The sequence below is a fragment of the Xenopus laevis genome, chromosome 2L (genome assembly GCF_017654675.1).
Source record: "Xenopus laevis strain J_2021 chromosome 2L, Xenopus_laevis_v10.1, whole genome shotgun sequence".
Lineage (NCBI taxonomy): Eukaryota > Metazoa > Chordata > Amphibia > Anura > Pipidae > Xenopus > Xenopus laevis.
Window position 1 is genome coordinate 10048456 of NC_054373.1, and position 60948 is coordinate 10109403.

General features: G+C 38.6%; 2 protein-coding genes across 3 annotated transcripts; both read left to right on the forward strand.

The window, feature by feature from the left end:
- Nucleotides 1-1727: 1727 nt before the first annotated feature.
- tmprss2.12.L (transmembrane serine protease 2 gene 12 L homeolog) lies at nt 1728-30641 on the forward strand. Its single transcript, XM_041581525.1, has 15 exons — nt 1728-1881; nt 3429-3473; nt 7746-7804; nt 14836-15133; nt 17347-17433; nt 19691-19804; nt 20705-20834; nt 21773-21880; nt 22364-22407; nt 24478-24643; nt 25061-25236; nt 27138-27233; nt 29051-29193; nt 29301-29453; nt 29982-30641. Exons 3-15 carry the CDS (start codon nt 7790-7792, stop codon nt 29991-29993), a joined length of 1542 nt encoding a protein of 513 aa, XP_041437459.1. The 5' UTR covers nt 1728-1881; nt 3429-3473; nt 7746-7789; the 3' UTR covers nt 29994-30641.
- A 9882-nt stretch (nt 30642-40523) lies between these two features.
- tmprss2.13.L (transmembrane serine protease 2 gene 13 L homeolog) lies at nt 40524-59980 on the forward strand. 2 transcript variants are annotated; one of them, XM_041581527.1, is made up of 15 exons: nt 40524-40668; nt 42090-42120; nt 43720-43858; nt 44065-44151; nt 46278-46403; nt 46725-46841; nt 47077-47206; nt 48936-49040; nt 50384-50427; nt 52076-52250; nt 53589-53761; nt 55388-55483; nt 56509-56651; nt 58582-58734; nt 59754-59980. In XM_041581527.1, exons 2-15 carry the CDS (start codon nt 42118-42120, stop codon nt 59763-59765), a joined length of 1503 nt encoding a protein of 500 aa, XP_041437461.1. In that variant the 5' UTR covers nt 40524-40668; nt 42090-42117; the 3' UTR covers nt 59766-59980. The 2 variants fall into 2 exon arrangements, with proteins under 2 accessions (XP_041437461.1, XP_041437460.1); XM_041581526.1 differs by lacking the exon at nt 40524-40668 and adding an exon at nt 41887-41987.
- The last annotated feature ends 968 nt before the right edge of the window (nt 59981-60948 follow it).

A 60948-nucleotide genomic window follows, 5' to 3' on the forward strand; every position in this document is an offset into this window, starting at 1 on the left:
CCCCTTGGCAAACTTAGAGACTTTTATTACATAACCCCCTAAGTCTGTTACACTGACTGATCCAATGTGAAGAAGTAGTTAGAAACACTGATAATAAAATATATAGAGGGTAGATAATCAAAGGTCGAGTGTTATAGAGTTGTTTATGCCTCAAATGAACTGGATTTAACTTGAATGAACTCACAACTTGAATGGTATGTTATTTAAGCAAAAACTGCAAGTTCGAGTCCCAAAATCCTGAAACTCAAATTAATAGAGTTTTTTGGCAAAAAACCTCTGAAAAAAAACTTGAACATCATGAAGCCTATTAACATCTTCAAATGGTTTAAGGGACCTCTGCCATTGACTTCTACATGTTTTAGATGGTGTATTTTCAGATTCAAGCTATTTTCCAGGATCGGGGTACAATAAATCTCTAAAAATTTGAGTTTTTCTTAACCCAAAAATTTGAGTTTTGACCAAATAATACGAAAACTCGAATTTTCATGGAAAACACAACGCAAACTTTAATAAATCTGACCCATAATATTCAATAATCCATGTGAGATTAAAAATATGTAGATATGAGACATGCAAAGGAACTAATTAGTGACAGGGACTCAGTACATTGACTTCAATGTACTTTTCTTAAAAAAAAAGACAAGAAAAAGAACTTGTTGACTCAATGTATTTTGTTTAAAAAAAAATAGCAAAAAAAATGAACATTGACTTGCATTCTGCACATGTTTCAGGACAGATTTACTCATTGCTGAAAGAAACCTACTGTGTCTATTAACTTGGCAGTTGCATATGACAGAGAGGTACCCACAACACAGATCACTTTGCCATTAATTTATTAAAAGTTATTTCTCAGGGGAGGTTTGGGGCACAAGCGTGGAGCCTCTTAGGCCAAAGCCCATGGGATTGTTGGGGCAGGCTGTTATCTGCATCTAAGTAGTAAGTACAGGCTCATCAGAACCTTGCATGTCTGATGGCCAAGCTAGGGGGCTTTCCAGGAGATGCCCATGTGCACCCACCAACCCAGCCTCTGGATACAACCCCACCAAGCAGAGGTGTCACTGAGTGATCCAGAGGGTCCAAAATATAGGGTGCAGTTAAGCTGTAAATGGAGACATGCATGTCTCAACATAGTAGATGATGTTTTCCATGCACCATGTTGCCCCAGTAAATCCTGTTTTTTTTTGTCATAATCAGTATTTTTTTTTTTTGCTTTAGTGATAGTGTGCTATTCTTATGATTACAGATATGGGATCTATTATCCAGAAGGCTTGGGATATGAGGCTTTCCGAATAAATGGTCTTTCTGTAATTTGGGTCTCCCTTAAGTCTACTAAAATATAATTTAGTTATTTTAGAGTCTAATCCACACTCTCTTCCATTCAGTCCTGACGCCAAGAGTTTTTTCTAAGTTCCCCTTGCATATGGTGTCCATAACACTGTTGCTTGCCCATCCCTTCATTCCACCTCTAAAGCAAATACAGTTTTCGATGGTGGATCGCTGGGCACAACATCACTCATGAGAACTAAACAGCTAAAGGTTAAACAATGAATCTGCTGTCAGGAAATGTATTTTAATCTTCATTGTAAAATCTGCAGAAATACCGATGTTTTTGTAGTTTACCCAGTTTGAATACCAGCACAGTTAAGTCACATAACTGCTTGGGATGCTTTGTGAATAGAAGGCTCAGCCCGTGACAGGTGTTATGGAGGGTGTTTCTCCTCTCTATGCAGGTTATTACGCAGCTTCATTCCTTAGAAGATGTGATGAAGGTGTTGAGAGAGAGAAAGAAGAGAAACGCAAGAGCTGAGAAACATATTTCTGAAAATTGGAGTATTGTCTAAGAAAAAAGAGTTATCAGAAAAAGAAGAATTAATATTCCAGGTAATCGAATGGTTATTCTAGGGGGGATAACAACAGGCAGTAGACAGTAGACCCAACAGCTGGGATGGTGAAGGGTAGGACAAGTCTGTATAGGGCTGGTGGAGGAGGTCTATTCTGATATATTTTCAATTTATGTTACAGGGTACAGTGAACTAAAAAAGATGTACAACTACATATAGCAGGCGTAATCCCTCTCAACGTTTAGGGACAAGGTGGCTGTAAAGAGACTCTGTTGTAACAGGTTAATGGGGAAAGACAAAAGCTTATCATTGAAAATTTGACATAAGCATTTAGTTCTCTTCTTCTCAGATACATCTTAGAGTCATGAATCTCCTTTTGGCCATGGTATAAATGAGTGGTTGACTTTTTTAGTTGGATATCCAGCCTTTGGTCAAGTCGCTGCTATTTCATAATAAGGTTACAGAGAAAAAAATCTGTGTATCTGTAATAGTTTCAAGTATATCCGGGACAGCAAAAGTAGTTGTCCCAACCCTCAAACTAACTGACCTTCAAGCTGGGCTTTAGTTGTATCTCGCGGAAATGAATCCTTCTGCCACTTCTGTATCTAACTGTAGAGACTTAAATTTATGGATCACCTGTATTATGTGTTTTTATTCATCTTCCTGTGAAGTGTTGTAAAGCTATATAGAATATTAAGTTGTAAGATAAACATATTCCATAAAGTGTCTATGAACAGATTAATATCAGAGTATACTGAACCTGCTTAATTTGCATCTGTGTTGGTACATTGGTCCAGGGCTGGAACTAGAGGTAGATAGAAGCCTAGGGCGCAGCTTGAGAGCGAGAGGACAATTTGGGTGGGATGTTATAGTTCCTATTACTTTCTCCAACCCCTCTCTACATGTAGCCCTAGGCATGGAATGACTGGTAGGAGGTTGGCTGCAGCAAAAAATGGTGAGTAGTTGGTCAGGTTTGGTGGCAGGTAGCTTCAAACCTGTTTATGGTGGAAGAAGGGGTTGGGCGAAGGTTTGCTTTGGGCATCGTTGGACCCTGTAGTTCTCAGTCCAGTTCTGCATCTGTCTGCAGCTAAGTGGATGTCTGCAATAACACTGAGAATAATATTAAGTCGAGGGTAAGATACGTGATTTGATTGAAGTTTGAAGGTTTCTAAACATTTCTTCTTTTAAAGGGTATGTAATCCCCAAAATGTAATTTTGCTCAATTAAAGAAAATCAATTATTCTTTTACCATCTAATTGAATCTGATCCTATGAGCCATATTCAACTCGAGGAGGACAACTCTTCTCCTAATCCAATGTCAGATATTCCCAGAGAATTGAATGGAGTTTTCACTTGATAAACCTTGAGATTAGTTATTCTCACTGAACCAAATCAAGCCCTGTGTTTGATTTAGGAATGTGCCCAGAATCCTGATTGTAATAGACATGTGTGGGTTTTATTTGTAGAATAACCCTGGGATTTGGAAGAGTAGCATAGTAGTAGTAGATAAATGCAAGGCTTTAGTTGCACCCAAGAAGTACTTGGAAGGGAATCCTCTCAATTATAATTTTATTTGTGTTTTTAAAGGATGAAATGAGAATGAATGTGAGTCTGCAGGAGGGACCCTAACAGGTAAAATTATGTTATAGTGTGGTTACTAGGGTTGGTGTGCTAGCCTAGCCACCAAGGGGGTTATTTATTAAAGTCTAAATGTTAAAAACTCAGAATTATTAGTGGAAAAACCTCAGTTTTCAGGATTTGTTAAAGCCTGATGATGCAAAAAGTCAGAATGTGAAAACCAGGCATCTCACTGAGGTTGTATATCAATGGGAGAGGTCGCTATCCTATATGGAAGTTTCTGTGGTCTGCGCTGGAATTAGCCTGAAAATCTGACTATTTCGATTTTTACGGGCAAAATCGAAAAATGTGTGCTTTTCGGTGAAAAAGCCGGAAAAAATCAAGCAAGTTTTTCCCTGATCCGATTAAATTGTGCTTTTTTAATAATAAATAAGGTCCAATTGTGGATTCTAGTTTGGTCAAAAAATTTTTATTTAAACAATCAGAAAAAAAATCGGATTTTGATAAATAAGCCCCTCCCCCGTTTCAATTGTAATTCTAATCTATAAATCTGTAGAGATATAAGATTAAAAATTCAATTAAATCTATTTGTACATCTACTAAAATGTAGACGGCCCCTTTAAAGCTTTTCTGCCATCAGAGCAAGTGCCAGAACATACAGTCTATTTCCCAGACTCACCTGTTTGCAGAGACAAAGGCCTCCTACGTTGATACTGAAGAATGCAGTTTTTTTAGTTCAATATAATATCACTAACTAAATGTAAATGTTTGGTTTTACTCAAGTGCCTTCAAAAGGTCAACTTTGTTTAGATTTAAAACAAGTCACTGCATCCCATAAATGTGAAAGTTATGGTCTATTTTGAAGTCAACACTCCATATTATATAGTCAATTATAACAAAAACATACATTTTGCAGCAGGTGGTTTCCAACTCTTTGGTTTTAAACCTTCTTTACGTTGCAATAAAGACTTAAATACATAGAAACATCTTTGTAATAGTCGATGTTGCGCTATAGTTCATAAGGGTCGTATAATAAGGGACACTAACCAAGAATTAAAACAGACTGGTCTTTAGGTTGGATCCCTAGTATTTATTTGGAACTTCCTAAGGGGCATTTTTTATCTGAGACCCATACGTGGGCTGACCGGACAACAGGTCACATAGTCAGAGAACATATTAGGGGCCACACACAGTATAGATGAATTTTTAGTGTTTGTTCCATCAATAACGGTGGTGCCTCTTTACTTCCTCATCTACCCATGCACCATGAACTGGCCAATATTTTCCACTGAAACTTTTTTAAACTTGCCTGATTCCCAAACTGATCAATATCGATATTACATGGATATGACCACCCAGGGCCAGAACTAGGGGTAGGCAGGAGAGGCAGCTGCATAGGGCAAATGATAGGGGGGCTCTGGGCAACTACATCTAAAATTGTATTCTGCTTACCCTACTCTGTGTTCACACCCCACAGTCTTACTCCCATTCCTTCCCTCTGTCACCCCTCCATCATTCTCCCCTTCCTCCTGTCACCCAACCCTCTGTCGCTCTCCCCTCCCTCTGTCCCTCTTCCCTCCCTCCCCTCCATGGCTCTCCTCATCCTCCCTCCCCTCCGTCACTCTCCCCTCCCTCAGTCGCTCTCCCTCCCCTCCGCCGCTCTCCCTTCCCTCCTCTCCTTCACAGTCAGGCATGCATGCGGGGGTGGGCGTTAGCTGCCTGGGTTTCCTAGGAAACCCAGCCCTGTTGCCACCATACACATATCAATAGTTGTAGGAAATATGCCACAATAATGTTAAAACATGTATGACCAGCTTTTGAGGACATCACACTATGAATTGTTATAGAAAAAAGCATAATTATTCATGGTTTCTATGACCACAGGACAACTTCCAATACGTATGCCTCCACTTTAAGATTTGTTTTTGTAAAATAAGTTGGTCACAACTATTGTCATATACTCCTGCCACAGAAAAGAAGGGGAGTTAGGTACTCAAAAAACCATAATGGTGACCAAAAACTAAATTAAAAATGATTAAGGTTTATTTGAACAAGATCTCTATTGCCTTATGCGTTTCGTATGCCTGTGATAAAAGGGGTTTTAAACCCAGCTGTAACACTGTCCCACAGTGCCCCCGAATTTTCCTAAAAAAGTTGCTGAAAAACGTAGTTATAGATGCAAGAAAATTCCCCAGTTAGCATTCTACTGATCAAAAACTTTATTACAAATGCAAAAGAACTGACCAATGATAATTCTGTTTCCCAGCAGAATAAGATAATAATGTCATTTTTATTCTTCATTATATGACACTGGAATCAATCATGAGGATAAAGGACAGACTTGTTCAGTGCTGGGAAACTGAGCTTAAAACTTCCAACTCCAGTTGCAGGAACAAAGAACATGGAGCCGGATTTACACAGATCTGCTGGGATTCTCTTTGGAGGATTTTTTGCATTTAAAGCAGTCGCTGGGAAAGTTCAGTGGCGGAACTACCAGGGGAGCAGCTCGTTGCTGGACTACAGCTCCCAGCATGCCTCAACCTTCATTATATGTTACATTTTTCTGGGATTTGTAGTCCAGTTTGGTTGAGCAGTGCAGTGCCATTTACTACCCCTGCTCATGTAGTACGAAACCCGTGAAAGGTGTTGTTGCAATAAACTGTTTTATGTTTTTAAATTTTTATTGACCTCTGTGGGTGCTTGAGTGTTTAATACAAAAACAGTTTATCTTCGGCATACCACTTAATTATAGGGTGCATTCAATTCAATCCCAGGCTGCTTGAAGCCCAACACAATAATGTCTTGGATAAAGAAGCACACCATACTTCTGCTCCTGCCTTTAAAGCATTTATTGCAGCAGAAATGTGGCGCAAGCTTTCAGGGATAACCCCTTCCTCAAGTGCATTACACACTTAGTGGACACATTGCATTAAATACCCTTTAACCCCATGTGATTGACCATTTGCTCCACCCCTCAGTCTTACTCACCTTCCTTCCCGTCCTATGTTTTTGTTATAATTGACTATATAATATGGAGTGTTGACTTCAAAATAGACCATAACTTTCACATTTACGGGATGCAGTGACCTGTTTTAAATCTAAACAAAGTTGACCTTTTGAAGGCACTTGTATAAAACCAAACATTTACATTTAGTTAGTGATGTTATATTGAACTAAAAAAACTGCTATTCTTCAGTATCAAAGTAGGAGGCCTTTGTCTCTGCAAACGGGTGAGTCTGGGAAATAGACTGTATGTTCTGGCACTTGCTCTGATGGCAGAAAAGCCTTATAGGGGCCGTCTACATTTTAGTAGATGTACAATTAGACTTCATTGAATTATTAATCTTATGTCTCTACAGCTTTCTAGATTGGAATTACAATTGACACTGGGGGGGGGCTTATTTATCAAAATCCGATTTTTTTCTGACCAAACTAGAATCCACAATTGGACCTCATTTATTATTAAAAAAGCACAATTTAATCAGATCGGGGAAAACCTCTATAATCGAATCGCTTGATTTTTTCAGGCTTTTTCACCGAAAAGCACAAATTTTGGGATTTTGCCCGTAATACTCTGAAATAGTCAGATTTTCAGGCTAATTCCAGCGCAGACCACAGAAACTTCCAAATAGTATAGGGACCTCCCATATTGATATACAACCTCTGTAGGTCTGAGATGGCTGGTTTTAAACAAGTGCTGTGATTGGCTATTTGGTAGCCCCTATATGGATTGGCAGCCTACAAGAGGCTCTGCTTGACAGTACACCTTGTTTTAATATAACCAAATGCCTCCAAACCAGGAATAATAAAAATAAGCACCAAGGGGTTGGTGAGCAACATGTTCATCCCAAGCCACTGGTTGGGGATCAATGCCGTAGACCAATTGGGAAAGCACCCTACCATAGGGCAGATCTTACAGACAAGGGAGTTCCTGAACAGCAGGTTATGTCAGTCCCCTATAACAGCTAAACTTAGTGGTATGGTACTGAAACTTATAGTAGGTGGTTCAGTGTAAATGCCAAGTGCATTATATATAATTAGGGATGGGCGAATTTTTTCGCAGAAAAAATGACGCCCATAGACTTGTATCACATTGTGCGTCAAAATAAAAAGACGCAAAAAAAAAGTCGGCAAAAAAATTTCGCCACGCGACAATTTTTTTTTTGACACACATAGACTTTAATGGGCGTCAGCTACATTTTGCCGGCGGCAAATTTTTGGCGAAACTAAATGGGTCAAATTCGCCCATCCCTATATATAATATCCTACAGAGAAACAACCGTTAAAATTCTAAATGTTAGTATTTTATTATCTGTTTTTTTTCAGGTGCTGAGCATATTAAAAATAGTTGTCACTACCGAATTGTTGGAATGGAGTCCGAAGTGGTATATCATTTACTTCTTTTTATATCATCTTGGTATTTAACTGTATTATAGTCCACGGGTCATTATAAAAGCTGTACCATGGTAACAGTATATACAGTACAAATGTCTTAAAGGAGAAGGAAAGCTACAGAGGCAATTTATTGCCAATAGATTAGCTGCAATAGTGCAAGCTAGAATGCTATATTTATTCTTTAGAATGCTTTACCATACCTGAATAAAAAGCTCTTGAAGCTTTCTGTTTGTTTAGGATAGCAGCTGCAGTATTAGCTTGGTGTGACATCACTTCCTGCCTGAGTCTCTCCCTGCTCACTTATAGCTCTGGGCTCAGATTACAGCAGAGAAGGGAGGGGGGGGGATACTGAGCAAACTGAGCATGCTCAAGCCCTAGCCCTGGAGGTTTAAGCTGAAAACAGGAAGTCTGATACAGAAGCCCATGAGTACACAATAGAAGGAAAGAAATGTGGTGTTTCTTTTGACAGAGGACTCAGAGCAGCATTACTTTGAGGGTTTACTGGTGTATTTATGTAGACCTTTCTGATAAAGCTTACTTAGTTTTAACCTTTCCTTCTCTTTTAAACCTTCATTAAACTGTGTGTGATCCGTTATGTGGAAACCCGTTATCCAGAAATCAAATGATATTTAAAAATGATTTCCTTTTTCTGTGTAATAATAAAACAGTAGCTTGTACTTGATCCCAACTAAGATATAATTAATCCTATTACAGGCAAAACAATCCTACTGGGCTTATTTAGTATTTAAAATAATTTTATGTAGACTTAATGTGTGGAGACCTAATTACGGAAAGATCCCTTATTCGTAAAGCCCCAGGTCCCTAGCATTTTTTATAATAGGTCCCATACCTGTATAGATTTTTATAATTTTATAATTTTTAATAAGTTTTATCATTTTTAAAAAGTTAACAGGGAAACATTTTAAGGCAAATGTGTAGGGGGCCCTCCAGTTGATTAAAGGGCAACTACACCAAAGGATTATAAAACTTGAAGGAATTTTATTGGCAGAACTTCATTTCTTCAGAAACACCATATCTCACCAACACGTATACAGGTCTGTTCCAAGATGTACAGCAGATGTTGTAACCCCACAGATGTCAGTACTTGCGAACCCAGCTTTGGCCTTTGATGCACCACTTACCGGTCAGGTAGTCCGCCGTACGTTCTACGCGCCCTCCACCTCTGGCCCGTAGGACTTTCCGTTGTGCCACCTCCCTCCCTTGGCCAGCGAGCCACCACAGCAGTGCTCCTGACTTTTCCGGGTAGGATTTTCACCAAACGCCTGGGTTGTCCACACTGTCCTGACTATCCTTTATTGCCCTCTCTGTGGCCGAGCCACGGCCACTAGGCCACTATCTCCTTGGTGGGGTGTCAGCTACCCTTGCTAACTTGCCTGACTGACTAAGGCACCTAGTGCCCCACTTAGCATGTACCTTTCTACTTGTCCTGTCCAAACTTACTTCAACTCTAACTATTTCTACTCCCTTTTATACTCTTATCCCTGAACCTTACTACAGCATGCCTGTCCCATGTGTTTCCCAAACTTACACATATGCCTAACATGTGCCTTACCATTACTGTCCAGCCTGAAGCCTCCTGAACATTTCTTTGACACTCATGCCATCTAGTGGACAACCCCTGTAATTACATCATTTTAACATTTTAACACTTTTCACTCACAACATCATTCATTTTCATGCAATGTCATTTCAATCACCTTACATTCGCGCCCAGTTATGTGAAGCACGTCCTCGTGCACACTCAAGAAACACATTCAACTCACACAATCATCAGGTACATACAAAGAAAAGGCAAAACACAAGATTGAATGCTAAAACTTTTAAATAGCAGAAAAATCTTATTGTCATCATAAGACTACTGGCGTGGCAAAAAGAGACCACATTAATGAATGATAAATAACTCAAACAATAGAATGAAAGACCTTCCGGTATAAATGAAAGTCCCGAGATAGAGTCCCATTTTCCTGAGGAAAAAAACAGTTATAAAACAGATATACTCAAAACAGTTCTTTGGAGGAAAGCAAGAACATTCCGGACTTGTAAAACGATCATCTTCCACCTGGAAAATTCAATACAGCCAACCGTTGGCTAACAGGAGTGCATGGCACAAAACATTAAACCGTCCCAATTGAGTCCAACAAGAACATTAACTGGTCAGAACAGTGGACACCTCAGCCTCCGACAACCTTTACAGCATTCGTTGAAACCAACGTTTGGTTACCTCATGGGAAACGTAGTATGCAGGGTGGGGTTTCACCACAGCAATGCCATCAAGGCCCTCCACATCCTTACTCAAACAGCGCTCCGGTGCCCGTTTACACACACACCGCACGTGGTGTTGTAGTACGGTGCGCCCCATCCACCAGCGAGCCATGCAACCTTTCACCTCATCTTGCGCCTGCTGGCGAGCAGCGCTGTCGGGCTGCTGCAAACTCTTCCCATCCAGTTGGAGATATTGGAGGATGTCTGTCTCCACCCATTCTTGGAGATGGGTCTCAACATGCTGGTAGACCCATCTTGGGGCATACGGCATGTAAAACCCCCAGCGCCGGTGCACCTCATTGTTAATTTTTCTCTGCACCTTAGAAATGGCGCGAAATTCTTTCGGTGCCGCTTCACCAGGCAGCACCCAGAAGACCCGGGCCTCCTCAGGGAGCATGTCTTCCTTCCCTGGAACAAGTAAAGGCGGGGACACAGGTAGTGCCTCGGGGTTGCACTCACCCTTATCGGAGGCTTCAGTGTCGTTAGCCACGTCCGATATCTCCCACTCCTCCCGCCAAGTAGAGGCAGACAGATCATCGCCCGACTCTGTCGCTGGTTCCGCGTGCACAGGAGGATCCGCACTGTTCTCCACTTGAGCTGCTAGCGGGGCGACGCTTGCCACTGCGGTTGGTGGATTCAGGGCATGGGGTTCCGGAATAACACGGGGAGCCCCTCCAGTTGATGTAATAATAGCTTCGGAGCCTGCGGGGTCACCGCCTTGTGTCTTGCAGCTAGCAGAACTCTCACCCACTTCAGGCGGCTCTTGCCCGGTCATGAGCAGCATCTGTGGCTCCGCAATTACAGCCACCGGAGACTGTACTTTGAGCTGTTTAACCAGCCGGTCCACGATATCGGCTGTGGGGGGCAACTGTTCCAAGTAAAACGGACCCATGTAATGGCGTCGCTTACAGGTACAACAACATCCTTCCACCTCCATGATGCCCCAGCGTAACTCTCGGCCACAGCCACCGCAGATGGGCATCAATATCAGCCTGCCCTCTTTTGTCAACTTTTCTGCAAAGTGTCCGGCCCACTGGAACCGACGACCAGTGTCCACCAGGTCGGTACGCTCTGCCGTGACTTTATCCATGCTATATACTTTCGGCTGCCGTTCTGCCACGCACCACTCACTGTGTCGCTGGTCACAAAATGGCCCCGGTCCACACCCTGCAGCGCCTAATATCGCCAACCGCTGCCCTCCACAAGATGGCCACTGAGTACTTCCTGTTCCTGCGCAGGCAAGCCGACTCGTCTCACAGCACCACCTTTTAAAGCACCCTTGCTAACGGAACACTTGTAACAGCCACAACTGCATATAACTCGTTCAGCGCTTCCACTCTTTCGCCGTCTGCTCACAGGGGGTCCTCCAGCAGTATGAATATGTCCTTATCCTGCCGACTACGCCAAAATATGTAGGGGGCCCTCCAGTTGATTAAAGGGCAACTACACCAAAAGATTATAAAACTTGAAGGAATTTTATTGGCAGAACTTCATTTCTTCAGAAACACCATATCTCACCAACACGTATACAGGTCTGTTCCAAGATGTACAGCAGATGTTGTAACCCCACAGATGTCAGTACTTGCGAACCCAGCTTTTACCTTTGATGCACCACCTACCGGACAGGTAGTCCGCCGTACGTTCTACGCGCCCTCCACCTCTGGCCCGGTAGGACTTTCCGTTGTGGTCACCTCCCTCCTTCGGCCAGCGAGCCACCACAGCAGTGCTCCTGACTTTTCCGGGTAGGATTTTCACCAAACGCCTGGGTTGTCCACACTGTCCTGACTATCCTTTATTGCCCTCTCTGTGGCCGAGCCACGGCCACTAGGCCACTATCTCCTTGGTGGGGTGTCAGCTACCCTTGCTAACTTGCCTGACTGACTAAGGCACCTAGTGCCCCACTTAGCATGTACCTTTCTACTTGTCCTGTCCAAACTTACTTCAACTCTAACTATTTCTACTCCCTTTTATACTCTTATCCCTGAACCTTACTACAGCATGCCTGTCCCATGTGTTTCCCATACCTTACACATATGCCTAACATGTGCCTTACCATTACTGTCCAGCCTGAAGCCTCCTGAACATTTCTTTGACACTCATGCCATCTAGTGGACAACCCCTGTAATTACATCATTTTAACATTTTAACACTTTTCACTCACAACATCATTCATTTTCATGCAATGTCATTTCAATCACCTTACAAATGAGTGAAACAGAGAAAAATTATAAAATTGTTGTTATTTTAATAGGCCTCAAAATTAAAAATTTTCAAAGTATTTACACATTTATTAGAGCTCAAATGTAAAGCTTTTACCTCTCTAGATTTCGTTGAACTAGTGTTCATCTCAGGATATCTCTTTAAGCAGATATGTTGAGGATAATGGGGGTTTAAAGGTGAGATTCACTTTAAAGTTAACTTTTAGCAATTTTTTCAATTGGTCTTCATTTTCAATTGGTTTACTACTTCTTGTGACTCTTTCCAGCTTTCAAATGGGCGTCACTGACCCCATCTAAAAAAACAAATGGCTACAAATATATTGTTATTGCTATTTTCTATTCCTCATCTTTCTATTCAGGCCTCTCCTATTCATATTCCAGTCTCTTATTCAAATCAGTGCTTTATTGCTAGGGGAATTTGGAAACTAACAATCAGATTGCTAAAATTGCAAACAGGAAACCTGCTGTATTAAAAGCTAAGTAACTCAAAAGCCACAAATAATAGAAACTAAAAATCAAATGCAAATTGTCCCAGAATATCACTCTCTACATCATACTAAAAGTTAATTGAAATTGGTGAACAGTACACCCCATTTCAGTTTGGCAACACAGATGAAAAGCCTTTATTGTGCATATATGGCACAGATTCCTGATTGCACGACTATATTTATCATTTTGGTACATTTTTGGAATTTTGTATTGATGTTACCACTAGGTGGCGGTGTGTATTGCACTTTATAAGTGTGATAATAAGCAGCATAGTTGGCTTGATAAAAGGTCCTGAAATGCTGCTATCTGGAAACTGTGCAAAATGTGTGCAATAAAGGCATTTTATTGCAATTTAAGTACATATCCTAGGCGTTTTGTCCAGAATATTTATGCTGAAATTTGCATTTGCAATTTTATTTTACAAGATATTCTGTTTAAATCAGTTAAAATGAAATATAATTAATCTGCCCCTTTGCTGTGTCTAATCTTGATAATCTGTATGTTAAACTGTTACACTAAAGGCAAATAGTTTGAGCTCATTCTTTGTTTGCTTTAAAGTTACCCTGAACCAAGTGCAAGTGCCAAACACAAGTGCAATGAATCTGTTTGGTTACACACACAACAATGCAGTCAATCATCAGCCAAACAGGTTTATTGGGTCCTCTGCCTGATCTGCTCATTCCAAAATCAGTAGAATTTACTCTTGGCCTGTACTGAAGAACTGGTTCTACCATTTAGATAATTAGCCTCAGGGGCACAGCCATAGGGGCAACATTCTGTGATTGCTGGGTGGATAAAGTGCTGCAGCTAATTACAGGTATGGGATCTGTTATCCTGGGGTTTTCTGGACAAGGGGTCTTTTTATAATTGTTATCACCATACTTATGGGGTTAGATAATGAAAGACGCCAAGTTTGCCCAGGTGCAGTGACCCATAGCAACCAATCATCAGGTACCATTTACTGGTCATATGTTTAAATGCAAATGCCAGGCACAAGGATACGGCTGAATCCTGCTGAGAAAGGGTTAATTCTGGCCAAATCCCGACCGAATACTGGATTCTGTGCATCCCTACTTTTATTACATATGGGGGTTTATGTCTACTAAAAACTAACTTAAACCCAATGGGATTGTGTTTTGACACTAATAAGGATTAATTATATCTTAATTGGGATCAAGTACAACGTACTGTTTTATTACAGAGAAGAAGGAAATTGCTTTTCAAACTTTGAACTATTTGATTAAAACGGAATATAGGGGAGATGGCTGTCCTGTAATTCAGAGCTTTCTGCATAACGGATCCCACTCCTGTTCTAAAGAGCAATTTTTAATTTACATTTGTGAGACTGGTTATTTACCTTTAGTTTGGAGAAAGGTGCCTCTGACCAGTAGCAATCTGTTTGAATATATCTAGTACAGGTAAATCTAAAAACAACTGGACCTGCTGAGTAATCACTGAAGACGTTTCACTACTCATCCGAGCAGCTTCTTCAGTTCAACTGACTGGTGTGGGAAATTTTCGGCATATAAACTCTTCCACTAATCCAATCACAATGGCACATTGTAACTCTTCAAAGAGGTGACATCTGAAGAAATTCACAGAGGTGTAGATTCTGTGTAGTTACTGTGATTGGATTACCAATGTGTCATGCAACTCCTAGATACAGGTGTTACTTGTGAGAGTTGCATGAATGGATGTGTGAAGTGTTCCGAATCCGCCGGGGTACAGATGTTAGAACAGCATTGTATGTAGCAGACAGGTGGTGTCGAAGGCCCCCACCTCTGTTCAGGGAGTTATATGCCGAGTTTATATGCCGAGAACTTCCCACACCAGTCAGTTGAACTGAAGAAGCTGCTCGGATGAGTAGTGAAATGTCTTCATTGATTGCTCAGCAAGTCCAGTTATTTTTAGATTTACCTGTACTAGATATACCATGACCTGGATGAATGAAAATCTTCATAGTGTTTGAATATAGTTTCAATGATTTTCTGTCTTTCTTATTTACCATTTGTTTTTTACTTGCAATACAGGGCGACCCGCCAGCATATTGTGAACACGTTGACATTCATCATGACGTCCATCATCATCATCATCATGATACTCCCCACTACCATGAATCCGCAACGCAGTGCGACCCTCCTCCATATAGTGAACATGCCAACACCCACCATCAGAACATTCCCCACTACCCCACGCCCATACCAAGCAATGTTTATGAATCCCTTCCAAACCCAAATGCCAATCTCTCCCCTCTGTATGTCCCTGAAGAACCTACACAATCAGTAAATGTGGCTGGTCAGAAGAATGAAGGTGCATTGTGGAATGCGAGTAAGTGCTTGTGCTTGGCACCTTCCAGAGCAACATTCCCTCTCAGCAACAAAACTGTCTTCCCCATATCTAAGGTCTAACTCAATTAAACTGTCGTAAACTGCATTGTGTAAAAAACCAAACTCTTAGCCTAATCTTAGATGCAATGCGTGCCTTATCAAAGTAGCTTCATTATACCTTAGACTTGTACTATACAGTTTCTTGACTTGGAGCAGTGTTGGACTGTGGCATCACCATGGGCCCATTCTCTGATCTAATTTTCTTCCACTTCTCACTCAACCTTTTTATTTTCTTAGTACTTTCCTTTACATGATATCCTCTATTTACCATCTATTTGGCCCCTTTGTTTCCATAAAGAATTATGGAATGGAAATTGTTGCAAATGCTTAGAAGCAGGAGGGCCCACTGACACCTGAGCCACTGGGAGTTTTCCTGGTATCCTGGTGGGCCAGTCCGACACTGACGTGGAGGAGAGTTCTAAAGGGAGTCAAACAAAATTAATATGAATGAAAGGACTTACAGTATATATTAAAGGGGTTGTTCACCTTTAAATTAACTTTTAGTATGATGTAGAGAGTCATATACTGAGACAATTTGAAATTGGTTTTCATTTTTTATTATTTGTGGTTTTTGACTTATTTAGCTTTTTATTCAGCAGTTCTCCAGTTTGGTATTTCAGCAATCCAGTTGCTAGGGTCCAAATTCTCACACTGATTTGAATAAGAGACTGGAATATGAATAGGAGAGGCCTGAATAGAAAGATGAGCAATAAAACGTAGCAATGACAATAAATGTGTATATGCCTTATGGAGCATATATAGACCCCCATTTGAAAGCTGGAAAGATTTAGAAGAAGGAGGCAAATAGGAGGCAAATAATTAAAAGACTATAAAAAAGAAGGCCAACTGATAAGTTGCTTAGAATAAGACATTCTATAAAACACTAAAGGGGTTATTTACTAAACTCGAATTTATCTGGTCGGGCTTTTTGGGGCAAAACTCTAATTTTTTTTTTAAAAAAAAACGTTCTAGATTTATTAAAACTCGATGTAGCAAAAAAACAGAATTCGGAAATCCACCATCTCAGACCAGCCAGGGTTGTGTAGAAGTTAATGGCAGAGGTTCCTATCCTAATTGGAAGTTATTGGGGTGTTCGATGGATTTAGTCCAAAAATCCGATCATTTTGGGCAAAAACCTAGAAAAATGATTCGGTTCGGTTAATTTGAGCTTTTTAAATAATAAATTAGGTCAAATTGTGTATAGTTGTGGTTTTTTAATTAAAATAATGAGATCATTTCGGATTTTAGAAAATAAACCTCAAAAGGTTAAATTACAGGTGAACTACCCTTTAAAGGATAAGTAAACCTTTTAAATAAGTGAATGTAAAATTGATGAGGGGGCTTTTCAAAGCACTTTTGTAATCTACATTCATTATTTATTTTAATTCCAAGATATTAAGGGATACATGTGCTGTTACTATGAATTCATTTTGTTACAACATCGCCACCTTGCTGGTCAGTTTCCCACCAGTCTGACCACCAAGTAGTCAAGGAAGTTGTCAGGAGAAAGAAAGAGGCTGCTCTGATGTTCTTCTGCTTTGGAAAATAATTAGAGATCTGTCTCAAATCTTTCCTAAAGAGAAGAACCTCAGAGCAGCCTCTTTCTTTCTCCTGACAACTTCCTTGACTACTTGGTGGTCAGACTGGTGGGAAACTGACCAGCAGGTGGCGCTGTTGTAACAAAATTCATTCATATTAACAGTAAATGTATCCCTTAATATCTTGGAATTAAAATAAAATAAATAATGAATGTACATGGCAAAAGTTCTTAATATTGCACTCTTCAATTTTACATTCACTTATTTTAAAGGTTTACTTATCGTTTAAAGTGAGGCAATGGTCAGTCATGGGGAAAATATTTTTCTATGTACAAAACTTGTAGACACACACACAGTAACCCAAGGCAACAAAATAGATGTTTGTTTTTATTACTTTACTAATAATAGCTAATCACTCATTGGTTGCTATGGGTTACTGCCCAGGTGCAAATTTGTCCAGTGTTTATAAATGGCCCCCATTGAGTCTTCCCGGTCTGGATGCTTCAAAGCTATGGCAGGTTACGGAATCATGACCCTCTGAGAACTTGATAAATTGCTTTCGGTATATTTAGCAGGAATATTTCAATATATTGAAAACTCATTTTGTTTCTTTTAGGGAATAGAAGCATTGCACGTACCAACTCAATCATCTTTGTCTTTATTGCTATAATAATCATTATTGCTGTACTTTGCTGGCGTTTTGGTAAGTCTCATTTTTATCAATAAAATACCTGGTTTCTGTGCTTCTAAATACACATAAGAGAAGGAGTTTTTAAAAGTATAATATAATCTTATGAAGGTTTTTCCCATATTACTTTCGTAATATATGAGAAGCATCCACGGGTGCATTTGTTGTGGGAAAGCATTAGGAGATGTTTCAGAACAGCTTGTAACTAGATGTAACTGTTGTATTAAAGGACCAGTAACATCAATTTTTTTATTAAATTCGTTAATATACAACAACAAAAAACACAAAGACAAATGAAACTTTGAAATCGTTAAGTCTTTATTAAGAAATAACTTACCGAAACTCCACTTGCGCTCCTCTTCAGAAAAGGCGACAGGGCGATGATCCATTGTGCGGCACTTGATTTCTCCACCTTGACTATCTCCTATAAGGAAGGCAGGGAGGAGAAATCGAGCACCGCATGATGGATGGAGTTTTGGTAAATTATTTCTAAATAAAGACTTGGCGTTTTCAAATTTTAATTTGTCTTTGTGGGTTTTTTTTCGTTGTATACTAATGATTTTTTTTAAAAAAAAATTGATGTTACTGGTCCTTTAAATGGCAGAATTAACACTTTAGGAAATGCCATCGTTACAGAGAATTGGAGACTGTTAGCTGAACACCTAGGGGGCAGATTTATCAAGGGTCCAATTTTTTCGATAATTTCGAATCTAAAAACTTCCATAAACTCGAAATTCAAAAAAAAAAAAAAAACGACCAATCAAAATTTATGAACAGAGACCAGCAACAAAAAAAGTTTTTCAACAAAAAAAATTTGATTTTCAAAAGTCACACCAAACGACTCCAAATTGATTGTAGGATGTCCGCCATAGGCTAAAACAACAATTTAGCAGATTTTAGATGGCAAATAGTCAAATTAAATTCTTAAAGGGACAGTATATGATACATTTTGAAGTTCAAATTATGATACTTTTTAAAAAAAACTCAATTCTAATTTGGACTATTCCCTAGCTAAATTACACTAAAGTAAACTCGAAATTCTAATTCAAAAATTCGAATTTTCTATTAATATATCTGCCCCTTAGAAGACAATGAACTGGAGGTTACAGATGAGCACAATACATTTACAGCTTTCATCACAGTCACAAGTACTTCAATCATATGTTGGGTGGTCCCTCACTCCAAAGTTATCAAGGCTCTATCCAACAGAGTCAGTGGCACCGTCCAAGCGACACAGTATCCAAGGAATAGGCAAAAGTTCACTCTGGAGAGCCAATTTGAATCCAGTGATTTTTTATTCAGACACACAACATGTTTCGGACAGACATGTCCTTCATCAGGTGCTAATGCTAGTGCTAATAGCACCTGATGAAGGACATGTCTGTCCGAAACATGTTGTGTGTCTGAATAACAAATCACTGGATTCAAATTGGCTCTCCAGAGTGAACTTTCATCACAGTCACTAGCACAACTTCTTCAGTCTCAGTTTTTCACACACTTCCCAGGCCCTCTCCTCCAGCCTCCATTCTTGATTCCTTTCCTTCAGATTAAGTGTCTCAACAGCTCTGAGGTTTCTGGCACAGAATACAGTTTGAGTGAAGGGTTCTCTTTATGCGACAACAGGACCTAACTAGTCCTAACTCCCTATATAGTGAATCCCAGGTTGGCCAGGTATCACTGAGGTGTTGACCTCTCCCTTATACCTCTTTGAAGGATTAGCTGCTCCGCTAGCTGAGCTACACTATTTGCAAATCTACAAATCTGGCCTACCATTTGCTAATCTTGCTAGTTGGCTCACTTTTATAGACTAACTAGAGAAATTCCCTAAGGGCAGAGACACATGGTCAGGGAAATTAGTCGTCCGGTGACAAATCTCCTCTTCTTCGGGGACAACTAATTTCCCCGAACTGCCCTCCCCTGCCTTCCCTCCGGCTAGAATGAAAATTGCGCTTAGTTTTCTGAAGTCGCCCGAAGTTTCCTCATGAAAGTAATTAGAAGGGGTTGCACTTGGGTCAAATACCTTTGGTCATTCTGTCGTGCCCTGCCTCAAAGGAGCACATGTTCTTGGTGCATAAACTTCTAGACATTATTTTCAAAGGGTTGAAACTTGCACTAGCTCATGTTTATATCAGCTTTCCAAGGGACAAACATTGTTCTGTTCTAAATTCTGCAGTAATAGAATATAAGGATATAATTTCATCAAGTCTTAAAGATAGTTTACTCAAAAAAGATATTGATTAGATTGGAAGTGAAATGTGTGTTTCTTTCTCAGGAACGGCAACAAGTTGTCAGGTGAGTTGCGGCACATCTTCAAACTGTGTACTTGTATCCCAGTGGTGTGATGGAGTAAACCAGTGTCCTAATGGAGCAGATGAAAGTAACTGCAGTGAGTACTTTGGATTTAGAAGCATTCATTGCGGAGCACTGTATGTCGATGTGTCAGAACACAATGCTATGATTCCACATTCCACATGTTGGGTGTGGAGGGGCTAGATTATATCAAAACAGGGTCGGTGGGACACCGGGAAAAAACCTGGCCCAGACACACTCCCTAGACTCATCTCCTCACCTCCCTCCCTGAACCCGGTCGCAACCCAAATGCAACGTATAAAGGTACACACGCGCATGGGGGGAGGGAGGGGAGAGAAGAACTACCTAGGACCATAAATTCACCTGGAGAACCTCATCTAGGACCATGGCAACAGGGTAGTCTTACTACAGTGAGATTTAGGCAGTTCACACATTTCCCAAGAACAAGAGCAGAACACATGTTATTCTATTGTTCTTCTCTGGCTTTGCTACATGAAGAAGGTGGAACTAAAGAAATGAAACAATTGAAGTTATCTGAAGAAGAACTTCTCACCTTGAAATTAAAATAAGTGCATAGCATCAGGGTCATATGGTTGAATACGTTTCCAAAATAAACCTCATTTGATTTCACTCCAGCAGGGAAACAAGCTGATGAGTCCCATTATTGATGTCTCAGTTAGGCCAGATAAAATTACAGATAAATCAAATAAACCTTTGGCCCAATCTCAAGAGGTGGCCTAAGACCAGCAACAGACACTTCCATATCCAGGCTTCATATCAAACCCACAAGTTCTATTTTTTTTACATTGAATGTATTGTATGAAAGTTGAGGAAATTAAAGTATGTCTTTTTCTTGTGTCACAAATATGAAAATCTGGATGCACAGAAATATTTTTATAATTAATATATTAAAAATAGTTTTTTCCTAACTGCATTTGAATCTTATTTTCTCATCTAACATCCAATGTTCCTCCAGTGCGGATGTATGGACCAAACTTCCAGTTGCAGGCCTACTCACCAAATAAAGCAACATGGCTGCCGGTGTGCGCGGATTTCTGGACTGAAAACACTGGACAAACAGCTTGCCAGGACATTGGATACAGCTTGTAAGTCATCATTCCCCGTTTTCCTTGTTACAAAGGGGAGGGGCACCTGTCCATACAGTAAATGCAAAAAATACCATCCATTACTTTGCCCATTCATGAATTTCTTTACATAGTTTTGATTTTACAGTCACCTGAACATGATTTTTTTCTGTTTGCACTGTAGAAAATTGGCAAAAAGAGTAGCGATGAGCGAACGTGTCCGCTTTGCTGAAAAATCCGTGAAACTGCGAAAAAATAAGCAAATTGATGAAAAATTAGCAAAAGTCATTGAAGTCAATGGGCGTCAAAAATTTTTTACCCGTTCAAAAAAATTTCCAATGCAAGTCAATGGTCATTTTTTCTCTACGACTTTTTGACACTGTCAATTTTTCCACTGCAAGTTTTTGACGTGGTTTACCGAAAAATTATGGAAAAAGAGTAGTGATGAGCAATCTGTCCCATTTTGCTTCACGAAAAATTCGAAAAATTTGCAAAAGGCATTGAAGTCAATGGGCATCAAAAAATTCTTACAAACGCAACAATTATTCTGGCTCCAAATGCATTAAAGTTAATGGGTGTTTTTTTCCTATAGCGACTTTTTGTCCAAATGCTTTAAAATCAATGCGCATTTTTTCTTAAGGGCAAATTTTTCCGCAGCAAATTTTTGCTGCAGTTTCACAAAAAAAAATCGCAGATGGCGAAATGCAGAATTTCGTTGCAAATCGATGGCTGACGAAAAAATTCGCTCATCACTAAAAAAATTCGATTCGAATTGAAAAAACAGAATATTCGACCATTCGAAAATCAAAGTACTGTCTCTTTAAAAAACTTCGACTTCGACACTTTGCCACCTTAAACCTGCCAAATTGATATGTTAGCCTATGGAAGAGATATATGATGCAGATTGTTCATTTTTAGCAACTATCTAATAATTACAGACCCTTGTTGCTGTGTTTTAGGAGCAGCTATAGCACAAGTGACAAAATGGCGGCCAGTTCGAGTGATGGATTTGTCAGGCTCAGTAACTATGCTGTGTCAGGAAAGATATTTGCAAACTTTAATTACAGGTATGTGTACTCCATGTGCTGTATGCATTTTGCCTTATTTCTAGCATTTAATAAAGACTAAACACTAAAAAAGAATAAGGCTAGAAATGTTGTATTTTATATACTGAACTTACTGTAGCAGCCCAGAGGTCCTATAACAGGCCTTCAAACTTGTTCTTAGCAGCTCCCCATCTTGGATCTTGTTAGGCCATCTTTTGTGTGTCAGTGACTCTGCACATGCTCAGTGTGGTTCAGTTCAGGAAGCTTCTCTTAGCACAGTTCACAGGAAAGTCATCTCACCCTAAGCTCAGGAAGGGAACAGTTTAAACAAAACTGTCATCTAATTCCACAAACTCTGGACAAAGACTGAACATAATAAATGTGTCAGCCCATGTGTGTTGTTATCCAGTGCGGAAAACCCTGTGTTAGACTTGTACTGCTATTATACAACATTCCAGCAATAGTAGTACTGCTAATAACCTTTTTTATTTGTTTTATTTCTAGTTCTACCTGTTCCTCGGGTCATGTGGTCTCATTGCGCTGTATAGGTAAGTCTACACCAAAGCTCTCTCAGCTGTTTCCTACATGACTTTATGGACCATGGTGGGGGTACTCAAGAGCAGTAGTTACAGGTAGAATGGAGGGTAGTTGGTTTAGTAGAGAAGTATAGTAAGGGGCAGATTTATCAAGGGTCGAATTTCAAGTTTATGGGAGTTTCTAAAAACTCCCATAAACTCAAAATTCTAAAAAAAAAAAAAAAAAAAAAAAAACAAGCAATCAAAATTTATTAAAAAAATCTATTTTTTTTTAATTCAGGTGAATAGGATTGACCTGCAAACTTGAATCAAATTTGATTGAATTCAATTTGAGTTTTTTCACGCCAAAAAAAAAAAAATACCAGTCCGCTAAACAACTCCAAATTGATTGTAGGAGGTCCCTCATAGGCCCAAACACCAAATTAGCAGGTTTTAGATGGAGAATAGTCAAATTTGAGGTCTTACACTACACTACATGATAAATTTCAAAATTTGAATTTAGATTTTTTTTAGAAATTGGTAATGGTCCAAATTACACCAAGCAAATTGCTCCCATGTTCTGATTCCAGTGTAATATAATGAGGCCAAAGTGGCACAATAATCTCTGCATGTAAGATAAGAGCAAGATGCCGGACAGAGTGCTGGAAATCAACATTCTCATGCTGTATTTTTGGTAAATTGTTTCCATGTGTAAATATTTCTTTTTGTCAGTATCTATGGACAACTAGGGGGCGCTGTGGGAGAGCTTTATGGTTCTCTTTTATGTCCCTTTAAAGGGGTGGCTCACTTTAAAGGGAATCTGTCAAGATTTTTATTATGTATTTTTTATTTCTTAATTACACTGTTTACACTGAAAATAATTCACTCTACAATATAAAATGTCATTCCTGAACCAGCAAGTGTATTTTTTGTAGTTGTAATATTGGTGTGTAGGTGCATCTCAGGTCATTTTGCCTGGTCATGTGCTTTCAGAAAGAGCCAGCACTTTAGGATGGAACTGCTTTCTGGCAGGCTGTTTCTCCTACTTAATGTAACTGAATGTGTTTCAGTGGGACCTGGATTTTACTGTTGAGTGTTGTTCTTAGATCTACCAGGCAGCTGTTAGCTTATGTTAGGGAGCTGCTATCTGGTTACCTTCCCATTGTTCTGTTGTTAGGCTGCTGGGGGGAAGGGGGTGATATCACTGGAATACAGCAGTAAAGAGTGACTGAAGTTTATCAGAGCACACGTCACATGACTGGGGGCACCTGGGAAACTGACAATATGTCTAGCCCCATGTCAGAATTCAAAATTAAATATAAAAAAATCTGTTTGCTCTTTTGAGAAACAGATTTCAGTTCAGAATTCTGCTGGAACAGCACTATTAACTGATGCATTTTGAAAAAAACATGTTTTCCCATGACAGTATCCCTTTAAGCAAATGGAATGATTTAATCCTATGGGACCTTCAATACCATGATTTATGATTATTTATTTATGATTATTTATTATGCCAACAATCTCCATATGTTAAAGCTTCACGATAAGTGAATTATTATTAACTGATGTGTTTTGAAAAAAAAAAAATTCCCATGACACTATCCCTTTAAGGTAATTAACAGGCCTTCAAACTTGTCTTTAGCAGCTCCCCATCTTGGATCTTGTTAGGCCATCTTTTGTGTGTTAGTGACTCTGCACATGCTCAATAATAAAAAATGTAAAAACAAAAATCCCGCTTTAAAATATGAAAAAAACGCCAGCATTTATTTTCTAGTTTATTATTTTCGGCATACAGGATATGATGTAACTGACATAAGATTGAGGAGGATGTAACTTCATCTTATCACTTCTCCAGGTATAACCTGGTAAAGGAAACTCTGGTGAAAGGGTTAATGAAATGGAAAATTTGCATTTTATTGATGAACTCTTTCACTAGCGAATTGTCCTCTATGCCTGTTAGTAAATTGCCTGCAGATGGGATTTCTGGAAATTTCTGACATTTAGTAAATCTGCCCCATATTGAGCGGAACTTTCGGCCTTGTGATGTTTTTCCAAAGAACCGATTAACCATTTCATAACTGAATAATTTCATGTGACTCCCAGACTGTGGTTTGACCACAAATGGAGACAGCCGGATAGTAGGCGGAAACAGCGCTTCTATAGGAGAGTGGCCTTGGCAAGTAAATCTTCAGTACGATGCCAGTTCTCTCTGTGGTGGGTCAATCATCGCTGCCAATTGGATTGTAACTGCTGCTCACTGTGTAGACGGGTAAGTGAATGTCTAAAGTCTTAAGTCTCACATCAGGGTAGGAGCATGATGGAACATTCCTGTCTTGTAGACCTGGGGTCAAGGGAATGCATTCTGGCCTGGGCATTATCTGCATGTAGTTGTATGTTCTACCCATTTTGTATGGGGTTTCTCTAGTGATACCGATGTGTGTGAGTATCAGACTGGGACAGAATGCTTTGAATGCTCTGTTATACAGATAGTTAAAATCCCAGCCATGAAGCAGGACAGGACTGCTGCTTACAATGGGGATCAGATAGGATCTGTGCAGCCACTGGGACAGAATGCTCTGTTATACAGATAGATAGAATCTCAGGTGTTAGCAACATTAGACTGTGTTTTTGCATTGCTTCCAAATAGAAACCAATTAATGATCAGATATAAATATCCTTATTTCAGGGATGCCTCTTCTCCTTCTCTATGGAAGGCTTTTGTTGGGAAATTAGTAATGCCAAGTAATTATGACAGCAGCGCCTATTATGTGGATAAAATCATAGTGCATCCCAATTATTCCTCTCAAACAAAGCACAACGACATTGCACTGATGAAGCTTAAGAAATCGATTGTATTCAACAGTAAGTGAATAATGAAATGTATACAAAGAAGATTCATGTCAGATTTCAATTCAAAGTATGCAACAAACATGACTCCCAGCTACCATGAGCTTTAGGTGCTAGAGCTTGGGGGGACGCTCTTTAAAACATATATGGTGATGACATTTAGAAAGTTCTTGTTGCATTAAGGGATTCCTAACTCAGTAATCTACAACATTTTACTCACCAACTCCTTGGATGTTGCTCCCAGTGGCAGGGCCGGAACTAGGGGTAGGCAGAAGAATCAAGTGCCTAGGGCGCAAAGGCTGAGGGGCGCCAGGCACGGTACCTTTGCTGACGCCTTTCCCTAGTTCCTACCGCTGTTCTCAGAAGCTGCGGAGCAATTCTTGCTAGTGTGCACTCTTCGACGCATGCGCACTTGCATGTCCTCGGTGCTCTCTGATGCATGCGCACTCGAACGTCCTCGCGACTTGTGCACTTTTGCACATTTGCAAGCATCAATGGGCGACGTAGTCGGTCGGGTTGCCTAAGGCGCCCAACTGAATTGCCCCGGCACTGCCCAATGGCCTCAAAGCAGGTGCTTATTTTTGAATTCTTGGTTTGGAGGCAAGTTTTAGTTAAAAACCAGATGTACTGCCAAACAGAGTCTCCTGTAGTCTGCCAGTCCTCATAATGACTACCAAATGGCCAATCACAGCCCTTATTTGGCAACCCCAGGAACTTTTTTCATGCTTGTGTTGCTCCCCAACTATTTTTGCAAACTAAATGTGGCTCATGGTTAAAAAAGGTTGGGGACCGCTGCTCTAACCTATACAGAAGTATAAATGGGGGGAATTCCTCTTTTCCCTTTACAATTGCATACTAATAAATCACTGGAATCTTTATTGATACCCATTATCTGCTGTCTGTGAGTGACCTTTATGGCTTGTAGTGTGCCCCGTAAAATGCTTCTGTCAGAAATTATGCCACTGTACCTCTAAAGGAAGGCCCCTATACACGAGCAGATATAAGCTGCAGACAGATAAAGTCGGCAGCTTATTGGGCAGTGTATGGGGCCCTAAGATGGGCATCCTCGATTAATATATGGCTGAAAGTTGGCTAGATTTCAATCAGGTGGGTTTAAAAATCCCATCAGGTCAAGGACTGCATCAGTTCAGTCCCTTTGGATCATGGTCTGCTCATTGTGATTCGATCGTTGGGCCCTAGGGCCCACAATCAGATCAGCCCAATATCACTCACCTCAAGGTAGGCATATCGGGGAGAGATCCACTTGTTTGTCAAATGTATGGCCAGCTTCAGGTGGCAGTTTATGGCCCATGTAATGAGATCTATATCTGGTCGGGAAAACAGTCAAGCTACAAACTCTAATTAGTTTAGGTCAACATTGGCATGAGCCCAATAGAACAAAGATACCGGCACTCGAGGCTTTTGCTTGCAGGGAAACCCTTGCTTTAATTATTTGTGCAGACGTTTCTGGCCATGCCCCTTTATCAAGCATACGGAATAAAGAACATACATATAAGGTAATCAATTAAAAGATTTAAATACATAATGGACAAGTGTAAAAATTAGGCGTACAATGATTATGGCAATACACGCAACCCATCCCCACATATGAATAAACCAAGATCCAAAAAAACTGTGATTTTAAAAAGCAGTCCATGGGAACAAACACCATGTTCCAATGCAAAGGAAAAAAGTCCATGAAAAAAATAAAAATTGTTTTTAAATTGCAATCCTTATGCATGAGACCACCCACTTGATCAGTTTGTTGGTGCACTAAGCCCACCACTTGGTTGCCCACATTAGGTAAATATGCTTGATGAGTTCACCAAATGAGTTGATTTACCCATGTATGGCCACATAAGAATACCACCAAACAAATACCAGTCTGAACTAATTTTACCTTCTTATTGTTGCAGGCGTCAGCAGACCTGTATGCTTACCTAACTACGGGATGCAGTGGGAGGAAGGGCAGGAATGTTGGATATCTGGATGGGGAACTACATCCCAAGGAGGTAAGGCAAAGCCCCTGTGTAAACCAGTGACCCCATTTAAAATAAAGAGAACGCCCCTATGGTTTGAATGAGTTATATAAATAAATGGTATTGGACCTATTATCCTGAATGATTGGAACTTGGGGTTATCTTGATAAAGAGTTTTTCTGTAATTCTGCTCACCTTACCTTAAAGTCTACTTAAGAAACAGTCAACCCTAAAACCCAATAGGGTCATTGGGCCACCATCATAGATTTATGCAGCTGAGCTAGGTGTCACGACCGGCACCCGATACCAGAACAAATGCCAAGCACCCTGGTCTCGGCTCGGCTTCACCAGTAGTGTGACCACCGTTGGGCTTCGGGAGGAGCCCTCAGCTTACTTGGGTGCCACCTGGACTTAACGAGGGGTGCAAGGCGAGATGTTCTGGCTGGCGAAGGGGCACGGCTGTTAGCAGTGTCTTTTGGGCCGAAGGTCACGGTACAAATGGAGCAGGCAATAGAATCGTCAGACAGGCTGGGTCGAGGCAGGCAGATAACAAGAATCGTCAGGCAGGCAAGGGTCAAACCGGGTAATCAATCAAGGGGTCAAGCAGGAAGAGTTGTCGTAGGCAAGCGAGGGTCGGGATACAGAATGTAGAATAGTCAGGAACAGGCTGGGTCAAACACGGGTAATCAAACAGACTAGAACAGATCAGATCAAACACACAAGGCTCAGGAACCACAAGAAACAAGTTCTTATCACGGGCAAGGTGCTGTGGACATGATGGGCTTTTTATACCGTTTGAATTTCGTGCCTTTGCGCGCTGACGTATGACGCGCCTTTAACTGGAAGGAGACGCGCCGTGCGCGCCCTATGGAAGAGCCGGCGCCAGCGAAAACACGCTGGCGCGGCTAAGAAGAAGGAAGGTGCGGCGGGTGTCCCTGCCGGTAGCGAGGCGGACGACCCCGCCGCACAGGTACCCTTACACGAGGATCAAGCACACTGCATTGTTTTATCATCACAAAGAAAGAGTAAATAATTTAATAACAATTATAATTATTTGCTGAAAATGGACTCTATGGGGCAAATTCACTAAGATTCGAAGTTTGGACAGGGATCCAAATCCCCTATTTTGGATTGGCCGAACCCCCGAATCCTTTGCAAAAGATTCGGCCGAATACCAAACCGAATCCTAATTTGCATATGCAAATTAGGAGTGGGAAGGGGAAAACATTTTTTACTTCCTTGTTTTCAGACAAAAGGTTATGTGATTTCCCTCCCCGCCCCTAATTTGCATATGTAAATTTGGATTAGGTTCCGTCAGAGAGAAGGATTCAGCCGAATCCGAATCCTGCTGAAAAAGGTCGAATCCTGGCCAAATCCCGATCAGAAACCTGGATTCGGTGCATCCCTAGTTTTCAGATTAGAAAAAAATCTTTTTATAACTTTGATTAATATTGATAGTTTAATTTCATATCTTTAGCCTCTGTTCTGTAGTTTCCAGTAGTTTCTATTGCACCATGCTGGAAAAGTCACATTGTTCATGTTAGAAAATGGGTAAAGGGAAAGTTCACAATGAAATTAAGGTCCGGTTATAGGTTATAAATGGACTTATTTTAGGCAGCTTTTTAAGTGGCATTCTTTGTCCTGTACCTACTACTGTATATGTATATACCTTACCAACATGTTGGGGATCACTGAGTTAGAGGAATCCCCTATTCTGTATCAGATATTAATAACACTTTGCAGACCACTGACAATCATAATATACAGTTTAAATGTATCTTTCAATCACTGATGAACACAGACCTCCTGTGTATACAGCCATATTTATTTCCATGTTCTCTATCATGCAGGGTCTATTTCTACTGTTTTGAAAAAAGCTATGGTGCCTCTTATTTCACCCACTACATGCAATAAAACTTATATGTATAATGGAGCCATCACTTCTTCTATGATATGTGCAGGTTATGCCAAAGGAGGAGTAGACTCTTGCCAGGTAAGGCTACACCTAGCAATACCTCATTAATATGAGAATATAAACAACTATATATGCATAAAAGTTTCTTATATAAAAAACAATACCTTTCTGTGTTTTTTCGACAGGGTGATAGTGGAGGCCCACTGGTTACCAAAACCAACTCTTTGTGGTGGCTTATTGGGGACACAAGCTGGGGAGATGGTTGTGCCAAAGCCAATAAACCTGGCGTGTATGGAAACATGACTGTGTTTTTGCAATGGATATATTTGCAGATGCAGGTAACTAAATGATCATCATTGATTTTGGACAAGGGAAACAGAGAGAATCCTAGAAATGATTGACCCTTACAATAAGGTCGGAAAAAGTACAATGTGGCTGCACATGTTGATCCAGAGGAAGGCAAAAAAAATATTTGAGGCCTCTCCGATTTGCCTCAGAGGGGAAAAAATTCTTTCCTGACTTTATGTAGCTGTACTATGAGCTATCTCCCATATCCCTGTATCCTCTCATTTGCTAAACACCATCCAACCCCTTCTTATACCTATCTAATGTATCAGCCTGTACCACTGATTCAGGGAGACAATTCCACATCTTCACAGCTCTCACTGTAACAAACCCCTTCCCAATATTTAGCCGGAAACTCCTTTCTTCTAATCGGAATGGGTGACCTTGTGTAAAAAATCAAATGTTTAACTTCTAAATGTTCTAGCTTGTGAATACTTCTGGAAGTAATATGAGCCCAAACATTCTATATTGTTTTTTGATCACTGTCTTTCTCCAGACTAAATTATATATTCTTTGTGCAGACCTACAGCTGAGCAAGACATCCATATAGACGGAGCTAGAAAAACACAACTGACAGTCTACCGGTCAAAATAAATATTGATAGAAGAATAAAGATGAGCATGTTGAATAAAATACACATAACAAATTGGTTCTCAAAGCAAAAACATGTCCAGAGTGATATGTTTTCCCAAATTGATAAGAAAAAAGTTTAGTTGGAGGAAGTTCAAAGAAGACAATTGACTGGTTGACTCATGAGGAAGTTCAAAAGAGAAAAGACTATTTGAAGATAAAGAGAGTCCTGCACCTTCATGCTATTCATCCCAAGGGTACTAAAAAAAACACATTCTGAGTTTGCCAGACCATACTCGTTTATGACTTGGTTTGTTCCAAGAGATCGATGACTTACTAATGTGGTTCTGTTGAAAAATTATCCCATTCTTATACAGCTGTAGGCCTTTTAGTTAGAAATTTGTGACAGGTAAGGTTTTGGAGGGGTTATTACTTAAATATAAATTAATCAACTCCCATCCACAATTCTAGCTCATTTAGCAGTAAATTTTTATGAAAAAGTCGGAGCAGAAAAATGTATCATATCGTGTGACTGACGCTCTGAAAACTCAACGTAAGCTGGCCATAGATGCAAAGATCCGATAGTACGAATCAACATACGATCGGACTTTTCCATCTCCCGACCCGCCACTAACCATTCAGATCAAAGTCTTACCATTCTGATCAAATAAAGTAGTAAAAGAACAGATCAGCCAATGTTCTACCTCTGACAGTAATCGTACGATAGTTATGTCTGACAAAGCTAGTGACAGTCTCCCACTGAAAATCGTATGATCGGCAATACATGCAGAGATATCGGCAGGCGACAGAAATTTTCTAACCTGTCCAACCGACCAAATGGCCGATCTCCGCCAGATGAAAAATGTCGGGACTCTCCACACACAGTCCGAAAATTGTTGCGTCTATGGCCAGCTTTGATCGCATCGAAAACTCGACTTTATGGGATTATCCAGCGCAGATCACAATGTAAAGAAACTACTTCTGGCACATTTGCCATTGACTTCTACATGACCTCGACGGGTTTGAGATGTAGTATTATACGTATTTGGATTTTTAGCAGCTTTGGGTTATAATAAATCTCTAAAAATGTTTTTCCTCTTAAAATCTGAGTTTTCCCTTCTAATGGGCCCCTAAGAGTAGATTTTGGAGTACATTTAATCCTGGGGTTGCACTGGGTGTGATATAATTTAAAGCATTTGATACAATGCCACATATGTTACCAATTACCTTAGGAAATGTTGTCCTTGACCATCTATTTGTAACTAGATAGAGAGTGACTAAATTATATATTATACAGCATGGTCATAAATGGAACATTTTCTAAGGGGAGACATTTTTTTGCATTCATGCTATACCTATATACACACACAATATATATATATTGTACAGGGAAAGTCACACATTGTGAGCATGCATAGTATTGCAGAAATGTTAACCCCAAATGAATATGTAACTATGTAATTAAATTAATTAAACATTTTGCCTTTGTCGATTATATTTGTGTTTTATTGAACTTTTACCTTTAAGCCTCACAATTCTGTTATTTGTTATTTTTCATTCAAGACAGAATATTACATTAAAGGGATACTGTCATGGGAAAAAATGTATTTTTCAAAATGAATCAGTTAATAGTGCTGCTCCAGCAGAATTCTACACTGAAATCCATTTCTCTAAAGAGCAAACAGATTTTATTATATTCAATTTTGAAATCTGACATGGGGCTAGACATTTTGTCAATTTCCCAGCTGCCCCTGGTCCTGCCCATCACTATTTGTATTCTCTCTTTGCATAAAGGCATGGTGATTAGAAAGTTGAGTGGTGAATAGAAAGTTGAGCCATTTTATTTGGAGATGGTCCTAGTCATTGTGAATGGGAATATGATCTTGTTCTTTCTGATATTTGAATCAGACTTCATACTCGGTGTTAGGTGTGACAGCTTGTTGCTGCCTTAATATGGTGACAAAATAGCTAAAATAGATAGCTTACTATGTGTAGGACAGGGTGCAAAGTGCAAAAAACTGGAGAACTAGTGTTTCTAAGACATGCCCTTTATTTCTTTTTTTTTTCTTCTCTTCTTTGCATTGTACACAACAAAACAGTCAGCAAATTATTCACACAGATGTTCCAGCCCCAGACTACAAGGTCTCCACAGTGGTGGTCCAAGGCAATTATTTTGACCCTGAAACTAAACATTTAAAAACCAATTCTGACAGGGGAACCAAACATTCTGCTGTGCTCAGTGGAGCAGCTGACTTTTTTTTACTAACTACTTCCAGTGAGGTGAGCCTGTTACCTCAAGATCCTCCAGTCATCTAGCAAGGTCTCCCTTGCTTCATACTCCCAGTTACTACAACCACAGTAAACACAGCTTCCTGCTCTCTTTATTAAAAAGGGGAACACCATCTAACTTTCCTGAGCCAAGAGGGAATCCCCACCTTTCACAGGGTATGTCTACATCTAAATAAGGAACACAAGCTCCTTCACATACCTCTATAGTTATTAACTATCAAAGGGGAAACAAATTATTCCCTACAACTATAACATTATACATTACGGTTTAGAATGAAAAGTAGCTCCAGTCTCTTCATTTATTCAGTAGATGCACATAAGGGCAATGTTCATGATCATAAACGTGATGGTCAGTTCTGAGCTTCATCAGGGTAAGTAGTTAATGTTACTTATTTGGTTGTCGCTTCTTCCATTCTCAGTTGACCTGTACTGTCTGAGACCTAATGTAAACAGCAGTTCTGCCCCGCTTTATGGCTCCGATTGTAGACGTTTTTAAAACTGAGCACAATATGCATGGATGAGCTTGTGGACCATTCCACATAAGGACCATAATGGTACAATCTCAATAAGTAATAAATATAGATGATAATGGACAACAGTCCACTAGAAGTAAGTGTGGTATTCAGGAATAGTCACCGTTTCTATGCTTATATGGGCTTCTCTGATGATACGTTTGTAACATATGAATAAATCCCAATAGGCGCCCATATTTGGATATCCATTTTTAATACATACATAATTTCCCTTTAAATGAAACAAAAAGTGCAACAAGTCTAGACAATAGTTTATAGAGCACTTGTAAATGTTTTTATGTATATTTTTATATATTTTTAAGTTTGTATTTTATAATGACATTTATTAACAGTGTATTTGAACTAATGTTTATGAATTCTGCGGAGAATATATAAAGCTGGTATGTGTGCATGTGTTGCCCTGAAAGAGATAGTGTTAGACAAAGAAAGGCCTGAAAGGGTGTGGCAATAGCCACATGGGATCGCAGCCATGACAACCACAGGGTCGTCGTAATATAAGGCAACCAGCAGGGACGTAAGTACCCGACCCTGAGGATGTTTGGATAATGTAATGCATTAGGTGTTATATGACTTCTGGTCACCAGCGGGTGGAATATAAGGTGGAACGGTTGCCGCTTCGGACCCTTGGAGGAAAGTTTGTGTGAGTACCTTTTTCCTACGCGTTGGGTTAGGGATGGAGTACAGTGCAGGGAGCGGGTCTGGGCCAGTGTGGCCCAAGAGAGCCGGGGCCCACTGGGTTTTTTTTACGGTGTCCCACCGGCCCAGTCCAACCCAGAATGGTTGTGAGTAGGGATGCCGGCAACCCCATTACTCCAAAAGCAAAGGAACATTCCACTGCACCCTGGACTAAACCTAATGTGCTCAAGATAATTTTATATGTAAGTGCAATACTCTGCTTTGTATGTATGCATGTATGTATGTATATTTTTATTTGTAAAGCGCTCCTTGAGGGCAAAGCACTGTACAACAAAACAATAAATTAGTAGTAACAAACAAGGGGTCATTGGAATAAAAAGTAACAATAAGTGCATTATTAGAATACAATTCACAAAAATATAAAATATAATTACAATGCAGATTAAGTGCTCAGTGTCACGGAAACAAAAGGCTAGAGGACCCTACCCCGTAGGGCTTACAGTCTAAATGGGAGGGTAACATACAGACACAATTCAGAGGGGTATTAAGGTGCTGTGGGTTACAGTTTGTTACACTGTTCTATAAGTGCCAGTTCAGGTGTTATCCAGGTGCTCCCAGAGTAGTCTTTGAGTTTTGTTTTGTTTTGTTGAAAACATTGAGGGAGGATTCTCTCCTGAGAGATTCAGGAATGGCATTCCAAATATAAGGAGTCGCAAGAGAGAAGGGTTTGATACGGGAAACAGCAGTAGTAGTGGGGGGTACAACCAAGCGGTTGCTCTGAGAGGAGCGGAGGTTTCGGGCAGGAACATATAGAGAGACAAGAGATGAGATGTAGTTAGGTGCAGAGGAATGAAGGGCTTTGAAGGTTATGAGGAGGAGGAGTTTATAAGTTATTCTTTGTTTTATTTTTTTTTGCTTTACTTTTTATGTAAATAAATGAATTACACTTTGGGCTCTGCCCCACTGTTTAGTTGTATTTATATCAGTTTTGGCACCTGCCGGTGACTTTTACTATGTTATAAAATGGCCAAGCTTTCAAAATGGGGGTCACTGACCCCATCTAAAATCTTGCCGGATGGGAATGACTTGATATGCTTTCCCGTTGCTAGGGGTCTGTAAGTAGGCATTTCTGCTGCAAAACATTAGGAGACTCAACCTGGATTCCCTTGCACGCAGTTTCCCAGGACAGTATTATACTGACTGATCTGCTGGTTTAAAAGGCACAATCTTTTTCAATCATTTGTGTGTTGGAACATTCAAGATTCACATATATATATATATATAGAAAATAGTGTAAGTTTATTTCAACGTTTCGGCTCAAAACTTAAGCCGTCATCAGGAAGTGAAAAATACAAACAAACTACCCCTTTTAAGTGCTCAATCTGGCGCCAAAATTGCCTCTGTGACGTCACCATATGGTGTGTATATCATTACAAACATGTCAGTGACGTGTCCTATTACCAGGACGTGCAAACGTAAACATGTGCTTTAGCCAATACATAACCGAATAATAACCTCATTCAAGTTATAGTACGTGATCTTTGGAGCGACCAGTACCTCTTATATACAATCGTGAACACCCAGTGTACAGTGTTTTAATAAAAACAAAAACAAACAGATCTTAGGCATCAATACGCCAACAACACACATCATAAAACAAAAATTCAGGTATTCACAATACTGTATGTCCTGCTGGAGTATACACCAAAATAAGAACGGCCAAATGCTTACTCAATTTGTCGCCCTGAGCAGCGTCGCACAACCCCACACTGAGCGCAATCACTCACTCACTGGATCGCTGTAATGCCCATCTACGCTAGGAGCCTCTGTAAGACGTTCCTTGTAACCGGTCATCATCCATACTGGCCACGCCTCCTTCTGCACCTTTTAACGAATCGCTCAATGAGCCGGCCAACAAATACTGCGCTTCAAAATCCTCTGATTCGAAAGATATTCAGGTCCGCAGTTCCCCTCTCTGACTTCCGTTTTTCGGGTCTGTAGTGTGGGGCACCGTCAGGCATCCCACATGTCAGTCCCCTTAGACTCAGTCATTTACGTGGATCTATCTATCACCGTACCTTGTCGGTAGGTGCATCGGTGCAAGGAGAGTATAAGGCACAGTATGGGTATTTCAATAATCAAATATTGGGGGATATCGGCTCAGCGTATTGTCAATTACCTTGAACCTTCACTGCCAATGAAAGTGCTGCTTCGTGGGGTGTGTATATATATATATATATATATATATATATATATACTTATACATATATACAATTTTATTTCTGCACAGTTAACTAGTTCTGTGCTACAACACTGAAATCTATCTTTATATTTCTCCATAGAATCCAAGGTATTGCAATAGGTGTGGTATTTGTTTTCCGTCTCTCTGTAACCTCTGGCGCTGACCATTGCAATCTGGGGGGTTATTTACTAAAAATGTACTTTTTCTTATTTATTTTTTTTATTGAACAAAGTCAACCTAACTCGTTTATCAAAAAAGCAGCTTGTAAAAGTCGCAGCGAAAAAACGCTGTGACATAATCATGCGTCAATTTGAATCTTGCAATTTTATCCAAATGACTCTCGAAAAACACGTATATATCGGATTATCGGACACGGATTGAACATTGCAAACAAAATCTTAATAAACTGACTGACTGCGAAACCTTATAGGGGGGTATTTTCTCTCACATTCATTTTTTTATTAAAACAAAGTCGACCATCCATTTTATCAATAATTCTTCTTAAACAAAAGGTGGTGTGATACTGAATCATACAACTTTATTGAATTGACACTCAGAAAACTCAACTTTATGAAATTATCGCCACAAATTCATCGGATTATGCGAGGAAAACCAGCGAGGATCCCAATGTTACGAAACATCTTCAGGGACATCTGCCATTGACTTCTACATGACCTTGACAGGTTTGAGATGGAGTATTTTTGGATTCCAATATTTTTAGCAGCTTTGGCGTATCATAATATAAAAAATCAAGGTTTTTTTTCCCTCTAAATATTTTTGCCTTTTAAAAACTAGACCAGAACAATTGAAGGTTTAATAAAAAGGCCCTTTAGTGTGTTGGTGTTTGATTTCTGCAGCTCACTAAATTGGGTAGGTGGGAGAAGGTCTCAGATTGACATGGCTTGGAAAGACAAGTTCCCAAAATACATTTTGCTACAAACTAAACCTGTTCTGTGTTGCAAGTTCAACCACTATATTTTATGGGTAAAGAAAATGCCTTTGTCTTGTACTGTGGAAGAAATGAGTCTATTTTGTTAAATAGCTGAAATTCTTCCTATTGTTTTCAAAGAACTTGACAGAGGTAGAGGGTTGAGGATTACTTGGACTATAATTAACTCAGACAGTGGAAATTCTTTTGTATGTTGATGATTATTCATCGCAGCCATGCATCAGAACTTTATTTAAGCAGAGGCAGACACTTTATTAGCAAACACCCATGTTCAGCACTGCTGTTAAATATCATATTCAAGTGAATAGAATTGTGAACTTTCCCTCTGCTAATCTGTAGTTCCTTATGACCCTACAGCTGACCATATATGTTTTGGCATTTTGGCCAATTTCATTGATATTGCTCAAGTGTCTGGGCATTAATACAAGGTAGGTGGATCAGCTCTGACAGACCATCGTGTGATCATGGTGGAATTTGATTATGGAATGAATGAACAATTTATGAGTATGGTCACGGTATTCCTCTGTTTGACTTTCAATCCAATCAATCAGATAGACAGAGGTAGATCCAGTGACCTTTTATGACCTTTAGATATTATAGTACAAAAAGTAGACAGAACATATGTATATAACTAGGGCAACATTCATACAACTAGAGGTCCATTTACTTAGTTCGAGTGAAGGAATAGAGGAAAAATTGTTCGAATTTCGAATGGTCGAATATGGCTACTTCGACCATCGAATGGGCTACTTCGACCTTCGACTATGACCTTCGAATCAAACTAAAAATCGTTCGACTATTCGACCATTTGATAGTCGAAGTACTGTCTCTTTAAAAATTTCTTCGACCCCCTAGTTCGCCACCTAAAACCTACCGAGGCCAATGTTAGCCTATGGGAAAGGTCCCCATAGGCTTCCTAACAATTTCCTGATCAAAGGAATATCCTTCGATCAATGGATTAAAATCCTTTGAATCGTTCAATTTGAAGGATTTAATCGTTCGATCGAATGATTATTCCTTCGATCGTAGGAATAGCGCAAAATCCTTCGACTTCGATATTCGAAGTCGAAAGGTTTCACTTCGACGGTCGAATATCGAGGGTTAATTAACCCTCGATATTCGACCCTAGATAAATGTGCCCCCTACTGTACAATTGTGGCGAAGCTTTCGCTGGCGAAAATTTGCCCTTTAGTGAATTTGCCACTATGTCTCATGTCTCAAGCACAAAATGGTCCCACACTTGGAATAACTTGTATTTGTAGCAGATCTATTAATGGTTCCATGACATGAACAAAAATGTGTCCTCGCTACACTTCAATAATTTTCCCATTTCGCAATGTATGTTGATCCAGTGACAGCAGCCCCTATGACTTCAGTACAACAAAATACAAATTCTTTCTTTAGCTCATTGTTTTTGTTATTTATATATTTGCAGGGTTAGAGTTAGACCATAATATTTATATTTTTATACTGATCTTTATGCATTTCTCTGACTATTTTGAGGGTTTGCATGTTCACAGTCACATTAAGGGGCAGATTTACTAAGGGTCTAATTTTGAAGTTAAAAAACTTCGAAATTCGACCCTTGAATTGAAATCCTTCGACTTCGAATATCGAAGTCAAAGGATCGGATGATCGAATAGAAATCGATTCGATCTATTAATAGATTCTATTTGATCAAAAAAAACTTAGTACAGTGCTGTGGAAGGTCCCCATAGGCTAACATTGCACTTCGGTAGATTTAATTTGGCGAAGTATGAAGTCTAAGTTTTTTTAAAGATAAGTACTTTGACTATCGAATGGTCAAATATTCGAACGATTTTTACTTCGAATCGAAGTAAATTCGAAGTCGTAGTATCATATTCGATGGTCGAAGTACCCAAAAAATTACTTAGAAATTCGAACTTTTTTAACTTCGAAAATTCACCCGAGCTTAGTAAATCTGCCCCTAACAGTGACATTCTGCCAAACCATTTGACTTATCTTTAGATGAAAACCATAGAAACTAAAATGACACTTTTCAAATATAGCTGCTGAATTGTCACATTTTTTAAATTCATATTCTTTCGATAAGGAAAATTTGAGATGAGAAAAGTTCTGTACAATTTGAAATCAAGTTTTTTTTAAAATAAAAAAGTTGCTGCACCCTTGGCTGCATATAAAAAAGAAAAATTTATTAGGAAAAACTTATTTGGAAAGAATCACTAACCATATTTAAGGACAAATGTATTCATTTTAGAGCTGCTATTTTGCCCTAATTCTTGTGAACTGTATCAAAAAATATCCTAAAAGCACTAGACGAATACTTGCTTTTACGGGAAAACATATTCTGAGCAAACAGAAAGAATTTTTACTTTTATTGGAAGGCAACTGTATTCATTTTTGTTTTGCTTAGATTTGTAAAAAAACATGATAATTAAAAAAAAGTGTGTTTTTTAATTCTCTACAACTTTTTTTTTACCACAATCATGTTTTTTCAAACAATAAAAACCTCACCACTTTAATTGCTGAGATTTCCAATTTTTAAGATAAGTAAAAAAATGCTATAATGAAAAAAAGTAATTGCAAATAAAAAGACAATTGAGATTTTGCAATTTGAGTTGTAACTAAAGAATTAAGAAACTTGCGACTGAATCTTTCCAGTGTTGTTATGTAAGCTGTAACAACAACTTACTCACAGAATGTCCCACATGTATCTTCTACACATTGTTGAGTATGTACACATTTAGGGGCCTATTTATTAAAGCTCAAATTTTTCTGGTCAAGTTTTTAAAGGGAAAACTCGAATTTTTAGAGGGGAAAATTATTATAGATATTTATTATACCCCATAGCTGCTAAAAATCCAAATCCATCTCAAACCTCTCAAGGTCATGTAGAACTTAAAAGCAGATGTCCCTGAAGATGTTTCTTGACATCGGGATCCTTGCTGATTTTCATTCAATAATCTGATACATTTGCGGCAACAATTTGATAAAGTTGAGTTTTCGTAGTGTCAATTCCTTAAAGTTGTATGATTCTAATTGACACATGATTTTGTTGCATCTCTTTTTTTTTTTTTTTTTGACTGACTTTTGTTTGAAGCAAATTATTGACAAATGAGTTAAATTCATGGATGGTTAGGTTGACTTTGCTTTAATAAAAAAAAATTAGATATACGTAAATGTGAGTCTTACGGGGTTATTCACTAAACTCTGAATCCAAAAATTACAAAAAAAAATTATTATTTTTTTATATAAAATCGGACTTTTAAAAAATCATGAATTTTTTGGAATTTATTAAACCCAAAAGTCTGAAACAGAAAATCTGGCATCTCAGACCTGTCGAGGTTGCAAATCAGTTGGGAGAAGTCCCAATGATTTTTTGATGTGCGCTGGGTTTCGTGCAATACCCCAACGTTTTCTGAGTTTTTAGGTGAAAAACATAAGAAATCAGAGTTTTCCGGTTAACAATTCCAAAAAAATTTGTGAAAAACTGGATGATTTTTTTCCTGCAGACAACATTTTCGGGAAAGTGTATTAATAAATAAGCCAAAAAAACCTGTGCAGATTTTTTTTCAGAAAACGTTGAGGTAAATTCGGACCTATTAGGTTTCACATCTGTTTGCAATGTCAGTTTATTTAGATTTGTTTGCAGTGTACAAATTGTGTCAAAATATCGGCAGTTTTTAGCTAATTAAACAAAATTTGGCTACATTTATCCATGATGTTTCCTCTCAGCTGAGCATGACTGTCGGTTGTCATGTCGTCTCATTTTTGTGATTTTTACCGGTGAGTGATAACTGGGTATTGCATAATAACTTGTTATGTCTTATCTTCTCCCAGCCCTCATGCTATAAATGTGTTCACCTGTTACTAGGTGAGGCTTGGGCGGAGAAAGCAATAAATTGGTAGACAATCCATATATTATCTCTTTCTGAGAACTAAACAAGAAAGAGCCACTGCAAAACAAAGGTTTCAAGGAAATCGCTGTAGAGGAGCTTGGAATCCAGGTAGAAATATATTGATTATAATTACTATATTATGCACCTTGAAAAAATTTTTTATTCAATGAAAAAATTCAGGGAGATGACTACAAATGGACTGGCCCTAGGTAAAACTTCTAAATTCTAAAAAAAAGTATGATTGTTCTTATTTCACAGATTTTTTCAGAGGAAAAAAAAACTTCGACTTTTTAGTGATTTACCAAAATCCGATGGCAAAAAAACCCAGCATATGAAAGCTCTCGAGGTCCTATATAAGTCAATGGGGAAGGTCCCAGTGTTTGAGCTGATGTTGGTACCGATATCCGATGAGTTTGTGGTTTCTGCACAAAGAACTCTGAAAACTTTGATTTTTTCGTAGATTTCTGAGTTTTTTGTGCAGAAACCACTAACAATTTGGAGTTTTCGGGGAAAGCTCCGAAGTTTGCCAGACCCTATTTTTTTCTAGCTTTTTTCTTCATAAATAAGGACCATTCTGGCAATCAGAGTTGCTCAGATTTCTAACATAGAAATACTCAGATAAATTCGGACCTTGATAAATAACCCCCCAACTGTGATTAGGAATTGCATTAGTTAGTACCTTGCACCTAATGCAGTAAATGGATGCCATTGCCATTGTTTTGCGAGATGAGCAAAGAGCTTGTATAGACCCCTGTACATTTGTCACTAGTATTTTGATGGATTACATTTCATGCCCATTTTTGCACTTTTGCACTGCACCTTATGATCTTATATGAGCCCCTATATGATTTTCCATATAGGGGCTCATATAAGCTGGTGAGAGGTATATAAAGATAAGGAGGTCTGACCTATAGGCTGTTATAGAGCAGAATGTGACTATACTGTACCAATATTATTCAGATATGGGATTCATTGATCAGAAATCCATTATACAGAAAGCTCCAAATTACAGGAAGACCATCTCCCATAGACTCCATTATAATCAAATAATTAATTTTGATTTTTTTTTATCTTAATAATAAAACGGTACTTTGAACTTGATCCCAATTCATCCTTATCGGAGGCAAAGCAATCTTGTTGGATTTAATATTTAAAATATTTTTAAGTAGACATGATCCAAATTATGGAAACATCCCTCTTTCAATTCCCTCTAGATACATGTTCTTACAAAGGGATAAAGTGCATTCCTTCTGTATTTAAAAAGCCCTGCCCATGTAGAAAATGTGATGCAGGTGGTGGGTGGGAGGTGGAAGAACTCTAGGTTTTAGCTAGGAAACATATCATTTACTCATTTGCACTGACCACTGAACAAGGATTGTGAATTTTCTGGAAATACCTGAAGAAGTGGTGTGAAATTTGGAAGCCAGGTGAAAAAATACCAAAAGATAGAAAACTATTTTGAAATGCCAAAAAGATGCATTTTTATATTTATATTAATTTCTCATCCATTTTTCTTTATTCTGTACCAGGCTCTGGTCATTATATGTGGAGTTTAATATGGTATGTACATGAGTCTATGCACATGCTTGTAATTTTATAATACTTTTAACAATAGAATATTGGTGACATACAATTTTGCCTTTTATTTTAATTTTATATTATTTTAATGATTTTCCTTTTTTAAGGCAATGTTATAAATTGGTGTAGTGTTTCTGTGTCCGTTCATTTTTGATGCACTACGTTCTTTCTTCCCGTGATCATGCTTTTTTCTTTAAACCTTTAAAAAAAAAAATTAAAAGAAAAAACACAGTTACATAAAAATGTGATTGAGGCAAAAAATGCAAGCTTATTTTTAACTTTTGTGTGTGTTTTTCATATTTATTCACCAACGCATTCTTGCTCTCTAAGAACTGCTGCTTTTTTTTTTAAATATTTTAAACAAAAAATATGATCATGTGGGGAAAGATTTAATTTCCCCACACTATAAGCACAACAATTAAAAGAAACTTGATACAGATTTATCAAAATGTAACATTTTTAATTTTTGAGAAAACACTCAAAAACATGATAACCTCAAATGTGTGCAAAAAACCTTGAGACTTAAAAATTTGATCACATTCCACTCTTTGTTTTCAATGGGTTTCCCAAATTTTAGAGTAATCTTGACAAATTGAATTAAATGCTTGCATTTTGCTAATACATTGCATATTTAAACTCACCAGTGTTTAGATGCTAAATTTTTTTAATTCATAGATTTTTGCACTTAAATCGAGTTTTGCAAACTCGAATTTGTGATTCTTAGTGGCAGATTTATCAAGGGTAGAATTTCGAAGTTGAAAATACTTCGAAATTCGACCATCGAATCTAAATACTTAGAATTTCGAATTTGAAGTTTTTTCAGCTAATTTGGCAATCGATCAATCAAATTAAAATCGTTCGATCGAAGATTAAATCCTTCGAATCGAATGATTTAAAGGATTTCAGCGATCGATCAAAGGATTTTAATTCGATGTGTAAAGACTTGGAAAAAGTTTGTAGAAGGTCCCCATAGGCTAACATAGCAATTCGGCAAGTTTAATTTGGCAAAGTATTGAAGTAGAAGTTTTTTTAAAGAGACAGTACTTATCGAATATTCGAACTATTATACTTCGAATTTGAAGTCGTAGTATCCTATTCGATGGTCGAAGTATACAAAAAATTACTTCGAATTTCAAATTTTTTTACTTCGAAAATTCTGTCCTGAGTTAATAAAACGGTATAAGCTCAAAAGGATTAAGGAAATGATTCCACAAATTATATAGCAATAGCCAACCAAACAGTTACAATAATGGGTGACAATATAGCATTGTCAAGTTGATCCTAAACTAGGAATACACCAAGAATAAAAAAAGAGAGAGAAAAGGTCAAAATCATATAGCAAGTGTTTTTTATTTATATAGAAGTGCTAATATAGACCAGTGTTCAACAAAAGCCCCATAAATAGGACTTGTATTGGGTCTGCATTTGGCCCATAATGGAAAAGTAGAATTTTATCAATTTAAAAATAGCCATATAGCCAATTTATTACAAATCCTACATAGCTGGCTCAAGTCAAAGTTTATATCCTATTCCAATGATCCATTTTGTCTTCTCTCATTTTCACATCTTCACATCCAACAGAACTCAACAGATTCCAATGTGTATGGATCCATTTCAACGTCAACTGCCACATCAGACCCCCAGTTTGCTCAGCAAGTATATGCAATAGGATCTATGCCTCCAGATCCAAAAAAAGAAGCTGGCACATGGTGTACGGCAAGTAAGTGACTCTTACATAACGGAAACAAAAGAAATGTGAGCCAAACTAAGACTTGTGATATTTATCACTGATCTCTGTAAATAAGTCAAACAAAAATGTTGTTTCAGTTTGACAATTTAACATTTACTGAAGGGATTATTCTGGTTTCTAGTCTGTTTCTTATCAATATCTGTCACTATACTAAATCTGACTTTTGTCTCTTGAAGAAAGAAACAAAATTGTTTGTATTGTCTCCAGCGTTTGCGTGCTCATAGCAGCAGCCATCATTATCGCCGTGCTGTGTTCAATTTATGGTAAGAATACAAAAAAGAAATCCTTCCATTGAAATTAAAATGTGTGAAATAACCTTTCTGGGTAATTGTGATATTCTATGTAGCTGATTAACTGAGTTTCAGAAATATTATTTTCTGATTTTTTTTCCATATTATTCATGGAAAAAAATAGTTATTCAGGCAGTTTACTATTATTTACTTTGTTTTTGATTACTTTTTACAGAAAATTGGAAATATTTTCACATTTTGCCATGGTGCTTTATGATTGTTATTAGAACCAAATACATCACTGAGCTGGATATCATTTTAGGCAGAAAAGCCCCAAAGAAAATGTTTTAAAAATGTTTTAGAAAACCTAGAAACTTTTAAGGAAAAATGTTTTGTTACATACTTGATTTTTCATAAAGTCAAAAAATCTTCACAGAAAAGAAAATATTTTTTTTTTTGCTTTTCATGCAGATATTTTAACATATTTGAGAAAATTAGCCTCTATATGTTTACAGATGAGTCCAGCACATCTATAACTTTTTTAAGTTAGGTTGAACAAGGTTCCAAGGGGTTCCATTATTACATTTTTCCGCCTTCAACAAATTGGTTAGGAAACCCAACTGGGCCTATTTTTGTGTTCTGGTTCCAGTTCCTTAATTCTTAATGTAACATAAAACGTAACATATTGTAGAACAGGGTGGATCTCTTTCCCAAATATTTTCATGGGTTTAAAAACTACATTGGAACTGTTATATTTTTAAATTTCATACCATTTTAATAGGCACTTTCATTATGAGCTGGAGCATTTTACGAGATTTTCATTAAATAATTGATTTTGCCTTGAGAACAGATTTCATTGTCATTTTGGACCATGGACCATGATATATAGGCAACAGCTTCTCCAACAGAATATCTAACTTTTGCCTATATGTCTTACAATGAATACTTGGGGTAATACAGTATGTATCTACGGTATTTATTGTAAGATGCATTCACTTTTATGTTGCCTTGAGCCTCTTAAACCACAGTAGCTTCACAGTTGGCCAACGAATTGGCCAACTCTTATGATAAAGTCTATGGAAGGTTGCACATTATGGTATCTAAAAAAATGCACTTGCTGTCAACATTGTTGTCTTACATCTTAATGGTATGTTGTCCTCAATGGAAGTTACAACATTCTAATTTGCAACATTCAACAACAAGTTTTTTTTATGACCCCCTGACCTTGTCTAAAGGAGAACTGAGGCTTAACAAATAAGCAGACTAGAAGTGGTTAATATATAACCTTTAGGGGCAGATTTATCAAAATATGAGTTTAGATTTTAATAAATAAAAACTCACCCACCATCTGTTCATTCCTATGGGATTTTTGAAAGCGTTTTTATCAAATGGTGAGATCTAACTTTCATCCATTGATAAATATGCTTCGAAAAATTTCATAGGAATGAATAGAACATGAGTTTTTATTTATTAAAATCTAAACTCACATTTTGATACATCTGCCCCTAAGGGTTGCACTAAATAAATACAGACATTAAGGGAGTTGTTTACTAAAACTCAAATGTATTGGTTTTATTAAACCAAGCTTGACCAAACTCCCAACCACAAATTTATCTTATTTAGCAATAAAATAACTTGAAAACTAGACAAAATCATGAGAAAACCCTGAATTTTTCGGATTATCAGACATAATCCAGTGCAGATCATGATATCTTCAAATTCTAAAAGGGACATTTCCCATTGACTTAAACATGACCTCAACAGGTTTGAGATAGCGGATTTTCAGACTCCGACTTTTTGCAGTTTTAGGGGCCGATTCACAAAGGGTCGAATATTGAGGGTGCCTCTTTGCCTGAGGATGCCCCAGTAGCTCACGTCTTCTTTTCTGCTGATTCCCAGCACATGTTCTAGGCTGCTATCACTTACCTGAGCTTAGGGACAAACTCACAATTTACTCTATATAAAAGTCAGTTCTCCTTCTCTTTGAAACTTCTTTCTGCTTCATGTGCATTTCCAGTCCTTAGTGCCTTTCAAGACCCAACAGACCAGTCTTGCCGATGGTTGGCCCTCTTTAAACTGAATTATTTGTTTTGAATGATTCTACCTGGCACATGATTTCAATCTACACTCTGACTCAAGCTTTGGTCCTTTGTTCACAGTTCCAATAACAACTATAAAATCAAACTGTGAAAAGGCATGTGGAACCAGCGGAACTTGTGTCCTTTCTTCCCAGTGGTGTGATGGGGTATCTAATTGTCCAAATGGAGAAGATGAGGCAGTCTGCTGTAAGTAGTGAATATTATGAGCATTGTAAAGCGGATCTGCTGCAAAATATTCAACAAAATATTTGCATAATGAATTAACTTGTAATTTTTAGCCAGTTTGCACTATGCATCAGTTATACATTTCATCTGCTAAACCCTGTATTTGTTTACCTCTTGATATTTTCTGTACTGTATCTTCTAACTATATGCACCATAGGCACTCCAATTACCACAATGCCATACACGCATGGTTCTCTCTCCCAGGTCTATAAATCACAGAATATTCTCTAATCTGCTCATAATTTGGACCCCAATTGAATTACGATTTTGCTTCTCTTCCAGCGGCAGAAATAAGGGCATGTCAGATGTTATGTGGAAGCTCTGGCACCTGTGTCCTTTATACCCAGTGGTGTAATGGCATTTCAGAGTGTCCTAATGGAGAAGACGAAAAAAACTGTGGTGAGTTGGTAGAGGAGAATCCAGAATGACAGGTGTCAGAGTCTAAAAAAGGAGACAAAATTGAATGTTTTTGCCAGATTTTTAGAGAGATTTATAAATAAAAGACATGAATGAGAAAGTAGTGGAGGTGAGTGGTGTTGAAAGTTGACAGAGATGAAAGGAGGAGTTAAGAATGAATGGTGTTTCCTTAAAGGGTTCCTTAGCTGAGACCCTTACCTGTAACCTACTCTTACAGTTCGACTGTACGGACCAAGTTTCCAGCTGCAGGCCTATTCTCCTGCAAAAGCCACATGGCTGCCGGTGTGCTATGACAAATGGAGTGACATCATTGGAAAGACTGCCTGCCAGGACATTGGATATAATGTGTTAGTAGGCTAAGTAGTCCATACCCAACTCTGCCAATTGCTCTTTCCCATTTACTATTGTTATTATATCTATAGGTAATTGTATTTTTTTTAGTTGGAATTGTGTGAAATTTAGTTGGAAGTGTGCTAACAACAGACGTAAAAATTTTTCATTAGATATTGCTAAGTGCGGGACATACAGTAAGGGGGCTATTTATCAAAGTCCAAATTTATCTCAATATTTTCTACTACAAACTCCATTCAAATCCGCTTGGGTTTTTTTACTTTTATTTATAATTACATTTTCCCGAAAATTTGCTTTGCGGGAAAAAATCTGATTTTCATGTTTTTTTTGGATTTTTCAGCTGAAATCGTATTGATTTCTTATGCTTTTTCTGTCCGAAAATTCCGAAAACTTCAGGGTATTGCACGAAACCCAGCGCACATCAAAAAATCATTGGGACTTCTCCCATTGGGGCAAATTCACTAAGCGCGAAGCTCCGAACTCTATCGTTAATTCGCTAGCATTTAGCATTTTCGTTACTGCGCAAATTCACTAACGAACGCTGGCGTAGTTTCGCTAGTATTACTTCGCACCCTTACGCCTGGCGAATTTTCGCTAGCGACGTAACTATGCAAATTCACTAACTTGCGCAGTGTACTGAACGCTACCTTTTACGCTAGACTTCCTTCGCCACCTCAGACCTGGCGAAGCGCAATAGAGTAGATAGGGATTGTTTCAAAAAAAGTCAAAATTTTTTCTAAGTCCCAAAAAACGCTGGTGTGTTTTTTACATTATGGGTGATAGGCTGAAAAAGATTGAAATTTTTTTTGGGGCTCCCCTCCTTCCCCCCTACATTTCCTGACTCATGGCAGCTTACCTAGACAGTGGGCACATGTGTAGGGCAAAATAAAATTTTTATTTGCTGATTTGAAGGTTTTCTAGGCATTTGTAGTGCTGATACGTATTTCTCCATTGAAATTTGAATTTGGCGCCGTATGCAAATTAGCCTTCGCTAGCGTAACTTCGCTTTACATAGCGAATCAACGCTAGTGCAACTTCGCAACCTTACGCTACCCCTGAGCGCAACTTCGGATTTTAGTGAATTTGCAGAGCGCTGGCGAAACTACGAATGTTAGTGAATTTTCCCCATTGACTTATATGCAACCTCGACAGGTCTGAGATGCCGGATTTTCAGATTCAGACTTTTCCATCCTTGGGGTTTAATGAATTCCGAAACATTTGTGATCTTTTAAAAGTCCGATTTTATAAAAATAAAAAAATATTTATATATGTGTATATGGAACACCAAAGTGCTGGATTTGTTGCAATGTTATTAATGGTATCAACGTATCAGTGGAAACTTAGAAAGCCATAAAGATGTGGGGATTTTTTAAACTGATGAATCTGATTAAATTAGATTAAATTCTGAGGAAATAATTTTTAATCATTCAAAAAAAGTTCTTACTTTTATAACTTTCATGGTACTTCATTGCCACTTTTGCCACAAGAAATGTAAAAATAATAGGTGGCACGTTATAGTTACTTGTAGACCCCACCCTGATTTGAGGGCAAGAAAGATGCACAAGGAAGGACTTTTCAATATAAGTTCTCCCTAGTGCACCTTTCTTGCCCTCAAACCACAGACAGACAGCAGGGTCAGAAGTCCTGGGGAAATTATTCTAAATATTCCATACAATGGTGTCCAAAACTGAACTTGTTTTTCACTCATTGCTCTGCCCTCTACAGTAGCACCTACTACAAGAGCAGTCAGTTGTTGTCCTCAAGTAATGGATATTTAATGCTCCAATCCAATACTGTGATGGGAAAGCTGTACAGAAATCTCAATTACAGGTATTTATTTAATCTTTATTGTAACTTATCTTACCAATTTTGTTTTTTTCAATAATTCTTCAGCAAAAACTCTTGTTACTACAGTGAATGTAAAAGCAATGAAAGCTTAGTATAGGGATATAGGTGAGATTGGTTTGTGGAATTTCTCTGTACAGAGAATTGGTATAAAAAAACACCTATGTCTTTAGACCATTTTATTTCCATGCTCATTATTTCCATTTTCCTACAACCTACCTGCAATAATTCCTGCCTACTGGAATCCACTTTTCTTGAGAAGTTCCCTTTCATTCTAAGGAGCTCTCTCAACATAACTGTATCCAAACGTACCTTGTTTTGACATCTACCATATGTATTAGGGGAGGTTATTTATCAAAATCAGTTTTTCTCTGTTTATTTAAGTAAAAAAGTTTGACCAAACTAAAATCCACAATTTTGACCTTATTTACCATTGAAAAAACATGCTAAAATGTATTCAAAAAATGTTATTGTGAAAAAAACCCGAATTATTAGATTTTATGCCCGAAGCCCTCACATTTTTTGTGAAATTGCTTGATACCCCCAAATTTTTTGCATTTGCGCAGACCATGAAATCTTCAGATTTGAAATGGTACCTTTGCTATTGACTTCTACAGGACCCCGACAGCTTGGAGAAGGAGTATTTTCAGATTCTGACTTTCATATAATAAATCACAAATAATTAGAGTTAATTTTCCACTAACAATTCGGATTTTATAATACAAAAAACTCAATTTTTTCAAGTTTTTGGCATTCAGACTTTAATAAGTAACCCCCGTAGAGTTAGCATCTACTTTCTTAAAATGGTTGGAGGCCACTATCATCCCTTCTTACATTGAAAGATCTGAAAGGAGACATTCATTTCATTCTAAAAATCTTTTAACTTGTTTTAATTTCCTCCCCTTATCACAAATATATTATCTATATAAATGCCCAAATTTTAATGAACTTTCAGTACCTAGAAGTTGAAAAAATATTCTCATCCCAAAGGTAATGCCCCTAATCTGTAGACTAATCCATCAAACTCTAAATGATTTTGACTCAACAAATTCCATTCATAACCCTAAAAAATATTTCTATGACCACATTCAATTTGTCTCATTATCAGAAAATTCATAAATCTGGAGCCTTTTCTCATAACAAGTCAATTGAACAAAACAAGGCGGAAACAGTTACAAATTCAGCTTTTAATATTTATTAAATGAATGCTTAAGGAAAATGAAATTAATTTTGGATATGCTTTCATTCTGTAAATGTGTTGTTCTGATATGATGTATAGTAGACGATATTTAAAACAAATCTAATTAATCATATTAATTTGATTTCAGTGCTACCTGCCCATATGGGAATACAGTTTCATTGCGCTGTATAAGTAAGTAATCAAAACTGAACTCTCATTTTTGTAATTTGCCCCTCTTACGTTTCAGAACAGGTCTATTAATATTTTTCTATAATACTGGCAATATTTGCAGTCAGTCTGTTAACTCACCAGATGAGTGAAAGATAAATGTTGATTGGTTGCTATGGACATGGGCAACTTTGCTGCATAAGCTCTAATATAAGTTATTACCGCTAATTACCCCAGGAAAGTGAGCTACAAACGGCAGTCACCAAAAATAGCTGATCAGACTAGCTTTAGGCACACAGTGGAATTGTTCACCTTTATTCCTATATACACACCTGCTTAAAAAAAAACAACATGAATCTACATACCTATATACTTTTTTGAGACGGGTGTTTTGAAGCTGGTGGCCAAAGAAAAGGCTTTTAAAAGAAATTTTATTATGCTTGCAAATGCCACGGAACTATGCAGAATAACTGAATCCATGTAGGATGTGTTGTTAGGATATCTGGAATAATAGACAATGTTGGAGTCAAAGAAAGTAAAAACAAAATGCAGGCTATTTATACCTCTATTATAACCAAAATAAGAGAATTTTTGATTAAGACAAACCTAGAGGCCCATTCATTTAAAGCCTAAATTTTGTGGTATTAGAGCTTTTTGAAACCAAGATTAAACTCATTTTCTCTAAAACCATGAATACCATGAAAGCAGCGTCAGCATGGGGTCTGGGGCCAACCATGTAGCCATGTCAGGAGCCCTCACATCCCCAGCCCCAGGTGCAACCCCCCTCCAATGGCCCCCCGCTCTGCACATACATTTTTTCCTTCAAAACACGAGGTGATCAGGACCAGGATTGGAGGTCAGGAAGTGGAGGGGGGAGCAGGTCCCACAAGCATTGGTTTCTCCTGGTGTCCCGTTGACCCAGTCCATCCCTGAATGAAAAAAAAAAAAAAGAAAAAAAATCAGAAAAAGCCATCAATATCTCTAAAACCTTTAAAAATTCAAGTTTTTTGGACAATTACAAATGAAGAAATAACCGAAAACCCCTAAAAGTCTGAATAGTTAAAACAAGTCCAATATTATCAGTGCAGCTCCCACTGACTTCTATGGGACCTCGACTGCTTTTACTTGGAGAAGTTTTGAATTAAGGCTTTTTGTGGTTTTAACACTTCATAAAGCTTGGATTTTTCAAGTTCTATACAAATATACAGTACATTTTTTGAGAATAAATCCAATTTGTCAAAGAAATGTGCATCTACAATGATGACTAGTAACAAATGAACCTGTATAAAGAAGATATAGTTGTGGGGTCCCATCAAGTTATAAAAGAGTGACCATAGAAAGTCACCTTAGCTAAAGGACCATTTGTTAATTTTGCTCTGTTTCTGACCAAAAAGAGCTTCAGTATAGAGGCAACTGAAACTGGGGTCAACAGATTATAAACCACCTCCAAACTTTCTCAATATCTCAAATGAAACCAGGAATTGCACATCTGGGGCATTTTAATCATTTTGAATGACTTAAAACTGTATTATTTATGTCTGTGTACAACAACATTACAACATATATTTCCAGAAGAGGGTTTTACAAAATCATTTTAATTAACAGTAGTTTATATAAGGTTCTATCTCAAGTAATTGCCTTGGTCTAACAGTTTTATTTTCTGTAATTGCAGATTGTGGTTTGTCTACAAAGGTGGATAGCAGGATAGTAGGGGGGACAGTTGCTATAGCGGGAGATTGGCCATGGCAAATAAGTCTTCTGAAGCAAGTCGGTTCCAGCACTTATTTATGTGGTGGATCCATCATCACACCATACTGGATAGTGACTGCTGCTCACTGTGTATATGGGTATGTTCCTATTGTAACCATTAATTTGTTTGTATGTAGACAACTCTAAGGTGGATGTGGGCACTTTAGGACATTTACAAGATAAGACTTGACTACAGACACTCAGGGACAGATTTACTTAGGGTCGAATATCGAGGGTTAATTAACCCTCGATATTCGACTGCCGAATTGAAATCCTTCGACTTCGAATATCGAAGTCGAAGGATTTACCACAATTCGTTCGAATCGTTCATTTCGAAGGATTTTAATCCATCGATCAAACGATTTTTCTTCAACCTAAAAAAGCTAGCAAAGCCTATGGGGACCTTCTCCATTGGCTTACATTGACTTCGGTAGCTTTTAGGTGGTGAACTAGTGCGTCGAAGTTTTTTTTTAAAGAGACAGTACTTCGACTATCGAATGGTCGAATAGTCGAACGATTTTTAGTTCAAATCGTTCGATTCGAAGTCAAAGTCGTAGTCGAAGGTTGAAGTAGCCCATTCGATGGTTGAAGTAGCCAAAAAAAAAACATTCGAAATTCAAAGTTTTTTTTATTCTATTCATTCACTCGAGCTAAGTAAATGGGCCCCTCAGAGTAAGCATTAAGAATATTACAAAGCACAGTTCACTTTATGGATGCTGACATACTTGTACACATCTTAGAATTACTCACTATTCTGTTGATGCTGAAATATTAACATGCAGGTACAGACACTATGAGCTTAGATGGCTAAAAGCAGGTGTTAATTACAGGGTTTCCTTTTCTGAAGCTCTAGTCACCATGACTGGCTTTTATATTGATGCTAAATGCTACAGTGGCATAGTGGAAATGCTGTCTATATGGAAGTAGTTCCTAAACTGTTGAGCTGAGCTAATAGGGAAGCCAGAACAGTGGCTTGGGGGTACCAATGGAAGTCCAGTTATGGTGAGATTTTTGCAAAGTGTCTGTTTGGTGTCCTAATAAGGGGTCCCCAACCTTTTATACCTGTGAAAGACTGTCAGGTGTCAACACAAGCATGAAAATGTTCCTATCGGTGCAATATAAGTGCTGTGATTGGCCATCTAGTAGCCCCTGTGTGGACTGGTAGCCTACAGGAGACTCTGTTTGGCAGTGCATCTGGTTTTTACCCAACCAAAACTTGCCTCCAATCCAGGAATTAAAAAATAAGCTCCTGCTTTGAAGCCACTGTGTGCAACATCAAAGGGGTTGGGGGGCAACATTTCAATCAAATTTCACCATTCTGATCCATCTTCAAACCTGTGAAAAATAAATTTTTTAGGCATGATCATTTGCAATGGTGAAAATGCAAATAAAGATCATGAGTATTTCTGATATGTATATTTTCTTGTATTTTTTAGGTCTACTTCTACTCCTTCTGCTTTTAAAGTATTTGCTGGAACACTGAGCCTGCAAAGCTTTTCTTCTGCTGGCTATTTGGTGGGAAAAGCGCTTGTGCATCCCAACTATGCATCAAGTACACAAAACTATGATGTTGCTCTGCTAAAGCTCACATCTGCGCTGGTATTTACTAGTATGTATTGGTCATCTTTTGTCATCTAAACAGTTCAAGAGTAGTGTGAGCAATACTTTTTTTTACAGGGTTTGATCTCAGTCTCTGTTTCACAGTGTTGGGATTAGAGATCTATTGAGCCCTGGTACAAACTGCTATGGGACATACCTTTTCCCTTCTGTCTACCCCTGTTCCTCATCTCCCTAACATGGAAAGGTGGTTTTTGTATCCCACGCAGTTGTACCTGGTGCTTCAAGGGATCTGTGGAAACAGCAGTTGGCTTTAGACAAGTACAGAGTGCTCCACAATAGTATGGAGAAAGGGTGAGGCTTCAGGTCTCACAAAACACTACTTGCACTTTGGGTGGACCTTGTGTGCTTCTCTATAAAGAAAAAGCACAATTTACCTAATGCCTTACCACCCTTTATAATAGATCGATTGACAATTTTAATACAGAACGCTTCAACAGCCACTTCTTACTAAGTTCTACTTCTCTAAGTAAGGTCCTAAGTCTATAGCAGGTCCCTAATCCTGAATCATTCCTACAGTTTTCCCCAAAGCTAATTTTTAAAATAATTCTTCACTGGGTTCTTATGACAAGGCCCTTATAATTAAAGGAGAAGGAAAGTCAAAACAGAAATAGCCTTCTAAACAAAGTCTTGTGGACATAGAAATCACTGACCGTTTTTAAAGATTTCTGGTGGTCTCATATAGAAGCAGCTACGCTATCTGAACACTGCAGCGTGTGAGTTGGGTGACGTCACTCTTTTTTCAGGCTCTTGCTCCCTGCTGCCCGAGGCAGCCTTGAAGCGCATTGGGGATAATTCAGTTGTTATGCGCATGTACTGGGGAGCTGCCTACGATGACGCGCATGCAAATCAGTATGTGCGCAAGGCATCATTGACATACGCCCACGCCCCCCAGTCAATCAGATTCTCAGCGTCAGGGAGCTGAGAGACACAGGAACTATTTTTTAATTACATTTGGGACTGCAACTAGTCGGCAACAAGCGCTTGTGGTGCGCAGCGAGTGGGGAATAAATGTAAATTATGCAGGCTATGGTGAGGCACGCCACAAATGGCATGATTATTACATCGGTTTTTCGCGCATGCGCAGTAAGGTGGAAGCCTATGCTACCTTACTAAACATGGCGCCTGCGTGTCTCATTATGCGAGCAGAAGAAGCAGATGGATTCTACGTGATAGGATTAACATATGTGAGTTATAAACATAACAATTTGGTAGGTCTTGGGCAGTAGATTACAGGGAAATAGATATAAACTTTTGCCTTTCCTTCTCCTTTAAACATATAAAAGTTTTATTAATCCATCACTAACAAGGATTATGCCTCACTACATAATTGTGATAAGTCGTTATTTCTGAAAGCGCCCCCTAGTTTTCTATAGAAGTTGCCAAAAAGCGTAATTATAGATCACTGCTGATCTACTGATCAAAAACTTCATTATAGATGCAAAAGAACTGACCAATGCGAATGCTGATTCCCAGGCATCTTGCTGTTATTTTATGTATAGAGATAATTAGATAATAATTTTATCTTATTAATGTTTTTATAAATCTAAATAAATCTAATTTGATGGTTATTCTAACACAAGTCCTTATATCATGCACTGTTTTTGTTGTAATTCAGATAATCTCAGGCCTGTATGCTTACCTAATGTTGGGATGTCATGGGCAGAGGGACAACCATGTTGGATATCTGGATGGGGAACTACATCAGATGGAGGTAAGTCAAAGACCATATATCAGTGATGGGCCACATAATCATGTTCCCATGACAACTCAAAAAGACCACACATTACTTTTCATGTTGGTTACACGGCTATAACTTTTCAAAAAAGAAATGTAACTTTCAGCTGCCACATAATTACAGTATTTTGCTTATTTTACAGTGTGTGGGTGCAAACATTTAAGCAGAATGTAATATTTGTGCATGAAGCAGGCAAATACCTTCAAGTAGGCAGTGGTGGTCAACTGGAGGCCTGTATGGTCCATACGTCCTGCAGAGGTTCCATGTGGAGCTTCCAGGCCACCAGATGCTGATCACCCCATGTATATTACATGTTACATTTACATAAATTCAACAAGACTTTGTCTTTGTTAATTATTTAGTGTAAACTTCTAAAATTCAGGTCTTGTGTTTGGATTGAGTATTACAAAACTGAACAATTTAAGCACCATATTTTATAACATCTTTATACATTTGATCAATTCAAGTTTTCAACTTACGGGACCCGGACTTAGAATCAGGTTTTTGCCATTCGAGTTTTTCTTAAATAAGATACCATTCGAGTTTCAATGTAATTCGAGTTCATTTGAGGTAAAAAAAAAAACCAACTCTAACACTCGACCTTTGATAAATAACCCCCTTACAGTTCTGAATCTTCTTTATCATAAGGCTGCTATAACTTTGAATATGTAGATTGAAGAGGCAGTGTACCTCCTTGCTTAACTTGAGTTCAGTCAATAGGGCTTGTGTTGCCTATGCTTCTGGCATATTGCTGGCTATGGTGTAATTTACTGCACTAAACAGGGAAATTGTTGCTACTCAATGTTTGGTCCTTTCGAGGTAGCTCTTTCGATTACCAATATACACCCCCCCTTCTCCCTCTATTTTGTTAACAGAAGTCCATTATGCAAGGGGAAATAAACTATCTGCCACACAAGGACCAATCATGCACAATTCCATTCTATTGAAATCGATCAAATGTTTTTGTGCTAGTAAGTCTATCTTCTCTTTTTGTTTTGCAGGCAGTATTTCCTATTCACTAATGGCAGCTTCAGTGCCCCTTATCTCTTCCATAACATGTAACCAAGCGGCTGTGTATGGTGGAGCCATCACTTCTTCCATGATATGTGCTGGTTATCTCAGTGGAGGAACAGACACTTGTCAGGTAAGGTCAGGACTCAGGAATGGTTAGTTCAGGTATTTGATTGAGAAATATAAAACCCTCCAGATTCCTTATTACTAACTTGATTGAAAGCTTAATTACAGCTCCTACTTGCCCAAACTGGTGAATATGCAGGTCTAATTGTATAACACAGTTGATATTGACACAGTCTTTATACAATGGACTCACCTTTTTTTTAGCATTCTTAATGCTTAGTCTTCATACCAAGTTCATATAAAGCAAGCAAAGGGCAACTTTTCTATGCTTTTCAAGCTCATGAGCACACATTAATGTATTATCCCGGTTAAGGAATGCTAAAAGCTGCATCAACATCAGAGTCCATTATCAGGGTTGTCTTCTTAAAGTAATATTGCTCAATAAAAATATTTTTTAATTTTACATTGCCAGTGGTTGGTACGAAATGCAAAGCAGTCCCCCGATGAGAATCCCAGCTGATCTGTGTAAATATATGTTCTTTGTTCCTACAACTGGAGTTGGAAGCTTTATGGTCCACCAATACACCAAAATGTTGGGAGAACTCTCTTCTTTCTTGCTTCCAATGTTTTATCCTTCTCAATATAGGGAGCATAACCAATGGTACCAGGGGCGATCCTGGCCCCTCCGCTGCCTGAGGCAGCAGCAGTTGCTGCTGCCCCCCCTACCCCGGAAATTCACTCTTAAAGTAGCAGGAGCAGCATTTTTTTGCCCATGTTACCTATTGGGGTGCTGCCGCCTGAGGCGACAGCCTCAACGCGCCTCATTGGTGAAGCACCCCTGAATGGTACCCTACATAGCCCTTGCAGCACTGGGATTTCTAATTTCTCCTCATGTCCTTTCCTATTCCTCCTGTTTAATGCCTGCATTATATATACATTTCATATATTACTACATAAAAGCATGATATCTTTTCTTCCACTGGAACTTTGAATTGTCAGGGGCAGATTTACTTGAGGGCGAATTGGCTAACGCTACCAGAAATTTGCTAGCGTTACCGCCCACAGGGACATCGACAATTAACTAACGGGCGCAGGTGTCACTTCACTAGCGAAATAGATAAACGATAGTGGTGATTCACACTCTATCGCCAGGCTACTTTTCGCTCTGGCGAATGGTTGTTACTTCGCAAATTCACTAAAATGTGGATTTTACTGAACGTTATCTCATTCGCCAGACTTGCCTTCGCCAGCTCAGACCAGGCAAAACGCAATGGAGTGCATAGATCGTTCTCAATCTTCAGTTACTTACATCATATTTTCTGAGTGGAAAAACTTCTACGTTTCTGTCGTCTTTTCCTTTTTTCAGGGTGATAGGCTACAAAAGTCCTAAAAAAATATTTTGTGTAACCGGTTTCCCCCATACGTTTTCTAACATATGGAACATTATTTTACAGTGTTGCTATTGACTTTGTTAAGGTTCCCTGTACATGTGTAGTTATCAGTGACAATGTAATGTTTTAGATACAACATGTAACAGAAAGATGTCCATTCAACTTTAAATGTCCCGCCTTATGCAAATTAGCCTGAGCACAAAGGCGGACTAGGCACTAGGCAGAATTGAACACCAGTGCATCTTAGCTTTGATTTGCTCACATTGCTGAAGTAACAAGGGCGAAAAATCGCCAGCGTCCATTGGTCAGGATGAAACTTTGCATCCTAGTAAATTAGCGTTGTCCCAGTTAATTGTTGCCTGGCAAAGGGTTGCGATGGGTGCGAAACATTTGCTGGTGACTTTTTGCCCTCGAGTAAATCTGCCCCTCAGACTTAGCTAAATGATCCTCTGATCCCCTTTGGTCCTAATTTCAATTAAATACAAAATTCATGGATTTGGTGAAGCCATAAAGTTGATCATGATCATATGCTGTATAAATTACTGTATAAATAATATGTGTATGGAGTTATAAATATCTGCTTTGTTGTCTATCTGTTGTTTTCAGGGTGACAGTGGTGGGCCTCTGGTTACCAAAACCAACTCCTTGTGGTGGCTTGTTGGTGACACAAGCTGGGGATACAGATGTGCCAAAGCCAATAAGCCTGGCGTATACGGGAATGCTACGGTCTTCTTGGAATGGATATACTCGCAGATGCAGGTAACATATAGTTTGGTATAGAAAATCAGATCTAGAATTAGGAGTATGCTAGGTAGGCAGGTACCTTAGGTGAAATTAGGGAGGGCCTTAATTCCAGGGGAAAAAAGTGCTTACACAGTTCCCATCCATTTCTGCCTTACTTTGCATGTAGTATTGAGGATAGGGGCAATAGCAGCAATTGTGGGGGGCTGGCAGCGAGCTGGCGAGTAGTGGGCAATGGTAGGGTGGTGTCTGGAGTTAGAGGTTGGCTTCAGGCAGCATTGAATTTTTCTATTTCTTGTGTCTGGTCTGTAGAAAATGTTAACAGGTGGGATGTCTTTTTCAGCCACAGTAGTTACTAAAAGGACAGGGCGACCAGAAGTGTAATTTCTCTAAAAAGTAAAGATCAATTGCAAATTTGCTTAGATTAACAATAACATATTTAAAGTTCATTTTAAAGGAGAAGGAAAGTCAATATCCATTTGGGTGTGCCAAATGTTAGGCACCCCCAAGTGATTGTATTGACTTATCTGACATCTCGGGCCAGTGCTCCTATCAGCAGAAAACTGCACCGGTCTGGGGATTCTTCCAGCGAGCACCATGGAGCGATCCTCTTCCGGCTTCTTCACTCTTCAAATTTCCCTGGGCAGACGAATGTGCAGTAGAATGAAATAGCCGTCATCCGGAAGCCTTGTGTCGGCTCCAGAGTGAACACAGTCTCACATTTCTTTGCATTTGCATGAATTCTGCCCCATCTGGCCCTAGCCAAAGAGTAGCTATTAAAATTGAAGCTAGAAAGTCCATCAGATTTTTGGTTGCTGGGGTCAGTGACCCCCGACAATCATATAACACTTACATTTCCAGGCTTGAAAGAGGCAGAAAAGGAAGGCAAGTGCTTTCAGCTGAAACAATTGAAGGTTTAATTTTGCTTTGTACACCTATAGAAAAATAATTGTATACCCTCTCAACATCACTCAGATGGAGACACACACTTTCTAGTGACTTACTCTGGTCTAAAATGAAACCCTTATCTTTTTCAGACATACGGCTAATGAAAGAACATCATGGATAGAAGGAAAGACCATGGCATATGGCAAATAATATGTGCGATTACGGTTATTGGCTTCTCTGCTTTTTTTTTTTTTTCTATTCGCTGCCCTTAGGAGCAGTTACCCAAGAAATGGTTTCAGCTACATATGGACAGTATGATGCATTTTTATTTCAGTTTTCATAAGGAATTGTGCTTGCAAATTCAATAGCTATATGAAATAAAATTCAACAATAACAAAACCCTTTGACCGGTGAACTCTTTGTTACTCAATATCATATGTGGAAGTAGCAGTTGATATATGCATGTTTTGATAGAAGGCGATATTGGAGGGCACAGTCAATGAAACAGTTCCCCAAGGCAGGTGATATTTCCAATGCTTTCTTGTGTCCTGTACTTTGCCCTTGCGCCATTCAGAAAGGTGGAAGTAACCAGGATTTTTGTAAAGGTGCAGGCATTTAGGGGGTGCATTTATGCCAATACCTTTTGTAAACAAGCCCTGGTTTGATTTGCCATGTCATAGAAAACCTTCCATGTATTTCAAAAACCCTTGAGGAGGGGCACAGATTACAGAATATGGGAGAATGTTTTAGTTCATCTCACAGACAGATTGGGTGAACGTTGTGAGGAGTTGTGGTGTGTATGGCCACCTGAATTCAGATTCCTAGAGTGAACTGTAAAATGAGCAAACCCTCACTCTATCTAGTCCTATTGGTCCCAATGACTTCTACCAAGGCACTGCTCTTTTCTCAGGGTCCTCTTTTTATCTACAAATGGTTTCTTGACTCAAAGGCACCATTCTCCCTCCTCCTCCAAAGTAGTCTTAACATGGCTCCTTCCTCTCTCTTATAAATTAGGGAAGCATCATCTGACATCCCCCCCTACCACATGGCATGTCTATACTGTATCTGGATGAGGAATGTATCCACTTTCCCATACCTTTAAATGCCCAACCCAGAGCTAGTAGCAGAATAGGAGAAGGAATAATTTCCCATTCCTATAAAGATTGTGCCATACTCTCACTTCTTGGTGATCTCAAGTCAATATTTATTTTACTGTGCCATACTCTGTCCTTTTTATATCCACATTGTGCCATTTTCTCTTCTCACTCCATCCCATAATTTGCTTTCCCAATGTAAAATCTAAAAGAATGTTAAACATGGTAGCACAGTGGTGGAGTTATGTAG

What these genes read in the sequence shown, in the direction of transcription:
- tmprss2.12.L (XM_041581525.1), top strand. An exon ending in GGTCTCATTGCGCTGTATAG is followed by an intron (nt 22,408 to 24,477) that starts GTAAGTCTACAC and finishes TGTGACTCCCAG; the next exon opens with ACTGTGGTTTGACCACAAAT. An exon ending in GGGAACTACATCCCAAGGAG is followed by an intron (nt 27,234 to 29,050) that starts GTAAGGCAAAGC and finishes TCTATCATGCAG; the next exon opens with GGTCTATTTCTACTGTTTTG.
- tmprss2.13.L (XM_041581527.1), top strand. An exon ending in TGGCACATGGTGTACGGCAA is followed by an intron (nt 43,859 to 44,064) that starts GTAAGTGACTCT and finishes TGTCTCTTGAAG; the next exon opens with AAAGAAACAAAATTGTTTGT. An exon ending in GAGGAACAGACACTTGTCAG is followed by an intron (nt 56,652 to 58,581) that starts GTAAGGTCAGGA and finishes TGTTGTTTTCAG; the next exon opens with GGTGACAGTGGTGGGCCTCT.